The sequence below is a fragment of the Tauraco erythrolophus genome, chromosome 24 (assembly GCF_009769465.1).
Source record: "Tauraco erythrolophus isolate bTauEry1 chromosome 24, bTauEry1.pri, whole genome shotgun sequence".
Taxonomy (NCBI): Eukaryota; Metazoa; Chordata; class Aves; order Musophagiformes; family Musophagidae; genus Tauraco; species Tauraco erythrolophus.
Genome location: NC_141488.1, coordinates 6346135 through 6407082, shown reverse-complemented (window position 1 = coordinate 6407082; position 60948 = coordinate 6346135). Strand labels below are relative to the sequence as shown.

At 63.3% G+C, this 60948-nt stretch overlaps 1 protein-coding gene across 1 annotated transcript; it reads right to left on the bottom strand.

The window, feature by feature from the left end:
* Nucleotides 1-355: 355 nt before the first annotated feature.
* Nucleotides 356-22216, bottom strand: ADGRB2 (adhesion G protein-coupled receptor B2). The gene is given in 34 exon segments (XM_086625904.1): nucleotides 356-550; nucleotides 733-783; nucleotides 930-1034; nucleotides 1372-1407; nucleotides 1765-2336; nucleotides 2339-2422; nucleotides 2586-2624; nucleotides 2779-2878; nucleotides 2957-3128; nucleotides 4034-4126; nucleotides 4683-4774; nucleotides 4895-4961; nucleotides 5087-5156; nucleotides 5438-5588; nucleotides 5875-5977; nucleotides 6261-6364; nucleotides 6911-7037; nucleotides 7845-7888; nucleotides 8155-8257; nucleotides 8329-8404; nucleotides 9273-9419; nucleotides 9493-9601; nucleotides 9703-9771; nucleotides 9862-10056; nucleotides 10486-10592; nucleotides 10720-10821; nucleotides 10906-11070; nucleotides 11873-11920; nucleotides 11923-12036; nucleotides 13034-13198; nucleotides 14401-14565; nucleotides 15669-15752; nucleotides 19661-20456; nucleotides 22160-22216. Coding segments are annotated over 34 exon segments (4707 nt in total).
* Between the last annotated feature and the right edge of the window lie 38732 nt (nucleotides 22217-60948).

Below are 60948 nucleotides of genomic sequence, written 5' to 3'. Positions count from 1 at the left end.
GCCGCTCGCGTGCACACGGTGCACTGCGTGAAGAAACATCCCAGTAGAAAAGAACGAAGATCCGATGGCCTCGACGGCCGCTCCTGCCCCGGGGGGTGCAGGCGTGATCGGTGGGTGAGCGTGGGGGGGTGCGCGTGTCCCCTCCGCACCCGCATCCGGAGGGCAGCGGGGAGGAGAAACCGCGCAAGGATGGGCAGGAGGCGGCTGCGGCTGGGGGGGGAGCGCGGTCCCTCCGGCAGGGACGGCTCCGGCCACGCAGGGACCCCCCGGCCCCGGCCACCGAGAAGGACGGAGCAAACCCAACGTCTTGGCTCGTCCTGCCCCGCAGCGAAGGTGGCAGCGGCGGGCGCGGGGCTCACACCTCTGTCTGGAAGTCACCATCGGCCGCATCCAGGCCGGCGCAGGGGCGCTCCCAGTCCGCACAGCGCAGCTCCAGCCGGTCCCGCTGGGCGCTGGGCAGAGCGCCCAGCGTCATCGCCTTGAACGTGCTCCACGGCTTCGGCGGCGCAGCCGGTGCCTGTGACTGCTGCTCCCCGGGGCCGGCCGCATCCTGCAGGGTGAAAGGGAGCTGCGGCAGGCGGCCGGGGCACGTGGTGATGCATGGCTCCATCCAGCTGGCACCCAGCCCCAGAGCAGAGCCGCCCACCTCCACCCAGCTCTAGAGGGGCCTGGAGCCCTCCGGCCCCATCTGAGATGGGATGGATCAGTCCCCAGGGGTGCTGAGGCACTTACGCTGGTCACGCTCTTCTCCCCGCCGCCCGACGAGACGCTCCACCGCTTTTCCTCGCTGCGGAAATAACGACAGCGCTCAGCCGCAGCATTCTCCCGGGGATGCTCCATCTCTCCCGTCCTCCCCGGGATGCCCGGGTCCATCCAAGGGGAGGTGAGGGGTGTGGGGACTGGGCAGGATGGGGCCCCCAGGACCTCACCTTGGAGGAGCCGGCAGCCGGGGCCCGGTACCGGTCCAGCGTGTGAAACTTCTGGTTGAGCTCGTGGTAGAGCTCGGAGTGGCGCTTCCGCGTGTGCATCACCTTCTGCGGGGCGAGAGCAGAGCCCGTGGCCGTCGGCATCCGGCACAGCCCCATGCCCTGCGGCACGCCCCCCCCCTCCCATCCCCATCCCCCTCCCGCCCGCTCACCCCCTGCCTTCCCAGCGGCACCCAGACGAGCCACAGAGCTCGCTGCAGCACCCTGCTCGGTGCTGGCAATTTAATCAAGAGCCAACGCTCGTTACTGCCCGGTATAAAACTCCTCCGAGCTCGGCTGCTGCTTTGCAAGCCAGAGGGAGCTGGGGACAAAGTGGTTCAGTCCCCACATGGCACCCGACCCCATGGTGGGCACCGGTGATGCTCGCTGCCATGGTGGGGCTTACCTCGAAGTCCAGATCGGAATATCGCAACCGCTTCCTCTGGCAGGAGACACGCAGGGCCAGGAGCAGGGGGAAGAGATGGAGAAGAAAAGAGAAAGGTCTTTGCAGGTCCGGGACATGGGGGGAGCTCATGCCAGCCCCAAGCCATGGCACTTGCAGGTGGGCAGAGCTCGGATGGAGACACGGGGCTGGGGGACAAGCAGGTATCTGCCGTGGCACGGGGAGAAGGTGGCCCCAAGCAAAGGGTGGGACACTGAGCACAGGGCGACTCGTGCAGCCCTGCACGTGTGCACACGCTCACGCATGCTCTTGCACGCTCACCCAACCCCCCTCCCACACACCTCCCTCTCCACGCATGTGCCCACGGGCACGCTTGTACACCAGCCCCCCGCTCACCTCCAGGGACCCCACTTTCATGGCAGAGCCAGGGACGGTGCGGGGCATGGTGCGGCTGCGCTCCGACAGCTCCGAGGCCAGGATCTGCCGCACGCTGGGGTGCTGCTTGAACTGGAGGCTGTAGGGGGTCTTCACTGTCCCGTAGGGCTGGTTCAAGTTCACGTTGACGTGGTCCACTGCCACGAAGCTGGGGTAGGCATCCCCCTCGGCCGTCGGGCGCCCTGTCCCACTGGGCACCCCCTCATCGCCGCTGGGACCGCGGGTGCCCTCCTCCCGCGTGAAGGGCTTGAGGCTGCCGGTCCGGCGCGGCAGCACCATGTAGTCGCTCTCCCGGGGGGGCTCGGGGGCCCGCAGCCAGCCGTACTCCAGGGGCCGCAGGCTGCTCTCCGTGCACAGGTAGACGGGACCCGGCGCGTCCAGGCTGAGCGGCTGCGCCGGCGGGTCACCCAGCTCGCTCAAGCCAGCCACCACGTTGGGCGTCATCTTGGGGACCTGGACCAGGATGCTGGCGGGAGGGATGTTCCCTGGCAGGCTGGAGAAGCCCAGGCCACCTTCCGAGGTGGTGTTGAGCTTGGGTCTTCGTCTCCGTCCAGGGAGATGCGGGACAAGGTGCCCGTGATGGTGGCGGGGTTGCAGGTGTTCACCTCCTTGAACAGCACTGTGGGCAGGGAACAGGGTCAGGGCCGGTGCCAGGGGTCCCACGGGAGGGCAGGGAGGCTGGATTGACCCCCTGTGCCGTGGCATCGCACCCAACCCGGCACACACTGCCCGTCCCTCCCCAGCATGGCACAGTAACATCCCTGGCACAGAGGAGACCTCACCTGTCTGACACGCCAGGTCAACGTCCTTTTCAAATCTGTCTATAAAAATACAGAAAGAGGGAAAAAAGAGAGAGAGGAGAGAGAGAGAGAGGGAGAGAGAGAGGGAAATGAATGCATCTTGGCCAGCACGGGGAGCAGCGGGGTTTGGGGTGGGGGGGACACTCCTTCCCAGTCCGCACCAGCACTCCTGCACTCACCAGGATCTGCACCTGCCCGTTCTTGCAGGAGTCGGGCGAGTTTTCATTCTCCTCGCTCCTGCACCCCCCCATCTGACACTTCACCACGTCCTGGACCTGCGGGGACAGAGCCGGTCACGGCCCCGTGGCCAAGGGTCCCTCCCACCCAGGGCACCCCCTCCGGGGTCACCCCACCTCTCGGCGCAGGAACCCGTGTACGGTGATGATGACGAAGCCCTGGACGGAGTTGAAGACGGCGAAGAGGACCTGGAAGAGGATGGAGCGCCGGTCGGTCATGGCGAGCACGGCCGACATCCAGGTCAGCGCCAGCAGAGGCAGGACCACGCAGGAGCTCCACAGCGATGCCCTGGCGCAGGGAGAGAGGGGCCAGGGTGAGCCCACCGTGCCAGGGCCGCCCTGCAACAGCCCCCTGAGCATTGCCCCCTGCCCCACAAGCGTGGTCGGGGCTGGCCCCGTGTGCACAGCATGGCACGGAGACCCCAGCGCCGATGCCCTGCGCCCTGCTGGGCCCCTCACTGTCCCCTCTTCCTTGGCATCCCCAAGCCAGCACTGGCTGGGTGCTTGGGGCACTGCTTTAGGGCGAGGGGGTCTGTGGGCTCCTTCTGACCCCCAGGCTGAGCCAGCAGCATTGCTGAGCCAGCCCGGGCAGTGCCAGGAGTGTCCCTGTCCCCACGCAGGCAGCAGTGAGGGTGCCAGGGGGAACACAGAGCCACTGTCACCCTCCCACAGCCACAATGAGAGCAGAAAGGGGATTTCTTTCTTTTTCAGCAGAGAATTTTGGGGCTGCTTCTATCGTAACTGACCCCCCAGGGAGCAGGGACCGTGGCTGAGCGGGGCCCCAGCCCTCTGGACACGTCCCAGCCAGCACCCGTGGGGGCTCACGCACCAGGAAGAGGGTCCCAGGGACACCCCCGAGGCCAGCGCTGGCCTGAGCCCCACGGTGTGGTGCCCCTCGTGCCCTCCCTGCTCCCAAGCCGCCCCGGGGAAGAGGAGCTGAGCCCCCCCGTGCCCCTACCCCAGCGATGACGTGACCTGCGGGAAGCCATGCAGACATGATGGCCACGGTGGGGCACGCGCACCCCGCGCCCGGGGCCGCCTCGAGCACACAGCCTTCGCCCTGCCCATGGGACCCCCCCAACCCAGAGCCCGACCGCCCCCGGGGTGATGTCCGGAGCCCACCCCCCCCATCTCCCTGGGGTTCAAGGCTGTGCTCGGGGCGGGGGGCGAAGCGGGCGCGTGGCGGGCACTAACATGGCACTGCTGGCGGTGGCGGAGGTCATGGCCGCGCTGGACACCACGCCGCACTTGGTGCATTTCAGCAGCAGGCTGCCGCAGGGGGGGGGGCTCGGAGCTACGTGCCCACCACCCCCCCGGCGCCCCGCGGCCAGAACCGGGCCACGCGGGGATGGAGGTGGGGGGAGCGAGGCGGTGGGAGAGCAGGATGGCAGGGATGGGGGCGGGGGACGGACAGATGGACGGACAGATGGATGGATGGACGGACACAGGCAAAAAGCAAATGGGAGAAGGAGAAGAGAAGGAAAAAGAGAGAGAGAGCGCCGGGTTAGTCGAGGGCGGCAGCAGTTGTTAATGACGAGCAGGGGTGGCCAAGCGGCAGGGGGATGGGGGGGTCAGGGCTCAGCCCCCTCCACTGGCAGCAGGGAGGGGGGTCCGCAGAGAGCGGCTCCCCCTTCCCTGTGGGAAGGTGTGGGGGTCTGCCCCCCCCCTCAGCCCCCAACAAGGGGCTGTGGCTGCCCCAGGCTTGGCTCCCGCTGCCCACTGATGAGATGAAGTCTGCCCCGTCCTCAGCCCACTCCCGGAGGAGATGCCGTGCCGTGCCCACGGTGTGGCAGGGCAGGGTGCTCCCCACCAGCCCCAGGGAGAGCCCCGTGGAGCACAGGGCACTTACCCAGCTCGCTGCTTTTTGGACTTATCTGAAATGCCATCGCGGGACATGAGCTTGTTGAACACGATGATGCCGACCAGCATGTTAACCTTGGGCGAGAGCGGCACCAGGGTTAGCGCTGGGCACGGAGCCCTCCACCAGCCGGGGCTGGCAGGAGCTGCCATGTGCCGGGGTGGGTTTTGGGGATCCGAGGCTCGGGGTCAGCTCACCAGCACAATGACAGCAGCGGGTCCCACGAAGGCGTAGAGCAAACCGCCCTCCAGTGAGAGCCAGCAGCTGCAGGGGACCATGGCACATCAGGGCCCGATGGAGAGGGACATCCCCTGTCCCCGTCCCCTGCTCCCAGCCTGGCGCGGTGCCCGTGCCCAGCCCTGTGTCCCCTCCTCCCCGTCCCCACGTACTAGCTCGCCGTCCCGTAGCCTTTGGTCCGCGTGAAGCCGACAGAGACTGCGACCACGAGGGCTGGCAACCCTGGAGAGGGGAGACGAGGCTGGAGCTGCAGAGGGGTGGCATCGCTTCCCCCCACCCCAGCATCACCCCTGTGCCAGGGACAGGGATGGGGGGCCCTTCTGGCAGCTCCCCAATGGTCTGGCAGGTCAGAGGCTGCCACGTCGAAGGGACCAAGACACCTGGGTCTGCTTTTCTCCATTGTGCCTCAGTTTTCCCTTCTGATAACCCTGGGGGGTACCAGGAAGGTGTGCCCGGTGCCTCCCCTCCACCCTATCCCAGGACCAGCCCTGCCAGGCTCTTACCCCATCCCAAGCACAGGAAGCGCTTCCTGACCAGGCGTGTCCGGATCCGGCCGATCACCGCCAGGTAGGACTGCCAGGCTTCCGTCAGCACCCAGCAGAAGGACGAGAGGAAGAAGAAGTGGAGGAAGGCGGCTGTCATGGTGCACACGCCCTGCGGGGATGCGGGCATGTCACGGCGGTGGCATCGGTGGCATCGTGGCACTGCGGCGGCCACATGCTTGGCACTGCAGCGGTTAAAACCCCACACCCGGGCAAGGTTTGTGTCAAAGCCACCGGCTCAAAGGATTTAATCTCAAAATCGAGTTAATCCAAATCCAATCTGCTGCTGGGAGCCAGCGGGGAGGAGGTGACTGGTAGGGGACAGAGGGCTGGGACCCCACCGCAGCCCCCACGCCTGCCCGGGAACCCTGCCATGGGGGTACAGTGGTGGCACCCACCTTGCTGAGCATCTGGGACTGGCCCACGAGGATGAGGATGTTGGAGGCGAGGATGGAGACGCAGAAGTTGAGCAGGATGATGGAGCGCTCCGACTTGATGAACCTGCGGGGGGGAGCAGCGTGGGGCTGGGGTGCCAGCCTGTCCCATCCCTGTCCCACGGCCCCCTGCGTGCTGCCGGTGTCCCACCTCCTGAACCGGAGCAGTGCCAGGCAGCTCGGGCACCTCTCCCACCCCGGCTGCCACCGGATTATTCTCTTCCCCCCACGTTGCATTTAATTCCATTGATGCTAAACATTCGCTCGCGCTGTGCCCCCCTTCGCCACCCCCTCCACACACATTCTCGCACCCCAGGAGCCCCCCCAGGTGCCAGCTGTGCCCAGGTCACCTCCAGAAGGCAGCGTAGATCACCAGCAGGGTCAGCAGGGCCATGCAGGAGACGGCGCAGCCGATCATGAGTGGCACGGACGGGGTGCCCGAGGGGTCCATGGCCTGGTGGGGAGCGAGGGGGGAGCGGCTGAGCCCGGAACCCCCCATGGCTGCTCCCTGCCAGCCTCTTGCCCCCACTGGGCCCCTCCACCCACCCTGGTTGGGGACCCCCGGGTGCCAGAGGGGGTTGGTGGCGGCAGCAGCGTAGCCAAGGCGCCTTCCCGGGGACCCGTGCCCATCTCCATGCCAACAGGGGACGCGGGTGGAATAGCAATGGGGTGGGGGGCTGCCTGGGGCTGGGGCCACCCCCTCCCCTCCTCGCGCACAGCAATGCCCCGTATCGAGCCCTATGGACCATGGCAGCCCCCTGCCCGCCCAAGTCCACCCTCGGGGTGCCAGGAGCCCTCCCCTTGGGTGTTGGGAGACACCCCCCTCATCCCCCCAGTGCCCTCCCCACCCTGTGGGGTGCCCGTAGGCAATGCAGCCCCTGCCCATCCCCATCCTCCCCCAGGACTCCCACCTGGGCCAGCTCCGCAGCCCAGGGATCGCCCCCCCATCCATGCCCCGGGATCCCAGCGGGCTCGTCCCTGTCCCTGTCCTGTCCCCTACCAGGTCTCTGGGCAGCTGGGCGAGGACGGCGAAGGTGGCGAGCTGGCGGCACTGGCATTTGGTGTGCGCTGGGAGGGTCTCCAGGGTTTGGCAGCTCTCCGTGTCCCAGTTTCCCAAGCCAGCATCCCTGATTAATGGGACCAGAGCAATTTGAAATGATCAAACACACCCGCAGCAGCCCCTCACCCTCTCCAAGTTAACCCTTTGCTGGTCCCTGCCTGGGGGGAGGCAGACAGGGTGCGGGGGGGTCACTGCCAGGGGACAGGATAATCTGAGCCCATCGCGGGGGTGAAGCCATCCATGCCCCAGCTGCCCACACCCACCCCGGTGCTGATCCCTCTGGGGACCGTGAAACACGAAGGCTTGATTTTTAATCATCCCGCACAGGTTTGGAGGAGGGGTCAGACCACAGAGGGAGGGGGCCAGGTGTGGGAGGAGGGGTGGGGGGGATGGAGGGGGCCGAGGCAGCATGGCAGGGAAACTGGGAACTGTGGGCCAACTGGGGCCATAGCTCCCTCAGACCGGGCTGAGACCTGCCACACTCATCACAACCACACGCCTTCCCATCAGCACCGGAGCTATACTGCAACCAGTGACCCCGAGGTGCAGAGCACCCACGGGCACCTGGGTGGGGGGGCCCAGCACTGCCACCCGCCCACCACGCCCTCCTGCCAGGGCACTGGACTCGGGGGCTAAAGAATTGCGTCTGGCACGCTGGTGGCATCCGTCTCGCAGAGCCACATCGATCCCGTGGCACCACCGCTCACCCACAGCCAGAGGCACTTGGCCACAGCGAGGGACCGGCCCCATTCCCTGTCCCTCCCGCCACCTCCCCCGGGCACTGACGAGGTGCTGGGACACCCAGCCCCATCACCCGGCACTGCTGCTGGCACGGGCACAGCCAGGGTGTCCCTGTCCTGGTCCCTTCACTCACGTCCTCGAGTAGTCCCAGGTGACGCACTGCGGGTGGGATGTGCCCTGCGGACAGAGGGATGGAAGGACGGGTCAGTGCTTTGCCCCCCTGCCCTGCTCCCACCCCCACGAGGGTATTTGGCCCGTGGGACCTGCCCAGCTCCCCCAGTGCTGGCACGTCCCCACTGTGGGCACGGAGCCAAGTACTTGTGGCCACCGGCTGGGAGCTGCTGGTCCTGGCCCAGCTCTCAGCGCCAGGTGGTGAATGGGCTGGTGGGACCCACATGGGACCAGGAGGTGACACGGTGATGGGACGGGAGAGGGACACTCACGTTGATGATGTGGGAGAGCTCCACCAGGACGAGGGGCTCCGCGGGCTTGGTCGGCGGGCGCACCGTCACCATCAGCACCTTGGAGGTGACAGCCAGGGGGGTCCTGTGGGGAGGGGCACCGGCTGTCACAGGGATGGGCACGCGGCGCGGGGGCCGGCGGGCAGCCCCACTCACCTGGGTGGGGGCAGGATCAGGCCCAGCGTGCGGTACAGCACGGCCCCGATGACGAAGTGGGACGACTCATCCGATTCTGCGGAGAGAGGGGAAGGGAGAGGGGCCGTGAGCCAGCGCCCGGCACACGCGTGGGCTCAGCGAGCACACACGCACACGTGTGAGCCCCCGCGCCCGCCCCTGACACGCGTGAGGGGACACGTGCCCCTGCCACACCGCCGGCACGGAACACGCAGACACAGGCACACATGGACACAGGCAGGCACGTGGGCTGGCAGGAGGCTGCCTGTGTGCTCATGCACGTGCACCCTCAGATGTGCACACTCACACACATGCACCCCCAGATGTGCACCCTCACACGCCTGTACTCCCAGATGTGCACACTCACAAACGTGCACCCCCAGATGTGCACTCACACATCTGTACTCCCAGATGTGCACTCACACATGCGCACCCCCAGATGTGCACACTCACATGCCTGTACTCCCAGATGTGCACACTCACAAATGTGCACCCCCAGATGTGCACACTCACACACATGCACCCCCAGATGTGCACCCTCACACACCTGTACTCCCAGATGTGCACACTCACAAACGTGCACCCCCAGATGTGCACACTCACACACATGCAGCCCCAGATGTGCACCCTCACACACCTGTACTCCCAGATGTGTGCACTCACACACGTGCAGCCCCGGACATGCAAGCTCACACGTGTTCACATGCACACGCATGCACATTCCCAGATACGCACGCTCACACACGTGTGTGAACGCGACCCACACCACGTGCACGCTCCGTGTGCACACCGCCAGATGTGCACTCACACAAGCACACGCACACACATGCACACTCCCAGATGTGCACGCTCACACGTGTGCACAGCCCCAGGCGCACACGCGCACGCTGAGCGTGCCGGCTGCCGCGGCCCCGGCCGTGCCTCACCGGCGGAGGCGAGGCTGAGCACCTCCCTGGGGATGAAGAGCTTGTCCTCGGAGCTGCGGGCCCAATCCTTCATGCCCCGGCGCCCCTTCATGGGGAAGTTGATGTCGCTGGAGACAGCAGAGACGGGCTCCCGCTGGATGCTGATCACTGGCAGGGCAGAGCGGGCGTCACTGGGGGCTCCCCGTGCCCACCGCGGCCCCGTGCGCGTCCCGCCGCTCACCCAGGTTGTCGGTGACGATGAGGGAGCTCTGGAAGGCCTTCAGCGCGTCCCCCACCAGATGGATGAAGTCCTCCACCACCTTCATCAGGTGCACGGAGCCGGGCGAGACCTGCCAGGCAAGGGACCAGCTCCGCAGCCGCCGGGATGCATCCCCGTGGTGGGGACATCCTGGCCATCCTGGTCACTCACCCGTACCCCTGTGCCACTCACCTGCTGGGCATCCTCCCACTTGTCCCGGTTCTCCGCATCCACCATGTAGCTCACCACCTGGAAGAAGCGCTGCGGGGACGGGGCTCAGCGGGGCTGGGGTCCAAGGACCGACCGCTGCCACCTCCCCGGGGCTGTCCCTCGCCGTCCCCCGCTCGCTACCTGCACATCCTCGGAGGACGGGGTGTAGGTGGCCCTCTTGAAGGTGTCGGTGACGTTGCGCAGGATCTCCACGGAGAAGAGCAGGTCCCCGCTGTAGTAGGTCTTGCGGGCCATGAGCTCGAGCAGGCTCCGCACCACCTGCGACATGCCCTCGCCCGCCAGCACCCTCTGCCCCTTGGCCAGGTGCTCCCGCAGCTGGTACAGGGGGGGACACCAGTGTCACTCGGCCACCAGCGTCACTCGGCCACCAGCACCCATCCCCAGCAGCACCTGGGGTCCCCAGGTCCCTCACCGTGCCTAGAGCCTGGGCACGGGGGACAGTAATTAGGGCAGCAGTGGGACACGAGGCTCTGGGGGGTCCTTGCCAACCCAAAAGCCATTTCCCAAGGATGCAGGAGCACAGCTTGGACCAGGATCCCACTTCAGCTCGAGGATGGGGTCCTCTTTCCCACCCCTGCCTGGTGAGCCTTGCCTCAGTTTCCCCATGCAGCAGCCGGCCGGTGAAGCAAGGCGGCTGCTGGGTGTCCCTGCCCTGGAGGGGATGGCGGGGGGCAAGGGGGACGGGGCAGACCCCCAGTGATGTGGGGGGGAGGGCAGGGGGGCTGCGCCAGAGCGTGCACCTACTGAGAGATGCAAGTATCGGTACTCGTGGGAGACGCAGCGGGCGAAGCTGGGGACGCCCCAGTAAGCGACGCCGTGGGGGCTCAGCAGGCACCGGCGGCTGGCGGACCCTGTGTCAAAAAATCGGGTTCAACACCGAGGACAGGAGGCACCATTTGGAACCCCGATGCCACCTGCCACCCCCTACCCTGCTCCGGGGCATGGGGGGTTTGGGAGTGCCCGCCCCACACCCCTCACCTGTGGCATTGGGGGGACATTTGTTGTAGATGATCTCCCCGGCAGCCGTTTTCTTCCAGGTCATCAGCATGACATACTCGTCCTTGCACATCTCGTGGTAGGCTGGGGGGCGAGAGGGGGGTCAGACGCAGCCCAGACGCAGGGTGATGGGCACCGGGGTGGGGGAGGCGGTGGGATGCCCCGTACCTGGGCACTTCTTCTCGTTGCAGGTCTTCACCTCCTCGCCGGTGCCCTCGCAGGGGTAGCCCTGCACGCCAGTGCCCTCGCACATGCGGAAGCGGCGCTGCCAGCCGGTGTCACAGGTCTTGGAGCAGAGGCTCCAGTGGTTCCAGGGGCCCCACTTGCTGTCGGCTGCAGGGACAGGGACACCGTGGGACACCTGCTTTGGCACCCGTGGAGACAGTGCTGATGGGCCCCAGCGGCGGTCGCCCCCCGTGCCATGAATCGAAAGCCTCGCCGGGTATTAAATCCACAGATCAAGAATTTAAATCTCACTCAGAGACTGGCACTCCCGTGCAGCCACCTGGCCACCAGCAGCCTGAGGGCACCCTCGGCGAATGGCAGAGCCGCTCCCTCCCTCCGGCTGCCGCGGTGGCCGCGGTGGCCGCGGTGATGTGGCACCCACCTCCCTCTGCGCCTGCAACCGATGCCGAGGCGTCGAAGGACAGGATGAGGACGGGGTCCATCCTTTGGTCTACCTCCCCCCCTGCCCGGTGTGCCCCCAGCCTCCAGCCCAAGCTACCCCACGTGCACACACGAGAGCTCGCACGTGCTTGCACACCCAACGCACGCCGGGACCTGCAGCCACCGGGCACCGACGGGTCCCCGCAGCGTGACACAGGGGCGAGGGCACGGGATGAATCCACGGCTCCTCCGGCTGAGATGTGCCTGGAGGGAGCAACCGGCACCGACGCAGGCGGCTGCTGACCCCTGGCATCACCCTTTGGCTCCCGCTCTCCCTGCGCCTGCATCCGCAGCGGAGGAGGCTGCCGGCATCCTCGCGTGTCACCGGCGGTGACACCGCAGTGGCCTTACGGCAGACGCACGGCTGAGCCACGTGCCGACGTGCCGCGCACCGACGCGCCGTGCCGTGCCGTGCCGACAGCGCGCGTGGCCTCCCCTCCCGCTCCCCCTCCAGCGCGCGGGGCCTTACTGGGACAGGTGGGGTTGGAGCACTCCCGGGCGTCGGCGTGGGCCCCCCGCACTCGGCCCAGCCGTGGGCCGAGACGCTGCACTTGCGCGTCCGCTGCTGCGTGCCGTTGGCGCAGGTGACGGAGCAGCGGCTCCAGGCGCCCCACTCCAGCCACTGCCCTTCCACTGCGGGGACAAGCGAGAGCGGCGTCAGCCCCCACCGGCCGGCGGCCCCTCGGCCGCTCGGCGCCAGCTCCCCGACACCCACGCCGGGCTCTCCGCGCAACGGGTCCAACCTAACGATGTGCCGGCTCCTCCCGTGCCAACCTCAACAGTCAGTGCCAAATCCTGCCCCAGCTGGCAGGGACTGTCACCAGGACTGGCTCCTGCACCCCGAGCGGGGGCTCCGACAGCCCCGCTGCACCGCAACACCCAGCGCCGCGAGCCCCCAGCACTGCTCCATGCCAAACCCCCCAGCCCTGGCATCACTCCATGGCCGGGGCAGGCGGGGAAGGAGTGGCTCTGAGCTCTCATGGCTCCGGCAGCATCTCCGTGGGGCAGCCGTGGGAAAAGCCACGTGCCAGGAGTGGCACATCCTTGCCAGAGCGGCTGCAGAGGGGTGCACAGCTCCCACCTGCCCTCCTGCCGCCAGCCTCGCTACACCGCACGCGGGGATGCCAGCCCTGATGTGGCATCCCTGGCCATCACTGCTGAAACCCCCACGGCTGCCGCCACGGCAGGAGGAAGGGACGAAGACGGCGCTGCCACCTGTGCACAGACGGACCCCGCAGCCAACCCCCTTTGCCACCTCCAGCCACCGCCCGGTGCCCCACGACGCTCCCGTGCCACTGCGGTGCCAGCACTGTGGGGGACAGTCAGTCGCAGCGGATGGGGAGGGAAGGAGCCGGCTCCTCCGAGGTGCCCAGGCTGGTCCCCCTGCCCATGGTGGGGCTCGAGCCCCCCAGCACAGCCAACGGAGCCGGGTCTCCGTCTGCGTTTCCACTGGGGACAGGAGGGTGCACCCATGTCACAGCACCCACAGGCTGTCTCGGGTGCCCATGGTGGTGCCACCATCTCTTGCGGCACCGCAGCCCCGTGCCGGGAGCATGGCCCTGGCTGTTGGCCGGTGCCGCCTCTGGCATTCCCGGGGGAAGGAGGAGCAGGGGGAGAGCGCGGTACTGACCCGGGCAGCTCGCGATACTGCAGGGCTTGGCCTGCAGCCCGGGGCCCTCGCAGCCTTTCCCTCCGTGCCGCGGGGCCACGCACCGCCGCGTCCTGGTCCTGGCCCCTCGCCCGCAGGTCACCGAGCACAGGCTCCACGGGGACCACTCCTCCCACGCGCCGGGAACTGCAACACAGCACAGTGCTCCAGCCTCCTCCTGGCACTGAGGGGTCCCAGCCACTGCACACCCCTCGTGCCCTGGGCCAGGGCTCCATGGCAGAGCCAGGCATGGTCCCCAGTTCCCCTTGGTGTCCCGCCAACACGCCCGAGCCCAAACCCTGCGGACCCGGAGCAGATGCCGCTGCCACTCCCTGCCCTGCTCCAGCCTTCCCTTTGGGGTCTCGGCACTGGTGACGCACGTCCCCCCACACCCACACGCAGCCCCAACCCACGTCAACACGCTGGGCATGGCTGCCCCTCGGACATGGCACACCCCTGGGAGCTCAGCTCACCCAGGAAGGGAGCAGGGATCCACACAGCGCACAAGGATGCTCGTCCACGACCTGCCATGTCCCGGCGGTGCCGGGATGGGGCTGCACTCCCCGGTACAGAGGAGAGTGGGCACCCCCGTGTTTTGGGGGTGCAAAGCCCCTGAAGCCTCCCAGGCTCAGACAGGGCAGCCTGGCCACCGCCTGTGGCCACCACACGAGACACACAGATGCCACCACGGACAAACGGGGCACTACCCGGCCCAGTGGGATCCCCCGTGTCCTGCCTGCCCGCTCCTGGCCACGACCCGCCTTGAAGAAGGGGGAAGCTCAGCCCTCTCCTGCCCTGCAGGAGTGGGGACCCCCCACCACGCTGGTCCGGGCAGCTGCTCGGTCCCAAGCCCCCCGGCGCAGGCTCCAGCCCCTGCTTCTCCCCCAGCACAAAGCCTCGGAGACACCCATGGGGAAGCCCTGAGTTTGCCAGGAAGGAGGATGGTGAGGGGCCACCGGCCGAGCTGCTGCCAAGCAAAAACCCCTGGCAGCGGGAGCGGTGGGGTGGGGCACTGGGGCACCCATTCCAGATGCCCCCTTCGGCTTCCCAGGAGCTGGTACAGTGGGAAGGCGAGATGACGGGGATGTCGACAGGGGCTTGGAGCAGCCCGGCGCGGGATGGGCACCGCCTGCTTCCACGACAGTGCCGCCCTCATCCACCCCCAGCACCCCCCACCACCGGTGAGAGCCTCCCCACCCCCAGAGACCCCCCCATCAACCCACGTCCCCGCTCTCCCCAGCCAACCGTCCGCTCAGCCCTTTGGGTGCTCACCCAGAGCCCAGCCTGTGGTGGGCATCCCCAGCCAGCAGTGAAGCCCCCCACCCCGGTGCCCCTGTGTGCCCCCGTACCTGGGCAGGTGGCCGTGTTATTGCAGGTGCGCGTCTCCCGGAGCAGCCCGCTGCACAGCGTCCCGTAGGGCGAGGAGACGCAGGAGCGTGTCCGCACCTGGGAGCCCTGCCCGCACGTCAGGGAGCACACGCTCCACTGGGACCATTCCTCCGCCGCCGGGTCCCCTGTGGGAGACACGGAGCCTGAGAGCCGGTGACCACCCCAGGGGGCCAGGGAAGGTCCCATGAGTGAAGCCCCCACGGGGGATGGGAAAGCGGCCGGGCAGCTCCCGTGGGATGAGGACAAGGTGCCACGGGATGACACTGAGGGTGTAAGCGGGGCGAAGGAGCCCATGCTGCCCTCCAGACCCAGCACCAGTGGCACCTGGAGAAGGGGTCAGGGCACAGGATCGCACCCAGTACAGGGGACAGCATTCGGCATGGGGCACAGCATCCACCCTGGGGCACGGCATCCACCCCAGGGCACGGCATCCACCCCAGGGCACAGCATCTACCCTGGGGCACAGCATCTACCCTGGGGCACGGCATCCACCCCAGGGCACAGCATCCGCCCCAGGGCAGCGCGGGCAGCGTGGCACAGCTCCTTCTCCCCACCCAGGCGCAGCATTGACATTTACAACAACCCGGCTCTTATTAAGCTTGATGGTGTCTCTGAAGCTATTGGACAGGCCAGAAGAAAAGGCCATCAGTTTAAATTAAAAAGGAACACAGGGAGGAGGGCTCCGAAGGGGACGATTTGTCCCGGAGACAGGCGGGACGCGGGCTCCAGAGCAGGGTGGCTGCTCCACGTCACACGGGGACCCCAAGGCTGGATCGAGTCACCAGTGGGGTCACCCCACGCTCTGCCCAGCAGCTCCCGGGGGGCCCAGGACCCCCATAAGCACCCGAGCGTGGCTGGGAGGAGATCTGCATGCCAGGCACACGGAGCAGAGCTCCTCTCCCGGGTTCATCCATCTCCCGCTCGCCTCCGAGCCCTCCGACCATAAATCAGGGGGCCTGGGGAGGGGGGAGCAGCACTTTCAAATTACCCAGATGGATTTGCCAAATAAATACATTTGAACGAAACAATTAATGGATTTTTTTTTTTTTTTTCTTTACAACCCTCAGAGGAAGGTGTAAAGGAAAAAATATATAAATGGAGCAAATTAAGTCGGTCTGTGGGCAGGAAGCAAAGGGAATCGCTCCGACTCCATCACCCGTGGCTGGGCACCCGAGCCCTGCACTGCCGGTGTCCTGTGCCCGTCCCTGCACCAGGGCAGCACCGGTACCTGTCTGGGCCATGTAGACACCTGGCTCGTCCGCTGACCGTGGCCACTGGGTTTTCACCTTCTGGTTCTCCTCGATTGCATTGCCTGGAAGAGAGAAGGGCTCCGGTGAGAGCAGGCAGGGGACAGGGATGGGGATGGGTCACTGTGGGTAAGGGACATTGCAGGGGGGACACAGGGATGCCCAGCCCCACGCTGAGCACCGATAGCATCCCCAAGGGCTAGAGATGGTTGAACACAGCTGAGCACACTCACAGCCCCCAAAAACCATCACAGGTCCCCCAAAACTCATCGCCCCCTGTCACAGGGGCTGGAGCGTGGCTCTGGTGCCACGGGTCCGGTGTGGCCAGGGTGCTCGAGCCCTGGCCGTGCTGAGCAGAGGTGCTCTCCCGTCCCTGCTTAACAGCTTGCTGCAGTGAGGTGGCACAAATTTATGGCTCGGCTCACCAAAAATAACAAGAGATCCATCAAGAGCACTTGGTGTGAAATTAACTGGCATGTGAAGGGCTCGGCGGAAGGTGCGGCTGTGGGTGCGGGGGCAGGGAACGCCTTCCCCGACCTCCCCTACACCCCCTGGGCCACCCCACTGTCCTGCAGCAGGGTCCCTTGCCCCCATATGTGGCTGCAGGATGCTGGCGAGTTCTCACATCCTCATCCTGCCCCGTGCCAGGAGGACACCTGGCATTGGCAGGGGAGCCCCCAGCCATGCTTTGGGCACACTGTGTCCCATCCTGACACACGCAGGTGAGATACGAGCCCCAGGCAGGGAGTGCTGCCTGCGCTGACACTTATTGGTGCCATAAACCAGACCTAAATTTACAGACTTTTGCCTTCAACCAAACGTAACCCCTGCCCGGGCTCGTCCCTGGAGTGGGCTCCTCGCCATCACCGCCGGTGCTCCTCTCCCTGCACATTTGGGGGTGCAGGGGGATGCAGGGAGGCAGAGGGGCTGCCCTGGGGGGGTCTGTCCTGCTGCAGAGCCGAGGTCCCCACCGGGCTGCCCGTCCCCGGGAGCGGCACAGCAGAATTACGTATGGCACGGTGAGCGCCCGGGGAAAACCATAAATCCCGAGGATATACGAGGGCGCTCTCCCCGGCTGTGTTCGACAGAGACACCAAATTCAATTTCCTTCAGAGAGCACTAAATCCCTGTCCATCACCGCGGGGCGGCCGCAGCCGGCCCTGGCACCCTCCGCCCCAGCACCCTCACCCGGTCCTGCCCCGGGGATCCCCTGGCACCCCGCACCATGGCACAGCTGCCAGGCTGCAAAGGCAGGGGGGGCTCTTTTGGGGAGCCCAGGATGTCCCCTGATGCCAGTCGTGTTCCCGCAAGCTGGCAGTCATGGCCCTGTCCTGGCATCACCTCTCCAGGGGCTGGTATCTGAAGGGTGGTGGGTTTGAGGCAAGAGGAAACGCAGCCCGGAGAAGCGCCAGAGCTGGGAAGCGCAGGCTCTGCGGGGCTGTACCCCCTCCAAAGACCCCCCATTGCACGGCTGTGATGCGCCCAATGTCACCTGCAAAGTTTCAATCCCGTCCCCGCACCCATCCGTGCCCTCCACTCGTGAGGACCCAGCACCGTGTCGCACCGGGGCTGCATCTCCTCCGCTCCAACCACGTCCCCGCGGCCACGTGGCAGAGCCATGCCACGGAGAGGACGGCACGGGGGCCGGGGACCCCGGGGATGCCACAGCGGCTGGAAGCGGGGAGGCCCAAAGAGCGGCTGGGTGGGTGCCAGCTCCCGCGTCGCTGCGCGGCTGCGGCGGAGGAGAGCCGGTGAGATCAGCGCTGGGCACCCGCCAGCGCTCGGCTCACAGGCGCCATTCAGCCCCTGGGCCCTGCCTGCCACCGCCACCCTGAAAGGCGGCCATTCTCCCCCCGGGGGGTGCCAGGGGGAGGCCAGGTGGGAGCCCAGGACCCCCCCTTGCTGCCATGAAGAGCGCTCTGTGCTCCAGCCCCGCAGCCCAGCGACATGGGCGAAGGCGCGGGGGGGAAGGCGGCGTGGGGGCTGCGCCGGTTGGCAGCAGTGTGGCACGCGGGGCGGCCGAGGGAGAGTGTTACCCCTGCGGCTCCGGCGTCGCAATAACATCCAACCTCCGGGCGCCTCTGGGTTTTAATTGAATGTCAAATGTAATCTGGGGAAGGAGCAGGAGTTTGCACTCTCATCCTTGCAGACAGCGTGCCAGGCTGTGGCGAGGTGGCAGCCAGCCTGGTGCCCAAGCATGCCAGGTCTGCGGGGACCCTCCTCTCCAGCACCCAGCCTGGCATCCTCTCTTCGAGCCGCGCTCAGCATTACTAACCCCCACCAAAGCAGCTGTGTGGAGGTGCAAGATCCCCTGGGAACCAAGGGGACAGGGCATCCCCCAGCCCCACTCTGTGCCAGCACCCCATGGCACCCACTGCTCCCCAGCGTACAGCAGTCACTGGTGCCTGTGGCATCCCCGCATGATGGGGACAGAGGGTCGGGGAGGCTGAGCTTGGGGATGGCACCTGAACCTGGCGCTGAGCTCTTAATCATCCATGTGGAGTTGCATTTAAAGGGGGGGAAAAAGGAAAGGAAAAAAAAAAAAAATAACAAAAGCAGCTCAAGCGGCTGCCCTCGGGATGAGGCGATTTATAACCCTGCAGCTGTAACGGACCAGGGATTTAGTCGGGGGATCTGCCCATAATGACATTTAGCTCCTGAAATAAATGCTAAAGCCCAATGAAATTATCCATCTACCCAGCACCCATCCCCACCACCTCATCCACTGGATAAAGACCTCACACAGTGAAGCTGGGGATTGCTCCTCCCCGTGCATCACTCGTAGCTGGCGCAAGGGGAACATCTGGCCAGATGTGCTCCAAAACCCCTGCATCACCCCGCTAAGCTCAGCAGAGATGCCCCACGGGTGAAGGCATCGCTTGGCTGAGGCGGCTGCCCGCCATGGGCAGCCTGACCCTGGTGCCCAGGGTGCCGGCGAGCGCGGCTGCTTTATCTTCACTTGATGTTTCTGCAATTTCGTAACGAGCAAACGGCTTCATTCCGCCTGGTTAATAGCCCGGCCGCACCGTGCCGCCGTGCCGTGACATCCTGCCTGGAATAACAAGCGCCCGGGCTGCAGCAGTCAAGGGTAATTTGCCATGGGAAAGGGTCATTTTACCTGCAAATTGTTTTCCACGTTTCCACCAACACAGAGTGACAGGGCTCCTGCTCCGGGCCCGCAGTCGGGCGAGCAGCAGCCGTGTGCCAGGGAGGTGGCGAGTGAGGCCCCAGGGCTGCGCGGGCTGTGCCAGAGCAGCCGTGGCAAACAGCCGGGGTTGGCGCAGCGGGGAGTGGCACTAACAGGGCCAGCCGGACCGCGGGCAGGGCAGAGTGAGCTGCAGCTCTGCTGAGCCCGGCCGTCACTTGGGCGAGGGGCACCTGGAGCTGGGAGCGTGTGCAGGATCTGCACTTTGCACGGCTTCCCTGCTCCGTGCATGGCACCCAGTTTCCAGCCTCCTGCCTTGGGAAGTGTGTACAGGCAGGATTCATCCATTGCATGGCTTCCCTGCTCCGTGCACAGCACCCAGTTTGCACTCTTCTGCCCTGGGAAGTGAGCACAGGCAGGATTCATCCATTGCACAGCTTCCCTGCTCCGTGCACAGCACCCAGTTTGCACCCTCCTGCCCTGGGAAGTGAGCACAGGCAGGATTCATCCATTGCACAGCTTCCCTGCTCCGTGCACAACACCCAGTTTGCACCCTCCTGCCCTGGGAAGTGAGCACAGGCAGGATTCATCCATTGCACAGCTTCCCTGCTCCATGCACAGCACCCGATTTGCACCCTTCTGCCATGGGAAGTGCACACAGGCAGGATTCATCCATTGCACGGCTTCCCTGCTCCGTGCACGGCACCCAGTTTGCACCCTCCTGCCCTGGCAAGCGCGCACAGGCAGGATTCATCCATCGCACGGCTTCCCTGCTCCGTGCATAGAGCAGGAGACTCATCCCTGGGGCTCCCCTCACACCCCACTCACCGTGCGGGACCGCGTCGAAATCATTGGCATTCGCAGAATGCAGGTCGGTGGGGCAGCAGTCGCTGGCGGCGGGCGGCGGGGCGGGCGTGCGGGCGGCGTGCCGCGTGCCGTTGCGCCGGGGTGCCGGCGGGCTCTCCGCCTGGCAGCTGCAGCCGGCGTGGGTGAAGCCGCAGCGGCGGGCGCCGGGTGCCTGCAGACACTCCTCGAGCCAGCGGCAGAGCACGCTGCAGGTGAACTGGCTGGAGTTGTTGTTGTTGATGAGCAGAACCTCCACGAAGCGAAACTCCAGTGCCTGGGGGGCCAGGAGGCGCGGGGCCGCCTCGGGCTCGGCCGCCAGGCACAGCTGCACAAAGTTCTTGTCGAAATGGAGGAAGGTGAAGGGCCCCGTGCCCTCGCACAGCTCCAGCTCGGCTTCCTCCTCCTCCTCTTCCTCGTCCTCTGGGCGCTGGCGGGTGGGCGGGGGGCTGGAAGCCTCGCCGCGGGGGTCGCAGGTGTAGTTGGCCAGGTAGTGGTCGAGCGGCAGCACCATGGGCGAGAAGTGGGTGCAGACCTGCTCCTCCCGGTTGAAGCGGAGGTAGAGCGAGTACTTGGTGGGGTCGGGGTTCTCCAGGGTCCAGGAGCAGCCGGAGGAGATGGTGGGAAAAAGGTCCTTGAGGGAGAAGGAGCCGTAGAGGACGCCGGAGGCCAGAGCGGAGCAGGCGCTGGGAGCCGGGTCGAAGCCCCGCGTGAGCCACAGGAGAGACGATATCACAGCCAGTAAGAGGGGACCAGCAGCGGTCATCCTATGGCATTTGCCCTGGCGGAGAGACAGATGGAGAGACAGACGGACAGACAGACGCTTACTGGGAGGCACGCCGCTGCAGGCTCCCCGCTGTGCCAGGGGGTGCGGAGCTGGTACAGGGGGGTCAGTGCCCTGCACCGAGCACCAGTCAGTGTAGGAGCAGCATCCCAACTGGTCCACGTCCCCGGTTGCCACCTTGCAGGCAGGGGACAGCCACCGGAGACCCCCACCCCATCTCATGCCAAGGCAGCCCCCAGGCCAGGGACCGTGCAGCACGAACCGGGGACTTAACCCCAAAACCACCAGAGCAGAGACCTGGCCCCCACCCCACAGCCACCAGACCCCCACCACAGCGACCCCCCCCCGCCCTCAGCTCACCCGTTGGAGTTGGCCAAGCACAACCCGGGCAAGGAGCCACCAAACAGCTTCTGCCCAGACGGGGCTATAAAAAGCCTCGTAGCTATTGCTGGTGCCCCGGAGCACCATGGGGACAGACCAGCTGCTCAGTGGAGGAGCTCAGGGTGATGTGCTGGAGTATACGGGCACCCCAACGGCGTGGTGTCCCCCTGACCCGCCGGGAGAGCCCAGCACAGGGTGAGCAATCATTAAAATACATATTTCTTGGACACCACGCTGGGTACGCAGCAGCATCGCCGTGGATAGCTTTTTAATAACTCATTAATAAAATAATGCATGCAGTGGCCTTATTAAGCGGGACCGGAGCGCGGCTCTACAGAGGCTGAGGCCACCGCGCTCGTGTCGGCACCGCTGTGCCAGGCCAGCCTGTGCCCAGGGCGGCGGCGGTGAGGGGGCAGCCCCGGGGATGGCAGGGGACACTCAGGAGGTAGCTGCAGGGGACCAATGCCATTCCAGAGGTTGATTCCAAAGTCACCGAGGTCCCTGCTCCTCTCCATCGCAGCCATGTGTGGGGGGTGCCAAGTGCTCGGTGTGACACAGGGATTATCTTCTCCATCCCCAAACAGTATCTTCTGCTCCCAAATCACCCCTGACTGAGGCCCTGGTACTGGGGCATCCCCCTGCTCTTGGAGGAGGGAGCCTGAGCCTCAGCCCAGCCTGTGCTGAAGCCACGACGGGCACATTAAAGAGCTAAAAATATCCCAGTTCTCATGCAACAGGCTGGCGCCAGCTCCTGCCACCCCGGCAGCATGGGGGCTCGGTTCCGGCAGCTGGCCCCTGCCAGTGGCACACAGGCGTGGGGAGAAAGGGGCTGGGATGGAGCCAGTGGAAGCAGCCAGGTCTGGGGCCAGATCCAGGCAGGAACCCCCCCAATCGACGCAGGGAGATGTGGAGCAAAACAAAACCCTACTTTTCCTGCAGCCACTTCCAGCCCTGGGGAGACCCCGGGGAATTCAACAGGAGACCCCCCCACCCACAGCAGCAGCGGGGAGCCAAGGGGCAGCCGGAGCGGGCGTCCCCCACTGATGTTCCTCAAGCACCCAGCAAGGAGCTGGGGTCTCCTGGAGAATCATGGCTCTCCACTGCTTCGAGAGAGCCAGGGATGGGAGGAGGAGGAGGAGGAGGAGGCGGAGGTCAGGCAGGGACACGCTGCTGCTCTGCAGCGAGCTCCTGGGGCTCCCGCAGCCTGGCAGGGACACAAGATGGTGCTTGCTTCCCTCGCCTGGGAGCAGCGTGGAGGGATGCTCCGGCACCGCCATCCGCTCATCCCTCCCGCCCAGCTCTGCCGGTGCCCAGCCCACCTGCGCGGCTGCTGCCGGGGCAAACCGGCTGCTGGGAAGCTCGGTGGGGCTGGGCATGGCTGGGCAGTCCACTGCCACGCTTCCCCGGGCTCCCCACACTTTGAACACGGTGCCATGCAAGATCCAGGTGCTCTGGACCACAGAGAGCCTCCCCCCACCCCAAAAACCTGCCGGGGCTGCAGCCGAGAGCCTGGCACCGCGCCGGAGCTGCTACCGAAGGCCAGGGCTCCTTAAGAGCAGATCAAATCTGATACAGCGCGTTCGGCACCAGCCCCGCTCCCCGCAGCACTCGCTGGTGCTGCTGCAGTGAAAATATTTCACGGAGCTGCAAGCTGGGCCCCAGAAGATATTTAACATCTGGGGCACCGAGTCACCCAGTGGAAGATGCCAAAGCGGCGTGAGGAAGGGCCACCATCAACCCTACCTGGCACCGTGGCGAGGACCTCGGACCCTGCAGCGTCGCCGTTGGCATGCTCTGGCAAGAGCCAGCTCAGCCTTGCCGGGGTGCCAGGGCACAGCCCAGCTTCCCATCGCCCCTCTGCTTCCGAAACGGCCTTGGTCTGTGCAGAAGAAACCACCCGGCACTGGCATCTCCATCCTGGCACCGCTGGCAAAGCCTGCTGACAGGAGGACGCCGGCTGCCCACAGGGACCCGTCGCACTTGGCTGCCTTGCTGAGCTGCAGCAGGAGCAGGAGATGCTCCCTGGGGATGGGGATGGCACCCGGAGCACGGCTGGTGCAGGCTGGCACGCTCGCCCGCCGCAGGCACCCGCTCCAGCCCTCTCCATTCGCCTTTGTTCCCCGCCCGGGCGCAGGGAAGGGGGTGGGTTTTTCATTAAAGCTTTTAAAGAGCCATCACAGAGCGGGGAAGCGACCGCGCCAAAGCGACACCCCGGGCTCCCCGCATCGCTGCCACCACGTCCCTCCCGGCTCCGGTAACCAGCAGGATCCGACCAGGGCTCGCCTGCTGCTCGCTGGCAGCCACAGCAGAGCAGGATGATGCCCGACTCCATGCCAGCCCTGCTCCCACTGCACAAACAGGTTGTTTCCCTGAAGATGCTTCGCCTGAACGGGGATTTTGGCATCGACCTGGTCCAGCTCTGTCCTCCCGGCACGGTGGGGGCCAGCTCCTGACCATCGCGCTTTCGCTTGGCCACGGCCGCCCCTCTCCGGCCAGGCAAAGCCAGAACCAACCAACCAGCCTGAAAAGTGATAAACGGGCAGCACTAAACCCCGCTGGCACTAATAATCTGAGACACGATTAATAGCAAAGTAAAGAAGATTTGGGTTTTAAGAGACACGGTTTTTAACCCGACAGTGTTCTTTTAATAGGCTATAGAAAAGATCTGATCCATGAGAATTCCTAACGCGAGGATGGCTCGGGACAAGGGCACGAGGGTGAGGAAGGGCCGGGCAGTCCTGAGCACTGAACCACGGTGGGAACAGCCCCGCTCCCTGCTGAAAGGCAACGGCACCCGGGGAGGAGGAGGCTCCCGGTGACACGGCACAGCACGGCCACGGCACGGACTCCATCCCATGGCAGCTCATCCCTGCCTCCCAGAAGTGATGCTGACGAACAGAGCACCGTAACGAGCTCTTCCCGCCTGGAGAATCCGCGATCCGCTGATTGCCAAGATCTTCACTAGCGGTTCAAAGGCATCCGGGAATTTCAAAGCCGCCTCCGCCGTGCTCAGCCCTCGCCGCCCCGCGCCTGTCCATCCTCCCGGCGCAAGGGACCCCCAGCCCCGAGCCTGTGCCCTGCCCTTGGCAGCACCCAGCAGCACCCACACAGCCTCCCTGCCAACTAATTAACGCCATGGGCATCGCCGGGCCAAAGTGCCGGAGTAGCTCCACTGAGATCGCAGCTCCCCGAAAACACGGCTTCCTGCAAGGCGCGTGCATGCACACGTGTGCACACGCGTGGGCTCCCACGCACGCACCCACTCGGCGGGGAGAGGGGTATCGGTGCCGCTTCCACCCGCCGCGGCACAATCCCCTCGGCTCCCGGGACCGCGGTTCCCCCCCGCTCCACGCTCCCACATCTCCCCCTTCCCGGCTCACTCCCCCTTTCCCTCTGGTTTCCCCGGAGCGCTGCCACCACCTTTCCCGACGCAGGCAGGCTGGCAGCAGCGCCGGGCTGTAATTAATGGTGCCGCTTTGCCAATCACTGGCTCAGCCTCGCGAGCACTGGCAAGCACAGGCCTTTTATTTATTTTACTTAACTGCTGTTGGTAAAACTCCACTCCAAAAGCAAGGCCGAGAGACAGCACAGTGAAATCTCCTCCGGGATTAGGGATTACGTTCTGCCAGGGAACAGCGTGTGCTGCCTCCCCCTCCGTGGCTGCGGGGGTCCCTGGAGGGGAGCACCCCCCGCCCCCACAGCAGAGAACCCGCAGGGGCTGCAGCAGCCACATGGCCTCTTCCGAGTATTTTCCGTGTCACTGGGATGCGGCTCCCTCTTCTCCACCAGCTCCATTCTGCAAAGGGATGAGGGGCTGAGAGCCCCAGGAGGGCTCCAAAGCGGGGTCCAGGTGGCAGCAGGGTGGTGGCAGCCTGGATGTGTGCTCATGCTAGAGGGGGATTTTTATTTTTTTGTAACCCACCGTCTCAACCAGTCCCAGATCTGCTGGGAGCCTCTGAGGTGCCCTGAGGAGAAGAAGGGCCCTGGCTCCATCCTGCTCTTGGAGGACATCAAGAACGAACAGACGGGACGAGAGCGGGGGGGGATGCAGTGGCCCTCGCAAGCACCGAGCTACGGAGCCTCTGACGTTTTGGCAACCGAGCTGGGTGGCCCAGAGCCAGCCCTGTCCCCATTAGAGGACGGCACCGTGGTAGGAAATGAGTTTGCAGGGCCTCGGTCCAAATTCCCATGGAGAAGTGTCGGGGCGTCACAGCAGCCCAGCCCCAAGGGCTGCGCGGGGGCTGGACCAGGGCTAGCGGCTCGTCCCACGGCTCATGCATCCATCTGTCTGAGCATCATCTTCCTCCAGGCAGGGGGGCACGGGGAGCCTGTCCTGCAGCCCCTGCCCAGCCTGGAGAGCATCCAGCCCAGGGCACGGGGACGTGGCAGCGACGGGAACAGCCTGAGCGAAGGAAGGTCCATCTATTCCCACTGCCCTGTGCGGGAGGTTGGTGCCAGGGCAGGGCTCTCTCAACCCATGAGCCCGCCGAGGAGGACGGAGCCCACCACAGCTCTCCGGGAAGAGCCTGTCACCGCTGGCCCAACGCCTGTCACCAGCACAGCAGAGGCGTCACGCCGGGCAGCAGAGCCGCGCTGCCGGAGGTCCTTAGAGGAGTCGAGAAGAGCCAGAGGCAGCCAGGAAGAGCAGGAAGCACCTTCCCAGCTGGTGCTGGAGCACCTCTGCCACGGGGCTGCCAGTCAGAGAGCAAGCCACCGCGGTACCAGCTCCGTATCCATTTCCCTCCAGCACAGACCAAATTTGTAGGATCCTGGCTTCTTGCAAACTCCTTGGATCAAAGCAGGGTCTGGTGACAAGGCTTGACGAGCAGCCAGGGAGGCCTTGAGGAGGAGCCGCTGTCAGGCTCCAGGCTCCGGCGTGGAGGGACTGGCACTGCCCCATGGCCAACTCCAGCATCCGCCACTGTCGGTGTCACTGGTAACAAATGCCTCTGGGAAATGGGGCGCTGAGTCTCCTCGATGAGAGCGGCTGGAGGGCAGCCAGGCGATGGTGACGACAGCCGTGCCGTGCCGCCCCGCTCCTCCCCATGGGTGCCCAGTGTGAGCCCCGCGAGCCGGCTCCCTCCCCACGAGCTCTTCTCGGCTCTGCCACCGCCACCTTCAATGGGGGAGAGCTCAGTCCCAAGTAACCGCCTCGGTGCCCACCGGGAGCTCTCCCAGCGGCATGTCTCAGCGCCAGCCCCGCACCACTGGCTCCACGCACACCTCAGCCACCAGCAGCCCCCAGCAAGAAACCCTGACCAGATGCTCTGCCACAAGCCAGCCTGGCCACCCCGGGGCCACCTCCCCACGTCACTGGCGGCCCCGGCTGCCAGGCGCCATCCAGCACAGGCGGTAGTGACATGACCTAGAAAAGCAAAGGGTTGTTCACACGCTGCGCTGCCGCGAGCCCCTGGCACCGACCAGGCAGGCGCGGTGCACACGCACCCTCCGCACCAGCCACGGCTGTGCAAAAGCTCCCCGTGCTTCAACAAGTGATCTGCGTGGGCACACGCGCGGGCACACGTGGCACTGCTCCTGCCACGAACCCCAGGGCTCGCAGGTCTCCTGGGAAGGGAAGCAGCTCCCCCACTCCCCCCCAGATCCGGCTGCCACCTGCACGCTGCACGTGCCCGCGCCGGCACACGCTGTGTGCCCACGTGTGCCCTCGCTGCACGCCCACGGTCCCCGGGCGCCGCTCGCCCCGGCGGCGTGGCCGTGGCACGGGGGCTCCCTGCAGCCCTCCACGCTGGCACCAAACAAAGCCCCTCGCAGGAGGAAGAGCCACAAAACTGCCCGGGGTTCTGCCAACACACCTGCCCACGCGCCCTGGTGTGTGCCGATTCCCCGGGGCCTTGGCAAAGGGTGACGGCACGGGGCCAGCCCCGGCGTGGGGAGACCAACCTGCCAAGCGCCCCCGCGTGCCAGGCTGGGAGCACACGTGTGCCCACGTCGGAGCTGGCAGGGATGCCAGCAGGCAGCCAGGCACCCGTGGCCTTGCTGTATGACACGCCGCGGCACCGCGGTGCCACACGTGTGCCCACCAACATGCATGTGCCCACCGACACGCGTGCAGACCCTCCACCGCAGAGCTGCCAGAGCCCTGACACTGCTTGTGATGGGGAGGGGGGCAACCCGGGAGGGGGGGGCCCGGCACCCCGGGGTTGGGGGGGCCCGGTAGCCCCGAGCATGCCCGGCGCTCGCAGCCAGCCCCGGTGCCGAGCCCGCCCCGCCACCGCAGCCGCGCGCAACTTCCAGGCAGGGCCGGGGCCGCCCCGGGGATGCTGCTGCCCGCACCGGGCACCCCCGGTACCGCGGCGCGGCTGCAACTGCCCGGCCCCGCAGCCCCGCGGGGGCAGGAAAGTTGGCCGGGGGTGGAGGGGGGGGGGGGGAGGCGCACGGCGGAACCGGGGCTCTGCCAACCGGCAGCACCGGCCGCCGCATCCCGGCGAGCTGCCGCCCCCGCTGCGCCGCGGAGAAGGGGAGCGGAATGCACCGCACCTCGGGGCTCGGTGCACCGGGAAAGGGCGGGGGGGGTGGAGAAATTGGTGCACCGGGAAAGGGGGGGGGGGGGGGGGGGGGGGGGGGGTGTCGGTGCCACCGGGAAAAGGGGGGTCCCCCGCTCCCCCGCCGCCGCCCTTACCTGCGCTCCGTCAGCAGCGCGTGTAGCCCCGGCGCGGCGCGGCGTGCAGCGGGCTGGCCATCCCCGAGCGGCGGCGGCGGCGGCGGCAGCCGGTGCCCGGGCGCGCCCGGGGGAGCGCGGCGGCGCGCGGGGCCGGGAGCGGGGCGCGCGGCGCGCCGGGCCCCGGTGGCGGCGGCGAAGCGCGGTGCGGGAGGGGGGGGGAGGCGGGGGCGGCGGCGGCGGCGCGCGCGGCTCGGGCACTTGCTGCATGCGCCGGGCGCGGGGCGGTGTGACAGCACCGGGCATGGCGGGGAGCCTGCGCGGCGGCGGGGCCGCCTTAAGGAGGCCGGGGGGGGGGGGGGAGGCGGGGGGCACGGGGGGAGGTGGGAGTGTGCCCCCCCCCCCCTCCTCCCCGCGGCTGCACCGCCGCCGCCCCCGGAGAGGGGGGGGGAAGGTGACCCCCGGGATGCTGCAGCGCTGGGGGGGGGGATGTGGAGGGGTGCACGCGGCGCGGGGGGGCCGTGCATGCGCGTGGCTGTGGCGTGCACACGCACACGGGTGTTGTGCTCCGGGGTCGGAGTGGGGGGGGTGGGGGTGCGTGGCTGGCGTGTGCCCGCACACGCGTGAAGTGGTTCATGCATGCGCTGTGTCCGCGTGTGTGTTCGTCGGGCACGCGCACCGGTGGTCTGCTCGTGCTTGCTGGTGCGTGGGCAGCGCACGCGTGCACACCGGTGGGTGCCGGGGCGCGCACGCGCGTGGCACACCCGTGTGCAGGATACATGTGCTCCCCGCCAGCAGCTGCGTTGCACACACGTGCTGCAGGCCTCGGCGTGGCGTGTTTTGCAGGGAGAGCTGAGGGACCCAGGGAAACCTGGAGCATCAGCGCTGGGTGAGGAATGGGGCTGGCGTTTGCACAAACGTGGCACAAGTGTGTGTGACACGGAGGATGTCAGGCTCCCAGAGCCACGGCGGGGCTGGGGGGGCTGCAGAGCTGCAGTCCCACGTGTGAAGGCTGTGCACAGGCCGGATAAACCTGAGCATCTTGGTGGTCCATGGGCAACAGAGAGCAGCTGGCACAGAGGCTCCTCTGCAGCCTGGATCCTGCCCAGGGCAGAGCTCCGCCAGGAGCACGGGGAGCTCTGGCTTGGAGGGGACGGGGTGTCACTGAGCCCCAGCCTCGCAGCAAGGTGCCCAGCAGGATGTGGCGTGGCCTCGCTGCCACGCTGCGGGAGAAGCACAGCTGGAAATGCAGCATGTTCCCATTGCCCGCCTGTCCACCTCATCCTGGCCGCATCCTACTTGGTGCTGCATGTGCTGTGCTCAGCCCTGGGGGTGCACAGAGCTCTGGGCAGCCCCTCTCAGTCTCCAGCTGGGGCCAGGCACTACAAAGGCAAAAGTCTGGGAGCAGGAGGCACCACCAGGACCACTGCTCAGCACCCTGGGGATCTGCAGCTCAGCACCAGCCCTAATCTAGCCTGGCATTGCTGGAAGCGCAGGGTCACATCCACCAGAAACCTTTGTGCAATTCATCTCCCTCCTTCCCCGGTGTTGCCTTTTCCCAGTCCTCCCCTGCAGCCTGCTGGTGCCTGACCCAGCATCCCCAGACGGATGCTCATCCCCTCTGGGTCACAGCTGAAGAAAACACACCAGCATCTCACGCTGTGCTTCATCCCAGCGAGAAAAGCACCGTTAGCTCAGACATAACTGGAGGATGTTCCAGAACCAGTCTCTGTAAATACAGACGGTCGCAGAGGCTGCGGCTTCGCAGAAGGGCCGTCCCAAAAGCCACGGCTCTCTGGGCCGCGCTCGCTGCTTCCCGCGAGGTATTTGCTCCCGCAGCCGAATCGGTCTGCGCGCTTCAGGTACTTCCAAATTTCCAAACGCATCGCTTGGCCCTGCCTTGCGAGCGATGCAGGATGCGATGCGGGATGCGATGCGGGATGCGATGTGAGATGCGCTGCCAGCCCATTGCCAGCGGGTGCTGCCCCAGCCCCGATGCCCGCTGCAGCACAGCCTGGCTTGCATTGCTCTGTCCTGCAAGAGCCCTGGGCTGCCAGACCTGCCCGCGGCCCTTGGTCCTGCACGTACCATCACCCTGTGCTGGCTGCTGAGTTTCCAGTGGGGGGGGCATTTCCAGCCTCCGCATCACCCCGCTGCCCCAGTGTCACCAAAACTCTCCTCTGCCCCAGGTGGGATCCTGCCCATCGCAAAGGAGGGCCTGGAGGGCTCCAGTGCTGCGGGGGAGCTGGCAGCACCCACTGTTACCAGGACAACTGGGTGCTCTCCATAGCTGCGTGTGGCTGCTGCATCCCTGCAAACCTTCCCCCAGGTGCAGCGTGAGCTCGGCCACCAGCCGTGCCCCCAGCCCAAAGCAAAGCACGAGGGTGCTCAGCCCCTCCATAGCCCCCTGGACCACGCAGCGCTCGGGAAGGTGCTGGAGGCCCCTCAGCTGAAAAAAACCATCTCCCCAGCTGATGGGTGCGAGCACCCAGAGCCCCTAGCGTCCTCATCCTCCTCACCCCCAGGAACTGCTGGGCCATGGGGAAAACTGATGAGGGCTCATCCCCACGGGTGCCCGTGGGTTTGAGGGGGCTGGGTGGCAGTGCCAGCGGAGCAGCTCGCAGGGCATAATTAGGGCAGTGCCCATGCATGCGGAGGTCGTAACAGCAGGGCTTTGCCCGCTGGAAGGAAATTAGACCTGTCCATTAAGGCAATAATCACGCGCCAGTTTGACACAAGATCCCCGGTGCCGCCACGATCATTATGCTGCTGCTGCCGCTAACAGCATCCAGCACCGTAGGCACGGGCACTGCTGGGACAACCGGCACTGGGCAGGGACCGGCTGAGCCCCCCACCCCCACCAGCCGGGAGCTCCTGAGGCACCCGGCACTGTTGCGTTTCCAGCACGGGGTTCTTATTTCCCCTTCATTTGACTCCGAAATCAGGGACACAGGAGAGTCACCGATGTGGCAGCTACTCTGTGCCCAGCCCTGGATGAGGATTCAGGGAAGAGATCAAGTCCCGCTCCCGGCCAGTGGGATGTGGGGATGCTGCAGCCAACCCCCAAGGTGCTGCGGCCCCCAATGGGTCTGATCCCAGGGCTTGTCTCCTCCGAGCAGGAGATTTTCAGAAAGGTTTAACAGGAGCATCTCGGCTTGAACCATGGGGCGAGCCGGGAGCAGATGGCAGCCCTGGAGAAGCCGGTTACCGCAGCCGCCTGTCTGAATCGCTTCCCGTAAACTTCGTTGCGAATTGCTCCAGTGGAAAAACAAAAGCAGCCATAAACAGGGAAGTTTGGTTTGTAAGATCATCCGTTCTAACGGGAAGAGGCAGTAAGTGCCGGCGGAGGAGCCCTCGCCGGTCGCTTGGTGTCCATCACCGGGATGGAGGGACCGGCCCCGCACCAGCTGCCTGCGGCCGCTGCTCACCTCCGAGAAATCTGCCGGTGAAGTTTCCTGCTAGTGCTGGCAGGGAGGAATGCCAAGGAGAAGGAGCGAGGGAAGCCGGTGCGATGAGCGGAAGAGGAAGGATATGAATAAGCTCTGAAATAAATCTCACTTTGGGGTTTGTTCTGGACCGAGGAGCGCTGCCGCCGCGGCGCAGCCAACAGCCCATCCCAAGTGGCTCCCAGAGCTACAGCCGTGGCCGTTGTGCCCAGGACGATGGGTTTCAGCTCAGCGTCTTCCTTCTGATTCTTCCTGGCACTTTGTGCGCTGATGGATGGACCAGGGCTGATCCCGTCTCCGTCTGCGCCAACGCGGAGATGGTGCCTCGGCACAAGGCAGGGCAGTGCGAAGGACTCAAGGCGCTGGGCCAGGCATTGAAGGGTGTTTCTGGGAGAAATTGGGAGAATTTTTGCCGGATGAGGGTGCAGAAGCTGCCTCCTGGGCCTGTGGGGTGGAAGGATGAGCACAGCATCCATGGGGAGCCAGCACGCGGGACACCAGTGGGATTTTCACCTCCGGGTCTCCACGCACTGGAAAGCAGCCCGGCTCCATCCCGGAGCTTTGGCTGGGATCAATCCCTGTGAATCCCAACATGCTGGGAGATGCCCCCTGAGCTGGAACAGCCTGGCAAGGAGCGAGCTCCCACCCCAGCCCTGCCTGTTCCCACCACAGGGCTGCCTGCAGCCTCCGGCCACCGGAGCCATTTCGCCACCCAAACCGGCAGCGGTAGCCGGATCGCGCCTGCACATGAGCAACGGCTCAAGAGCAGGAAACTTTGCATAAATATTCATCTCGATTAATATACATGAGGGCTGCAGAAAGCCGGGCTGAAGCCGTCAGCGGGGATGTTATCTTGGCTGCTCAGTCTTGCAGGGGCGCGGTGTTTAACGCCGACACCTGATGGGTTTTCGCAGCAGGAAAACCCAGAGGTTGGATATCGGGAAGCCGCACGGCCACGTCCCCTGTCCCCTTCTCAGCAGGGCGGTGGCATCTCTGGGATTCTCTCCTCCAAGGGGTTGGAGCCCCAGTGCCTCCCAGTAAGCCGTGAGCTGGGATACAGAGGCTGCGGTAGATGAAGCTGCCCCAGTCGCTCTTGCTTTGCGCCCCACCAGTGACAGCCCCGCAGAGGCACAGGGACCACAGCCATGGGCAGTGGGTCCCCACCACGGCGTGGTGGCATTGAGGCCGCCGTGCCAGCTCTCCCCACCCCCAGGGCGTGCAGGGAGATGGAGCCAGATATTTTCAGCTCCCACCATGGGGGAAGCCGGGGCAAAAGGAGAGTCCCAGGGCTGCCGGGGGAGGCAGTGGCAGAGGCAGCAGCCCGGTTGCAGCCCCGTGGGAGCCGTGGCACGGTGATGCCAGAGCTGGCAGGGCCAGGTTACGCGTGGCTCCCCCAAGACCCTGCCTTTGTCACTCCGCCAGCAACCCGGGGCATAAACAAGTGCCTGACATTTCCGCACCGCCACCAGGCCCCTTGGATAAAAGCAGAACATAATTAGCAAATTAATCAGGAGGCAATAGCCGAGGATCTAACGCTGCCGAGCTGTCATTAGCTCCGTGCGGAGCTGACCCCGGGCATGTTCGGGGCCAGGCGAGCCGGGAACGGCCACGCTCGGGGAAGGGGCGGTCGTGGCCACCGTGGCCTCACCGGGCTGGTGGCCACTGCCATGACCTGCCCGCCTTTGTGGCTGGTGGGGCAGGAGGGGTGCTGGCATTTCGTGCCCCGTCAGGAGCCAGGGAATGAAACCTTCCAAGGGCAGCACCTTCCCTCGCTCGTCAGAAACATTTAAAAAGCGTGAATCGCGGCGAATTTGCATTCAGCTTATTAGACGCCCGGCAAATACGGCGAACCTCGTTCAAACACATTTCGGTGATAAAATGATATTGACTCTGAGTAATTAAAAATCATTTCCATATTCAAATACGGCTGATTGAGGAGAAATGGCTTCTTTTTAATTGCCTGGAGGGGAATTATCAACTTTTGGAGCGCGCAGCCCGGCAAACGCAGCTTCACTTGGCAGCCTGCGAAAGGCCCGTGGAGGAGGAGGAGGAGAGGAGGAGGAGGAAGAGGAGGTGTAGGAAGAGGAGGAGGAGGAGAAGGAGGTGTAGGAGGGCTGGTGCGAAGGCAGAAGGTGCGACCGGTGAGGCCGAGGAGCCGGGCAGACCCTGCCACCCGCAAGAGGCTCTTCCCTCGCACCCCTGCCTGGTCCTGGACCCTTCAAATGATGTCCTCCTTCCTCCCCCATCGTCCATGGGATATTCCCAGGGAAATGTGTCCTCCCAGTCCCTGCAGCAGCAGGTTACCTGCGGCACCGTGCTGGGGGCTCTGGAGAGCCCCAAATTCCCAGGATGGGCTGCTCTGGGTGAGCTTTGAGCTGCCCTGATCCTGCACAAGCCCAGGGCAGGGACGTGCCCCAGCCCCGGTGACAGTCCTGCAGCACCAGTGACAGCCCCTCACTGCCACATCTTGGTCAGCTGAGAGTGCCAGGGGGGTGCCCAGAGGCTGGGTTTCATCACCAAACCCCCCTCTCCAAACCCCCCCACCACAGCCAAGCTGCCACCAGCGCAGCCCCTCTTACACCCCTGGCTGCCCCGGTGCCACTGTGCTCTCTGCACCATCCGGTGGCCCCAGAGCAGAGGGTGGCACAGTGAGGCTCCCTGGGTGTGGAGCTCTTTGGGCCACGTTTCGGAGCCCCTCCAGCACCTCCCCGCATGAATTTGGCCTCCGCTCCGTTTCCTAGGGCAACCAGGCTGCAGCTCAGCTCAGCCTCCGCACTCGTGGGTGTGCACGGGGGACGTGGGTGTACATGGGGGATGTGGGTGCCCCGCACCCTCCATCTCCCCTCCCGGCTCTTGCTAGCATGGCAACCCTTGGTGCAGAGCATGAAGCCTCCCAAATGCACAAGGTGGGGGCCAGAGTGGAGCAGAGCACCCACCTGCTCCAGGGTGCCCCCTTAGCAGGAGTCTCAGGAGTCGGTGCAGGTCCCGCACCATGCGGATGCTCCATGCCACCCTGGCCAGCCCCAGCCCTCGGACTCAGCCAGGGGTGCTCAGCACCCGGCAGAATTGGGTCTGGTGTCCCCAGGGCTCCATGTGTGGCAGGAGGAGGGCTCAGCCCCGGCTGCCCCCGTGCCCCAGTGACATGCGCCCTGCTCCCTGTGGCACGGCTGTTTCCATGCTCCATTGCCCTTTGGACAGATTCCAAAGCACTCGCTTTGCTCCCATCGATCCCCTCACCCAGAGCTCTCACTCCCTCCCTGGGGATGGACCACACTGGTGCCAAGCCCTGTGCCCCACGTCCCCAGCTATAGGGGACACGCAGGAGCCCCCAGCGTCCATGCACCCAGTGCCAGGCACGGCTGTGCAGCACCTCAGGGCATATCCAGAGCCCGGTGCTGGGTCAGGGAGAAGAGAGGGAGGTCAGCTCCAGCTCCCAGGAGTTAAGCTCGTGCTGATGAATTTTCCAGCCAGGGTTGCTGTGATGAACCCAAGGAAGGTCCTGCCCTCCCCAGCATCACTCCCGCTGCGCGGCTGCTCGGAGCACACAACTCCAGCTCGCGGACAAACTGCTGCCGTGGGAGGTGCAGGGACCTTCCACAGCCCTGGCCAGTTTTTGGAGATGTTTCTTTTTTTTATAACCCAGAGCCAAAGTCACTGAACGCGCTTGGAAAGCATCAGGCAGAGCCTGGTGTGCTCCTGCATCTCCAGGAGCTGGGGTTTACAGGGACATTGGTCCTGAGAAGGGGGATAAAACTGGGAACCCTGGATCACTCATGAGACTCACCAGTTCCCTCCAATCCCCCTCATCCTGTGGGGTTACAGTCCTTCATTCCCCGTCCGGCTCCACGGAAGCACCGTGGTGGAAGCGGGGTGATGCCCAGAGAGACCCCCTGGCACCGGGGCTGTCTCACCTCGCGGGACGCTCGCCCTGGCACCCGCTGCGTGCAAGGGAAAAATATTGAAGATAAAGCCGGATTCAGAAGAATTAAAGAACCATAATTAAAGAAAATTTTGCAGCATGTCGAAGACAGAATAGGATCATTGTGTTTGCCTCCCACATCCCAGATGGATGCAGGAGGGCTGCAGACAACGTCGGAGCGCGTGGAGAAGAGGAGAGGAAGGGAGTGAGCTAGACCGGGACGCGTGTGAGCAGAAATTGAATTTTTATCAGTTTCTATGTAGATTGTGTTTATTCATCTGCCTCCTATCCATCTCCCCCTGCATCTCCCTATTTCTTTTACAAAATTACTTTCCTCCTTTGGCCTAATTTTGTTTGTACAGAGAGCAGCTGCTTTCTTCCCTTTCAGCACAAAAAATCTCGTCGTAAATGAGGTGCGATATATCCCCGGCAGAAGTTTTAGCAGCTCCCTGGAGCACATTAGCCTTTTGCTCCCACGGGACCGTGTCTCCCTCACAAAAAGCCAACGCTCGCTGCCTGCCCTTGCGGAAAAGGTCGCTGCCACCTCTGCCACCCCACGTGGCTGCGGGACCCACGAGGCCACGGTGAGCCCTGGGGGTCACATGGGATGGGTGAGCTGCCCCAAAACCTACCCCAAGTAAGACCCTTCCGCTGTTGGTGGGTGCTGCACCCACGCACTGGGTGCTACCTGGCACCCAGGGGTGCTGCTGCCCGCACAGCCCCGGACTCGCTCCGTGGGGAGGCTCCACTAATATTTATTCAGCGTCCTGCCGCTGGAGATGGATGGAGCCAGGATCGTCCAGAATACCAATAACGGTGGTTTTTTCCCCCGAGAGCTGTTCTTGGTGGTACCTGTCACTCAGCTTGTCCCCCTGCGCCTTCTCCAGGAAGGTCGGGCAGAGACGTGCAGGCAGCAGCCCTGGTAGCAGGTGAGCCCGGAGCAAAGCCTCGAGGTGCTCCCAAAAACCAGGAGCCCCAGAGGGAGGCTGGCAGCCAGGCGGGACCCTGCATCCCAAGGCAGGATCCAACCCTCATGTCCCCAGGTACCACTGGGAAGAGCATCTCACCTCCATAGCCAGCACTCCCAAACCCATCTCTGTACCGTGGAGGACCCAGGGCCAAGCTGAGCATGTTTCTTCCATGCACAAACCCCCCAAAACAGCCACCTGGTCCCACAAAATGGAAGAAACCTTCCCAGTGAGACCCCAGCCCCACCAGTAACTCCTGGGGAGACACAGCCAGCTTTGCCAAAGGGCATGTTTCCTGGGCAGAGGTCCCCGGGAGGACTTTGCCGTGGGAGGGGGAGAGCAGCCGGCGGCTCCGTGCCACCCTCCCCTGCGCGGGGAAGCGGCCGCTCTCAGCGCCGCCTTATCAAACAAAATTGCTTTGAGTTGTGCCTTGCACTAGGGGAACTCGACTGCGCAGAGCGATTGATTCTCCCCCAGGGTCCACCATTAAAAATGTATGGAATTACTCATGCAAAGTCCCACTTACACACGGGTCTTTTGTGAGGACATTAAAACACCCGCGTTTGTCAGTCACTTACCCACCGGTTGCGATTTGCTCCCATTTATTATCATGAACGAACCTTCATTGATTCTATTTTCGACTCCTTACGCATCACGCTGAGCTCCCGGGCTCCCCCGGCGGGGCGGCGCGCGCTCGGCACAGCGTGGCTCTGATCCCCCCGGCCCCGTACCCGCTCGAGGCACAGACCCCCCCACACCCCCTCTGCCACGGGGAAAGCCAAACTCGAGGGGAGGCTGGGGCAGCATTGGGATGCTCAGGAGGGAAAGGGGCTTTATCCTGGACCAGGCTGCAGACCCCAGCCCCTTTCCCGATGTTCCCTGCATCCCTCTGGGCCAGGCTGGCTGCGACGGGTGCCCAGCCGGGCGGGAAGCGGGTGCCACAGCAGCCAGCTCCTGGTTCCAGCCCAGGCTCCCGGAGCTGGCGGAGAGAACAAACAAATTTACACACAGGGCACAGGGAGGCGAAGGAACGCGAGGAATACAATATATTGTGTTCAGCGGGTTCCTCTGGCTGGGAGGAACGGGGCTGGAATCACATAACGTTTTCCCCTCTGCTCTCCGAGCGTTTCAGCCCGTAATGCGTTCCCCTCCCCGCCTGAGCACCTTGCGGAGTCAAAAAGACAAATTTCCCAAGGCTTCAAAAGCTGCTGAGAGCCACGGCTCCGTGCTTCAGAACCATCACTCAGCTACCCAAACAGCCTCGGCTCGCAGCAGCTCCTGCCTTCCCTCACCATCCCCTCCTCTGCCACCCTAAATCATGGATCAGTGTTTTCCCAGACTCCAGGTGAGGGTGCCATGCTCAGATGCAGCCCCTAAAACACAGGGGGATGCAGCACAGTGCCTCCCCTTGCCCCTTCGCCTGGGAGGAGGGCGAGGATGGTGCCACGGTCACCGTGAGCGGCACCCGAAGCAGCAGCGATGCCCTTGGCACCCGTGGGGACAGCACTGTCTGCCGCGGGCACCTGACCCTCGGCCAGGGCCGGATCCTGGCAGGAGGCACGGGCAGGACATGTTCCCCCACATTGCCCAAGAATTGCATCTCCCAAAAAGCAATTACCATGTAACCGACTCTGCGGCTTCGGAGGTGAGACGTTATTTATTTACCCACTAAGGAGGTGACAGCCCTGGAAGGTCCCCTGGCACCAGGACAGGGCACTTAACCCCCTGTCAGGCAGCCCCTGGTCGGGGAGCATGGTGGGGTCTCTCCCGCCCACACAACCCCAAACAGGGGGGATTTAACCCCAAATAGTTCTCCCCAGGCAGAGGTATGGCTGAGGTCCTGCCCTGCATGTCCTGCTGGAGACTAGAAGTTTTCCTGCAGATGAAAACGCATCATCTGAGGCTCGAGATATTAAAGGGAAAATAAAAAACCCAACAAAAATCACCAAAACAAAGCAAAACCCAACAATTCCCTCCAGAAACGAAACAAGGCGCAATGCAGGAGTGAGAGGTGCCGTTTGGTCACGGCGGCTCCGTCAGACTTTGTTCAGTTTAACTCTTGCAATCAGGGAAAATCAAAACATTTCACAGCCGCCGAAATCCTCGTGCGGGAATCATCAGCTCTCGCCGAGCCCCAGCTCCCTGGCACGGAGCCGGGCAGGAGGCACAGGCGGGCTCGGAATTGGTTTAGAAAGGAATCAGCAGGAGGAGAGAGCTCCCCTCCCCTCCATCACACCTTCCCTTCGTGCATGAGATGTGGGAATGGTCTTTAACAAGGAGGGAAGAAACCAGCTGAGATGTGCTGGACAGGACACGTGGAGGTGGTTTTGGGGACACATCCTGCCCCTCCCAGGGTGCAAAGGCAGCAGCAGGTGCCACCCGATGCCCAGGACCAGGGCAAAGCACGTACCCACGTTTATCAGCCAGGAGACGGGCGAGGAAGGGCTTTTTCCTTCTAAATGATGGACCGGTTTGGAAAGCTCTCCAGTGTGACAGCCGATGGAGATGACGCCTTTGCTCACTGAAGCGTGGCCAGCGGTGATGGCAGCTCACTGGGGCATAAAGCCGGGGAGCAACGGGGCACACCAGCCGCCCTGGCATGCCCCCTCCATCCCACATCAGCCCCTTCCCCTCCCCTCCACCCCAGTTTCCCCCATTCCCCAGAAAAACCACAACTGTGCACCCATCTCCCGGGGGAAGCAAACTGGGGACCACCCCATGGCAAAGCTCCCCACGGAGTGGCACGGCTGGCAGCAGCGTGGCCCCATCCCCACGGAGGTCCCCCCCATCCCCAGCACAGGGAGGGGACCACCCCATCACTCCCCACAAGCATCCCCGGGCCGGCGGGCACCGAGGTCAGGATGGCACCGCCGGCCCTGGAGCTGGCTCTGAGCCGCGTGGCGAAGCAGCACAATGCAATTAGTAAATTAATTATCGAGCGGTAACGGAGATTTCATAGCTCGGAGCTGTCACATCAACAGTGTTTTGTCAACCGAGATGACGACTGGTAGAATTATTACTGCGGTGCTGGGGCTGAAAAAAGAGGAGAGAGAGACTTGCAGGGAGAGGGACGGATAAAAATATAAAGGGAAGAGATAGGGAAGAACAAGATAAGTGGGTTTTGTTGCTAATGGAAGCTGGCACAGGGACAGGATCGCGACTATTATAAGACAACAGACTACACTACTAGTGGCTCTGAATGATCCTCTTAATTAACAACCAGCACAAAAGGAGTCCCTGCCCACCTCCAAAAACCAGCGTGGCTGTGCCAGGAGCACACACGGCTCCACAGGAGCCCCGCGCACCCAGGCTGGGGCTGGCAATGTCCCAAAGCACGCGGCTGCGAGCTGGTGGGGATGCTCGGAGCAGGGGGCAGCGAGCCCCTCGGATCCTCGTGAGGAGCAGCCCTGGGCACTGATGACAACTCAAGAGCTTTGCCTTCCCTTGCTTTGACGATTTGCTTTCTGCACCCAGTGCCCAGTGCAGCACGCCGAGCCGCAGGGACGTACCCGATGGGCACACGAGCAAGGGGGTGCACAGGTCCCCATCCCCTCCTGCCACCCCAGCCGGGGCCTGGGCAGGAGAGGGACACAGCGTGGCCAGGGGCTGGAAATGATGGGTGATTCTCCTGGAGCACCCAGAGCCAGTGACTGCAGAGCCGTAACGCTGGGATGCGCTTTCCCTTCCCCACCCCACCCCGTTTCCTCTTCATTTTCTAGGGCCAGATTTAAGCTGCGTATCCAATAATATATAAAAATAACACCCCGCCCTCCCACTTGGGAAATTGATTCCTTCGCTTCCCACCCGGCTCGGGCTTTAAATATCCCCATTGAAATGCAGATTTTGCTGCCTCCCTGCCACCGCCTGGTGCAGAGCCGGTGCCGGTGGGTGCAGGGCCATGGTGGCACCTCGACCCACCACTCTGCTCGAGCCCGAGAGAGAGGGAGAAAGAATCCAGAGCAAACGCCTCCAACGAGGTCCCTGCGATGCCCTGATGCCTATTCCTGAATCGGGCATCGGCCGCCCCTGCACACCCGGGATGGCACTGCCGTGGATGGCCGCCCTGCCCGCGTTTTGCCGCAGGAAGCGCGGCAGAGACCGAATGGAGCAGCACGTCTCCTCCTGGATTCGACCCCCTCAATCCATCACTGGAGCCCTCCAGCTCCGCGGGTGCTGTCCCAGCACAGGGATCGGTCCTTGCTCCCTGTCCCAGAGCACTGGGAGCAGCAGATGCCAGCAGGGAGGATTAGGAGATGTGGGCAGCGTGGCTGCGCCCTAGTTTTTCCGGGCAAAATCCGGAGGGGAAAGCAGAGCTGTCGTGTGAGCAAATACAGCGTCTGCGCCTGCTGGCAGAGCTCACACCCATGGCACCAAACCTCCCTGTCTCGGAGCGAGCTTTACCCAGCCCTCCCCGAGCACTGGCACCTGCCGCAGCGGAGAGAAACCAGATTGGGGCAAGAGTGGAGAAGGGAGGAGTGGGATGGGAGCCCGCAGCCCTGGGCAGGGATTTAAGGGTCTCCCAGGCCTCTCAGCCACCTCGCAGGGAGATGAGGTGATGCCCAGGTGGGCACTGCGAGCTGGGCAGCACATGGAGCAGGGGGCTGCGGTGCTGGAGTGGGGATCGGAGATGTCAGCACCAGCAGTGACCATGTATTGTAACTTCTGATGGGAGGGAAAACCAAGGAGAGGTGTGAAGAAGCCACCACAGGGCTCCCAGAGGGACCTTTGCCAGCTTTTCCAAGTGCTCCATTCCTTCCCTTTGGCGGTCACGGGAGCAGCCAAGATTCATGGCAGCGCTCCCGAAAAATCCCCCCTCACTAGATGAAGAGGAATCAACTCCAGGGTGAAGCTCTTCCTCTACAAGAGGTCCAACCCTGCGCCACAGGGCTGAGCTGGGCTCCCCCCACCTCCTCCCACTGCAAAGCATCTCTCGGCGGGATGGGGACCGGCTGGCAGCGATGCCACATTCCCCCCGGCGCAGCCGAAGGGAGCTCACACGCTGCCACCCGACGCTTATGATGGTGCTTGCTGATTTTGGGTGGAAAACCACTATTTTTAGGAGCTTCTGGGAAGAGGGGCACCAGTACTGAAGGTAGCTGGCAGACCCAGGCAGCCCAGCTCCTTGCCCCCCGGCACAGCTCTGTACCCCGGCGCTGCCTGGTCCAAAACCGCCTCCTCGAGCTGAGATTGGGAAAAAAGGGTCGTTCTTGCTGAAATTACGGAGGCAACGGGGCGAGCACAAATAGCATTTACATATTCAGGCACCTTAATTCTATTTTAGCACCTCTTTGGCTATTTCTGTCGCAGCAGAAGCACAACAGGAGGACAAGGCCAGAGAAAGGGCAAGGAACGAGTTCGAAATGTGGGGCACGGGCAGCAAAAATAAATCCCAACCCAGCCACAGCGTTTGGGAGGAGCTGGCAAGGCATACCCCAAAAATGCCCCTTGTCCCCCTGGGGCTCTGCCAGCCCCTGCACTGGTGCCTGCTCATGGCAGGGGGGTGTTAAGTCCCAGAAGAGCTGTACGGTAAACGGTTTAACGCCGGCAGCCAGGCAGGCGGCCTGCCGATAATTAGCTAATTGATACTCTGCTGCGCCGCCAGCCCCGCTTTGCTCCTCGCCCCGTAAATAATCACAACCTGCCAAGGAACCAGGGATGGGGACAAAGGGACACGAATGCCACCAGGCACCTCTGTCCTGTGTGCAGCTGGGGGGAACGGAGCGAGCCAGGGTCACCGGGACGGGATGATGCCCACCATCCCTGGGGCAGAAGTGGTCTCTCTCGCTCACTGGCTGGGAAACACAGTGGGACCCTCGGATTGAGGCATGGGGAGGGGGAGATGTTTCAGGGCGAGGGCAGCCCCCCGTAGCCAGAGGGGACCAGCCAGGGCTGGTTCAGCAGCATCCTTGCCTGTTGCCAGGACAACGGGCCATGATGGAGCCATCTCCATCAGGGTGATCGCAGGCACAGGGAGATGTTGGGGCATGGGGGATGCAATCAGGCAGCAGGTTTGGGGTGCTGGGGAAGCCCCCTCAGGCTGGGGTCCGTATGAGCCCCTCAGAAAACCCTCCGAGAGCCACTGGCACAGTGCTGAGCACAGCCCAGTGGGTCTCACATGGCCAGGGCCATGGCCCCATGGCATGGGGCACTGCGGGTGCACAGGGAAAGCAGAATGGAGCAGGGAACCCCCGGGGAACAGCCCCAGATCCCCAGGGGAAGAGACACAGCACAGCCCCGGGATCAGGGCACAGCCCCGGCATCAGGGCCCAGCTGCCCCATCCCAACACCTCTGCCCCTCCGCAGATATGGGACGGAGGCCAGGGGCAGGCAGGAGGGACCATGGGGTCCCTTGTGCCCCACAGCATCCCACCGCCCCGGGCAAAGGGGCTGGGAACGCTCCAAGGCTCCGGAGCAGCAATAAAGGTGCAGCTTCGTTTCTTCGCTTTTGGTACCATGGCAACCTTTCCCACTTGGCTTAATTACAGAGCTGCTTGCTGCCTCCGCAGGGGGGTGGGGGGGTCTGTTGTTTCGTTGCTCCCCAAAGCCAGGGCTGCAGGACAGGAGCCGACAGGAACCCAAGGGCTCCCACAGGAGCCAGAGGGTCCTTGTCCAGCCCCAAAGGAGCATCCGCACGAAGGAACCCCGGTGTATGGCTGAGCTGATGCCCCAGTGGCATCCCACCCATGGCTGGCCATGCTGGGGGAACAGGGTCCACCTGGTTGCTGGGGTGAAGCCCACAGAGCCAGTTCCCATACAGGGGAAAGACTTTTGCCTCCTCCTCATGGCACAACCACCAGGAACCAGTGCCCCTGGCAGCCCTTGTCCCACCTCACTCCTACCCTTGCTGCTCCTCGAGACCCACCATGGCCCAGCCCAACCATCCATCCCAACTGCGGTGCAAAGCAAGACCAGCCCAAGGGGACCAGCTCTCCCCTGGCGCAGGAGCCCAATGTGTGGGAATGCGTGCAAGCAGCGGGATGGCACTGCTCCCCGAAACACCCTGGGCTGCACCTTGGCTCGCTATTTCCTCCCGCTCCTGCCAGAGCTGGAGAAAACCAACTTTGGGCTGGTGGCTCCATGGGTGGACATGGAACATGGTCCATCACACCGGGCAGCTGCGTGGGGAGAAGAGCAGCGGCGCGGCAAAGCCTCATGAACCCTGCGGTGCCAGCGAACCCCGAGGCCGGTGAACCCAGAGTGCTTGAGCATCGGCTTGAAATGAGCAACGAGACATCTCCAGCCTGGAGGGGATGGAGCGGGGATGGAGCAGGGAACTCCCATCAGCGGGGCAGGCGAGCGGCCGCGGGGCTCCGGCTGTGAAGTTGCTGCCCAGGGCACTTCGTTACCAATTACAAGCAATTATCCTCCCGTGGCGGCTGACCTCAGCCCCGGGTGCCAGCTGGCCAGATGGAGCCCGGCCATGGCCGGTTGGTGGGGATTTAATAACCTTATTGATCTGCCAGACAGCCCGACACGCTGTGCCCGCCGCGCCGGAGGCCCTGGGGAGCACGGGGTGGGGTGGGGGAATTTGGGAGCCACGGGGACAGCCAGGACCAGGGAGGAGGCAGCAACGGGAGGGAAAGCATCTCTGGAGAAATGCAATTTAATGCAATTAAAAAGAGAGAAAGGGAGGGGTGGAGGAGCCCTCTGAAGCAGGGGAGAGTTCGAGGGGAAAAAAAGGTAAAAAAAAAAAAAAACAAACCCAACCCGGCAGCAGCGAGCGCTGGGCTTCAAAGGTCACCTCTGGGCATGAATTTTAATTTCACACAGGAGTTTTGTTCATTTGTTAATTATTTTCAGATGAAAAGGGAGATATTCCTGCAGTGGGCGAGCAAAGGGCTACGGCAACATTTGAATTTCAAAGGCAAGCTGTTTGCAAGGAAAACAGAAGGGGAGAGGGGAGAAAGGACTTCAGGAGGAGAGAGGGGCTGGTAGGGGGTTCCCACTGCCCCCGGCCTTGCCAGGGACATGCTGAGGGCACAGGAGGCTCTGCCAGAACCCCCAGATACCACCGGCAGCCCTGGCACTGAATGTACTGGGGCCGCTCTGTGGTCCCCCCCATCCCCTCCTGAGGAACAGGGACACCAGGGACGAGTCCTGGTCCCAGGGTATGGCACGGGCTGGGGAGGGGACCAGGGGGATGCTCTGGACACCAGCCCCAGAGAGGGAATTGCTGCGTGAAGGGTCCAGTCCCGAGGGGAGAAGAGCAAAAGCAACTGGGAAGCAGGAGCCAGAGAGGACAGGACACAAAGTGGGGACAAAGCTAGAGAGTCTTTTCCTTCTCTTTTTAATTTTTAAGGCAGCGTTTGCTTTTTATGGAGTTGGAGACCCCAGGGAGATCCGAGCGCGTTGCACATAAAGCAAAATCAGGCAGGTTCAGCCCCCAAAGGCCAGGAGTGCCTTATGCCAGCACTTCCAGCTGCACCCCAGCACCCTGCACCCCCAGCACCCAACCCAAAAGGCAGCTGTTTCTGGGATGGAGCACAGCAAGAGGCATCCTGGGATTCTGGTTCCCAGAGCTCCCCTGGATGCTCCCATCCTGGTTCCCAGAGCATCGCTGGGAACCTGCCTGGATGGGAGGGGATGGGGTCCCCCAGGACCCCCCCCCATCACCTGGACAAACCCATGTCTGTAATTTCTTTTTCTCAGTAGCTGTTTTTCTTTTGCAGCAGAGCAAAATTTCCCTCTGGAAATTTAGCCCCTGGAAAGGCACCTGCCCGTGGCGGGGAGCAGCCTCAGCTCCATGGGCACAAATACCGACACCACCACAGGTGCCCTTTGAGTGAAAGACAAAGTTATTTTTCTGCTGATGGAAGGAAATGTTTCTCCTCTCCAGATAAATACGTTTATCGTCCTAAAACAAGGGACATGAGGGAGGTATCTCGGGGGCCGGAGAGACCCTACACTGCTGCCTCCAGGGAAATCCTCCATCGAACCTGCAAAACCACCCCAGGTTGGGCTGGTGCTCCACTGCCCCGTGCCTCAGTTTCCCCATCCACTAGCTGGGGAGGGCCCAGGCACTCTGCAGGCAGCTCGCGCACGAGGAGCTGGGAACGATCGTTATTGGGGAAGAGGAAGATTAGACCAAGGATTCATCATGATTTCTTGACTACTCTTGATCTCCCGCTGAAGCTGCCGGGGGGATTTTGCTCTCAGCTCCTCCGCAGCAGTTCTGCCCCGCCAAAGCCAGGGAAAAGTCCGATTTCAACATCTCTGAGTCCGTTCTGATCTCCTAAACGCGAACCCGTTAACGCCCGATATGCCTAATGTGGAATTAAGCTGCAGCAGCCACGGTGGAGGAGAGCGCGGGTGCACGGCAAAGGGGCTGGGGGCAAAGCAGGGCAGCCCTACGTGTTCACCCCTCCTGGCATCATCCCTCCCATCACCAGCAGGACATAAAGGCGGCAAAGGGACCCAAGGACCCGAACCCTCCCCTCCACTCACCCACAGCCCCAACTTTTGTGGGTGCCAAGACCTGAAGCAGCAGCGCCGGAGGCTGCCGCGGGCTGGGAGGTGAAGGGCAGAGCCCGGGACACCTCGGTGCCATCCTCACCCCCAGGTTATCCCCGCAAAACAGGGATATTCAGCCTCTGCTGGGGCTCCCCACCCTGCCCATCCCAGGGCAGTCGTGCCCCGCTACATAAATCACTTGTTGCGCTACCAGCTCCCCCTGGGCTCTCGCTAACGAGGCAGCAATAAAAATCAAGGGCTGGGTTATTAATACAGCAAAGCAGCTCGGCGAGGCTGCGTTCCATGAATCAATATGGACAAGCAAACCCGGCCCAGTTTGAACATCACCGCCTGCACTGGGGCTGGCCGTGCCACTTGCCAGCCCCCAGTCCCTGCCACCAGCCCCGGCTGCGCGGCACCTGCTCCCGCCACCATTCATGGGCTCCTCCGGAGCTGAGCACTCTCACGATGTGCTGAAACACTCAGTATTTTATGTGTCTACAAGAAAATACCAAGTGGAGTTTGCAAAGATTGGGCACATTTAAATGCAAATTGTGTTATTTCTGTCTTGAAAAGTGTCATTAATACATTTTCTGCAATTTGGAGAAATCAGCAGCAATTATTTTTTTCGAAACGAACCATTAGCCAACTTTCATTTGAAGGGGGGGAAAAATATCAAGAAAATCATTATATGACTGACACATTTCCTCCCAGGTCTTAGAGCTGCTGAGCTGCTTTCTCATCCCGAGAATAATTACTAAGGGAAGGAGCTAAGAAGTACTTCCAGGAGACGGATGTGCACAAAGGCAAGTGTCATTTCTTTTACCATTTACCAAAGAGTTGAACCAACACGTGTGTGTTCAGATCGACTCAAGCCCCCGGGCTCACCGGTTCCTGCCCAGGCAGCACCAGAGCCTATCAGCAGTGGCATCAGGGCTGCTTCAAACATCACAGGTTCCAAAAACCCCTGGCAGACCTCTGCCAGCATTTCACGATGCTCATGCCCCTGAGGTTTGCCACTTTGCAGAGGGATGTAAGAAGTTTTCTGGAGGGTTACGAAACACCAAAACCAAGGAAGAGGCCAGGCAGGGGGCTCTGGGCACGGCTGACGCTTGCTCTGCCGCCACGCTGGCACGTGCTCCCCCGCGGTACCAGTACCCACGTAACGCCCATCTCTGAAATCTGCACGCACTGGTTTGAATTCAGCATTTGGTGTGATCTCCCGGCTGCTTTGCTGCTAAATGAAAGGAAAAAGGGGAGAAAAAAAAAAGAAAAAGAAAAGACGATCCGTGGCGAGATTAAAAGAGAAAGGGCAAAAAAAAAGGCACCTGCTCGTATTTGATTCCTCAGGGAAAGAGTGAAGAGCAAATTTACATAACGCTGTAAGTGCTCATTAACTGATGTTAAATGACAGGCACCCATGTACGGAGTACGGCAAAGATACTGGCACCTCTCGTCTCTCTGCCCGCTCTGCCCAGTGCCCAGGGCACCTCCAAAGCAGCCCTCGCTCCCTGGCAGGGAATCCAGGCTGAGCCAGGGCTGCCAGCAGGACTCGGGGCTGGTCTCCCCCAGCACCGTGCCAGGGTTGTGTCTGATTTTCCCCAACCGCCATCCCCTCCTCGCCGTACTGCAGGGTCTGGCAGCCAGCGATGCCACGCTGGCAAACAGCACCATGTCCCCTGCCAAAGGCATGCGGAGAGCAGTGAGGTCGGAGCCATGGAGCTTTGCCCAAATACTGCAGTCCCCGGGAGGGACATCCCCATCAGTGTCACCCCTTGCAAGTCTTGCAATGCCTCATTCCTGCTGGATAATTAATGAAAACGCTCGTTCTTCCTCCCCTGGCACCCAGGAGCCCACCAGCAGCCCCCTGCCATCAGCACAGAGGATGTGGGAGCTGTGGGGCCAGCTGGGTCCCAGGGCTGACCCGAGCCCATCCCCTGGTCGCACCCACAGGACATGGAGCACCAGCCTCCATCCATCAATGCCCAAGAAGCATCCATGCGCTCTGGCATGGTCCCGTGGGCTCTGCCCTGCTCTGGCACAAGAGCCTTCAGGGCAGCGGCAAAAGGGGCATCCCAGGCGGGTCCAGCACCCTTTTCACCGTGGGACCCCTTACTGCTCTGCCCCATCGATTCCAAGCCACCAGTGGATCCTCCACTCCTGCATCGCAGCCTCGTGCCCATAAATCCTGTCCCTTCACCCAGAGCCCTGGGGCCACCCCCTCTGCCAGGTGACGGATGGTCGAGGGAGCAGGGTGAGCGAAGGCAGGAGACCAACCACCACCACGGCAGCACTGGTACGACCCAGCAGCGATGGGCTGAGTGGACGGGGGCAATGGGTGAGGATGGTGAAGGATTCCAGGATTGATCCCCCATGGCACAGCGGGTGCAGAGCTGCCTGGGCCCCAGCCAAAGGGGCAGCGGTGCCAGGCAGGAGTCAAACATCAGCCCCACTCCCCAAAAAAACACTCAGGCACCCCCAAATGCAGGGTTTTGCAGCCAGACTTGCTCGGGGCTGGGGAGAGCATTCCCCCCAGCTGATGCAGGTCCTGCCTTCAGCGGGGCTTCGTTTACTCCAATAATTAAATCCTCACTCCTGGAAAGTGCCTCCTTCGCTGCCTCTCACTGTTCAACAGCTGGCGGCGGTGCGGGTAAAGCACCTCGTTCCATCCAGCACAACCAAAGCACTTATCATCCATCTCAGCCTCCCAGAACAGCAGCCCTGGGGTGCACTGCCCCGCGGGGTCGGGCTCTGAGGGTCTCCGGGGGTCCCCAGGACCGCCAGCACCCTCCGTTTGCCGCGGGTGACGCCGAACCAGCGCTCGGCGCCGAGCGAAACCCGGCGTGCAGCTGTTTAAGGCTCATAAATTATGTTTGGGTTACCTGCTGAATGCTTAATCAAAAGAGTGTATTTCACTCGGCGGCTTGACTGATCTCCTCTCTGCTTTTAGGAGCTTTTTTCATGTCCTCTTTTGCTCCGATATGGATCCAATATCTCCTGCAGCGTCCAAGGCCATAAAGATAAAAAATGGGGTAATTGTGGCGGAAGTTTATTGGTGGGAAAATACACACGCACACACAAACCAGCCCTGACAACTATTTTTCGGGCAGATGTGCAGCAGGGAGAGACCCCCCCCCCCCCCCCCAGTGGGAAACAATTCATCCTCCGGCCGGCCCCGCTGCTGCTGGCGCTGCCAGGCGAGTGCCATCTCCGGTGGAGGCACCCAGTTTTGAATATTATAATATCTCAGATGGGTGATCTGCAGCCGTGGTGGGGTTCGGGGCAGGTGGCTGCACCCTGCGAACAGCCCAGCACCCGCTGAAATGTTGTCCAGGAAGGCTGGAAAAAATTCAGATAAAGCAGATTGGCCCCTCCAGCCCCGGCTCTCGCTATCCAGGGGGAAACCTGGAGAGGAGAAAGGATGAAAGTGTGGCTTTGAGGAAAAAAAAAGCAGTTTGGGGTGGTCTCTCTGACACCACTGGATGTCCCCGGTCCTGTCCCACCAGGAGCAACATCAGGGTTGGAACATCCCAGGAAAAATGCTGCTGGGTGCCAGCTGGGATCTCTCCCCTCCAGCTTCGGAGGATTTTGGCTTTCCCAAGGTGCCAAACTGTTCACCATGGACAACATCAACCCTATGGCTTGGGACCCGAGGGCCAGTTGTGCCGGGAAGAGCCATCACACCACCTGGCATGACAGCACCTCCCGTCCCTCTGCATCTCTCCCAACCTCGCTCCACTTATTCCACTGACAAGCAAAGCCCTTCGTCAGCAGCCAGCAGCACCCGCTGACGAGCGAGACGGGCTCGCTCCGCTTCGTGCATCGTCAAGTAAGTTGCCAGCGAAGCCCCCGTGCCCGACTCGCTCTTGCCACGCTGATGCCTGCGTCAGAAACGGCCCGGCGCGGCAGCGGGGGGGGTGAGGGCTCGTTTATAAACCCGGCAGATTTGTTACGTCTGACGCGTTGATGGGAAGCGGAGAGGAAGCCCCGAGATGGACTCCTCAGAGCGCCGCGCTGGAGAGTGTATTTCAAATAACAACCCCATAAATCAAGAGACACGAGGAAGCCTGCGGAGCCCATCCAGGCGGCAAATCCACCCGCTCAGGCTCCTTCCCTGCTCCCGTCGCTGATTTGGGGATGGGTTGACGTGCCGCCACGCGCCCTGGCACGCTCACACCAGCTGCCACTTGGCCCAGGACCAAATCCCTCCGGAGGAGCTGGGGTCTCTCCAGGATTCCCCCAGGGCACCTTCCCCTCTCCTCCCCCTGCTTCTCCCAGCGCTGTCCCTGTGCATTTCCCCAAGCACACCCCATTAGCTCCCGTGATCCCTCAGCTTCATCACAGGGTGCCCTGCAAGCCCCCCAGCAGCACCAAGCCAGGGCTGAGCAGGGACACACTTTCCTTCAGCCCTTGCCTGGGAAAACCCCTTTTTCCATTTACAAGGGGTGGATTTGAGGCCCAGGATGGGCAAGGGCACAAGTGGCATTGATGGCAGCTCCGGTCACGGGCTCTGGCCCAGGGCAGGATGGAGATACCCAACAGAGAGTCTCTTAGGGGGACGAGAAGGGACCAGCCACGTGCTCGTGTCTAGGGCAGGATGGAGAGACCCAACGGAGGCAAAGCTGCTCCTTCCCTCGACCCCAGCACCAGCCGTGCCACTGGCTGCTGGGAGCACAGTGCCACCGTTCACCTTGCCGTCCCAGCAAAAACCTCCCCAGGTTTTGCACCGAGACAACTGGGGCTGCTCATAGATTCGAGTTTCCTTCTCTTTTCTGAATACAGAAGAGATCCCGCGAGCTCCTCCAGCAGCCGAGATTATCAACAATTTATCAAAACCCACAACACATCAGCCCTTTTCCCCGCGCCGAGCCCCGCCGCGCTCTTCCCCCCAGCTCCCGGCAGCGCGGGTTACGGCAGCGTGATCGGATCAACCGGGAATCACTTTGCTTTGCTGGGTCTTTATGCAAGAGCTTCACGCTAATTCGGTTTGATCCTCGCTTGCCAGGGTCCCGGCGGAGCGGCGGCGAGAGGATGACTGCGGGAGGCAGGCTGGGCTGGGGCTGTGGGTGCTGGGTGGGGAGCAGGGATGCTCCCGGAGAGCGAGGGGAGCTGGCAGCCAGCTCCCATGGGATGCAGGGACCCGCACCAGGAGATGCTGAGGCAGGGAGGAGAAAACCAGGCTTAAAGGCTGATAATTAAAGCCCTCCTGTCAGGGTATTAATACCTAAATGTAACCAGCGAATGCATTAGCAGGGATCCCACCGGGGCTGTTGTGCTGGTTTATTTGATGGGTTTAATTAATTTATTGCTCTGCACACAACTGCTTCCCAACCGCTGGCAAGCACGCTCTGGCTGCGGCTTTCTCAAAGGTAGCTCTGGAGTCACCCCAAGGTGGCACAGCCGGGCTCAGAGACCCACCCCCACCAGGGGTGACCCCAAGCCCTCCCCCACCACACAGGGGCTGCAGCCCAGCTCCCACACGCACCACTTACCTGCCCGGCTTAGCCAGCCTCCGTCTGTGCCTGTCAGCTGTGGTCTCCAGACCTCAGTGGCCCATCTTGGTGGCCCAGCTCAGTGGTGCACAGTCCCCAGCACAGAGACCCAGCTGCTCCAAACTCCCCACTTCATGCTTGACCCTCTCTAAATAGGGCAGGATCCTCCTCCGCCTCCACCATCCTCCTCCTCATGCAGCTCAGCTGGGCTTACGGGTGAGGAGGGAACCCACACCTACCCACCCACCCAGCCCCACACCTGCTTACTGCCCTCATTAGGGACCCTTGTTAGGGATCCATGAGCCTTTCAGTGCTCTGTGGTGTCCCCAACATGGTAGCCCTGTCCTTGCCCTTGCCCCATGCTGGGCTCACCCACCCCAGGCTCAACCCCGAAACACCGAGGGGTCAGGAACACACAAAGGACCCTTCCACTTACCCAGCACCCCCTCCCGCAGCATCACCTGCCCCCTGGCACCCCCAGCCCTGGGCCTTCACGTGCTTCTTCACTGCTCTTCATCCTTCCCCATGTGTCCATATAAGTGTCTCTCCCTCCTCACCACAGGCAGAAAAGAGACTGGGAAACGGGGAAAGGGGCTGCCCAGGTCAGGACGGAGCTGGAGTCACCGTGGGCTGTGTCACTGCAGGGCACGGCCCCAGATTCCCGCTGGAACGGCAGCGCCATGTGCCAGCATCATCCCCTCGTGCCATCCCGGCACACGGGGCGCCGGCGGCTGCTCTGCTGCTCCACGCAGGGCACAGAGCCACGAAAGCCCCAGTGTCGCCTCTGCGCCTGGCAGCGAGGGGCACGGGTTGGGAGAGCGGCGTTGCGGAGTCCCATGAGTTGTATTTATGCCACACCAGAAGGGAAATAAAAGGCACCCATAAATTATATGATTTCTCCTGCCACGCTGGTAACAGGAGCAAGGCGGCTGGCGGTGACAGCGGGAGCCTCCGAAATGCCAAACCGGCTGTGCCACCTGCCGCGACACTGGCACCGGGGCCACCTCCGTGTCCCCCAGCCCGCGGCTCTGCTCCCCTCCAGCTGCCTTGGCGTGCTCGGGGCTGCGGCCAGTGCCAGGGGCAGCCGCCTCGCTGGGGAGCCCACTGTCCCCACCGTTCCCACCATCCCCACTGTCCCCACCGTCCCCGCCACCACAGCCATCCCGCTCCCCAGCCCGGGGCTGGCGGGAGGAGGCTGCAGCGCGGGGTCGAGTGATGGACGGGCTGAGCAAAGATGAAGGTCCCTGCGTCGTCCCTTGGCCGTGGCGAGGAGCATCCGGGAGCATATTTGTGGCTGCCATCCGCTCCACGCCAGAAGCCGTCACCTCCAGGCACACGCGGTCCCCGCAGCCTTTAGAGGCCGATAAATCGCCGCTTCCGACGTGACGGCGCGGAGAGAGCGCGCAGGAGATGGGGACTGGGGTGGGTGCAGGGGACAGCCGGCTCCGTGTCCTCGTGCCGAGCCCCCTGCGCCGTTGGACGTGATGAGCCCCGTCACAAAATCACACACCCCAGAGGTGTGGGCGTTCCTCAGCTGCACGCACACAGATGTACATGCACATGGATGTGCACACATGGATGTACACACGTGGATGTACACGCACATGGATGTACACACACATGGATGTATACACACAGATGTACACACACGTGGATGTACATGCACATAAATGTACACACACACGTATGTACATGCACATGGATGTACATACATATGGATGTACATGCACATGGATGCACACACACACGGATGTACATGCACACAGATATACATGCACACGGATGTACACACACACAGATGTACATGCACACAGATGTACACACACGGATGTACACACACATGGATGTATACACACAGATGTACACACACGTGGATGTACATGCACATAAATGTACACACACGTGGATGTACATGCACATAAATGTACACACACACGTATGTACATGCACATGGATGCACATGCACATGGATGTACGTGCACACGGATGTACATACACACAGATGTACACGCACATGGATGTACACACACCCCAATGCACATGCTCGGATCTCTCTTACTTCATCCTCCCTCCCATCATCTTCGGCCCCACTACAGCAGAAGATGGGAAGACGCGAGCAGCCGCGGCGGCCCCCTCTCCCTCTCCGTGTCCCTCTCCCTTTCCCCCGGGCTCCCTGCGGAGCAGCGGGCAGATGTTTGCTCTGTGACAATCTGCATCCTGCTGGATTCGATAATAATATCAATTACCCCGAGCTTTCAACCGCGGAGCTCTGCTTTCTCTGGAAATAGGGATGGATGGAGCCTCTTCAGCGCCAGCCGGAGGGGTGCGGGGTCCCATGCAGTGGCCCTGGGGACCCCGAACCTGGCAACAGGTCACAGGGAATTAGTGGCAGAAGGGGCGAGGAGAGCCTGGGGCCGAATTCCCTCTGGGAAATAGGGGAACCTTGCAAAACTCCCCGTTTCCAGCCAGAAACTTCCCCATTTCTGCATCGGTGCAGATCAGGGAGAGCGATGCTGCTCTGGGAGACACCGGCCCTGGTCCAGGGCTGCGTGGCGGATGGATGCCGGCAGCTCCTCAGTGGGGCTCTGCCACCCTGTGAGCCCATCACACTTGTGGGGTGGCCGGGCAGGAGCACCTGTTCTCAGCCACCCCCTGCACCCCAGTAACTGCCCGGGCACCGGGCAATCTCTCGGGGCATCCCTCTCCCTTGGGCTGGGATTTGCAGCCCTTCGGTCTGCGTGCATGGGGCGGGTGGGTGGTGAACATCCCCAAACCTCCCCTGGAAGCCCAGCTCGGGCCCACTGGGGTGGCTGCTGACCCCCCCCACACCCTGGCCAGGTCTGCCCACGCCTGGGGCTGCTTGTCGAGGGGGTATCTTTTTTTTTCCACGCGTGTTATTATTTTGTCAGCGCTGGAGTCAAGTAGCTCAATTAAGCAATAACTGCCTCTGTACAGCCGCCCACACAGCCCGCGGTAAATAATTAAATGCTGAAATAATACAGCAGATGGGAAACAGCACGGAGAGAGATCCGAGAGGAACCCGAACGGCTCCTGCCACGGCAGCAGCTGTGCGGGGCCTGGGATGCTGCCCGCGGTGCCACGCGTCTCCCCAGCAGCAGCCCCAGCCGTATCCAGCACCCCGCAGCCCCAGCCGGCTGCGCGGAGCCGCCGGAGGAAGGCATCCTATGGATGCCACGTGCCGGCACAGCCGCAGCGTGATGTGCCTCGGGACCCCCTGACAGCAGGGGGAATGTGGGTACCCAGGGATGGAGAGATGGAGACATCCCTCCCCAGCTGGCATCAGCGGGGACCGTCCTGCCTGACCCCCTCCAGCAGCCCCTGTGCCCACCGCCACAGCGCCAGGACAAGTTCCAAAAAAAGTGGGAAAACACCCTGAAGGGAAATTCCTCCCCAAGCCCTGGCTCCTGCCCCACATCCCCCTTCCCGAGGAGGCAGAGCTGGCAGAGCCAGCCGAGCGGGAGCGGCAGCACATGGAAAAGCATCATGGAAAATTTTAGCCAAGCCCCGCTATTGATCTAGACGCGGAGCACATACCCGAGCGAGCCTGCCGCTCCGCTCGCGCATCCTCTGCATTTATCTACTTCATCCGAGTACGGCAGCATCATCGAAAGGCCTAATTACACACCACTGATAGATAAATATTAATGCCAAACCCCCAGGAAAAAAAATACAGCTCAGTGTTGGGAGCGCTTGGCACGGGAGCCCAGCCCGTGCATGGTCCAGCCACGAGAGCCGATGCGGCCACTTTGCTCTCCCGGCAAAAGGCAGCAGCGATGGCCGGCGCAGAGCTGGCAGTGCCCAGGCACCATGTGTGCCAGGTTCCCCAGCTGCACCTGGGCAGAGCAAAAGCCTTTTCCAAGGGCTTGGCAAGCGATGCAGCCCCGGAAAGCAGAGGGAGCCCTGCGAGCCTCCAGCCCCACAGCCACGGCCCTAATGAGCCTCGAAAGTGGCTCCTGCCGCGTACGAAGGGCTGGCAGCGCTTATACAAGGGGCTGGTTGTGGGTCAGTGGGCACAGGCTGTTGTTTTATGAAGATCCCAGGGGGCACCAGCTCCCACGAGGCAGCCGGAGCATCCTCTCTGTATTCACATTTCCATCACATCCTCCTCAGACAGCACCGGCTCTGCTCCTCCATCTGCTTAAATGCCACCTCCAGGAGGGATCAGCTCGAAACATCTTCTCCCCTTGTTGTTTGTTTCCCATCCTCCTCTTAAGGATTCACCTGCTTGATCCTTGGAGCTCAGGAGGCCTTTGGACTTGGTGGGACCTGGGAGCGAGGCAAAATGTGTCTACCTGGGCAGGGGATGGTCTCAAAACCTCCATGGGTTGCTTCACACTGGGTCCCCCGGCCATGCCGGAGCTCCCACATCATGTTCCTGTGGTCCTGCTTGCCCAGGCATGTGCAGCCGGCCAGGCACAGGCACCTCTGCAAGGCAGGGACAGGAACAAAATCCCATTTTTTAGTGCAAACGGTGCCTGTTTGGGTCCGTAACAGCTCACCCGGACAAGGCTGCGGTGTCCGACCCGACGTCACCCACTTGGGGACAGCCCTGCGGATGGTTCTGCCTCAGGCTCAGAGCCAGGAACGGGTTTGCTGCTCCTTATTTTCTGAGCTCCTTATTTTCCGAGTGTGAATTGAATCTCAGCTGACAAGAGGCTTTTCTGCCAGATCTCCCCGCCCGGGTCCGGCAGATCCGATCGGTAAAACCACCCCAGGACGCGGCTTCCAGGTCTGCACCTGCTTGATTATCAGCTCCTGGCCAATTCCAAAACAGCCCCGACACGCAGCCTGGAGCAGCTCTTGGAGCTTAATCCCACACCCACCCCAGCCCTCTGGAGCCAGCTGCAATCCTGGGATGAACAGGGATGAACTGGGATGAACTGGGATGAACAGGGATGAACCAGGATGCTTTCGGCATCTCCCTGCGTGTGCCTGGCGACGCACACACATGCACACGCACTCCTCGGTGCACGCACGGCCCGTGGCTCTGCCGGGGGATCTGCTGTCCACTCTGATGGCCAGGGGGGGCCAAACCCCCCGTGTCGCCTCCCCAGCATCATACCCACCCACCTTTGGGGACCGTGCCCACACACAGCCCCCCGCATCCTTGCCAGGAGGGTGGTGGTGGCGGCGGAGGGGGGGGACCTGGCGCAGCTGCTGCTGGCAGGGGATGTGACAGGGTGTTAGATCCCATCGTTCCCCCTCCACGCGCTGTCGGGGAGCATTTTTCCCGGGAGCTGCTGAATAATTTGCATCCGTCAAGACGCAGTTTCTGGGCCGTGTTTGTCAAAGTCAATCTGCAGCTCGCTGCCTCCGGAGATTCCAACATGATAGCGGCATCAAGCCTCCGCCACACGCACGGTGATGGCTCCGGCGCTGTGTCCCCCCTCCCCGCACTGGCACGGACCCACACAGCCCCGAGCAGCAGCGCGGAGCTGGGCCGGGGCTGGGGACCCTCCATCCGTTCCAGTACAGCCCCCATCACCCTCGACCCTGCGGCTGCCAGTTCTTGGGACCCGGCAAGGGGAGAGCCACCGGCTCGTGGGTGCTGCAGGGAGGAGGTTTTCATGCTGGCATCATCTCCATCTCTCCCAGCAGGTCTCTGCTCTGCACAGCCAGACCTGCCAGGGCACCCCAGGGACCCCGAGGCTGCGGGCTCCAGGGCACAGGCTCTGTGGGCAGGCACCCACCAGCCCCGCTCTGCTGTGGGCAGGACACGCTGCCCTCCCACCCCTCTGCTCCGTCCATCACCAGTTACGGGTGTTTGCAGCCCCAGCTCAGCACTCTGGGATTCCCACTCCCCCCTCACTCACCTCCCAGCACCCACCAGCCCTGCTAAATCCCAGCAAGTGTCTCCTGTGATCCGGCAGGATCCAGGCATCCATCAGCGGCCTCCGGCAAGGGCTCCCCTTCGCTTCAAAAGTTCCCAATTCAAGGGGAGTGGGGGTTGTTCTCACTTTTATGAGCTATCTATAGTCCCCTCTATACCTCTATATATAGATCATATATCTCCTCGCTAATCTCTTTGCAATCATAAAACCATTAAATTAATTAACCAAGGGAAAGAGAGGAAAGGCTGGATGCCCCCCGAAGAACAGATGATCGTTTTACATTTATTTATACCAGAATTCAAGGCAGGCCAGCCCTGCTGCTGCCGGTCCCCAGGCTGCTCCGGCCACATGGAGCAAAGCCACGAGTCCACCGCAATGGGCCCCGCGGGCTGCACTGGCGCTGTGAGCTCTGCCAGCACCGCAGCCTCCGGCTTCTCCTTCCTACTTTACAAGTGGGGAAACAAAGCACAAAAAGAGACGGAGGTGGCTGAAGCCATGCAGGACCTACGGCTCCCGCAGCCCCACCGGCATCTCCGTGCCGGATTCGGAGCACGGGAGGGCCAGGAGGGGGGTGCCGAACCCCACGCCGTCCCCCGCCTCCCCCTGTGCTGCTCCTGCTTTGCAGACGTGGGAGAAATCCACGCTCTGGCGGCGGGGTGGGAAGGGAGGGTGCGAAGCGGCGACAAAGCGGCAGCGACTGCCAGCAGCAGCCGGTGGCAAGGGAGCTGCAGCAGCTGGTGCAAGCGGCCGCGGGCGCTGGGGGTCTGGCCTGAGCCCCCGTTTTTGAGGGAGAGCTCAGTGGTGGGCTGATACCCACCAATTTGCAACTGAATGCAGCCCCCAGTGCCTTCGCTCCTGGTCGAGAAACTGGGAGCTGGGCACGCCGGGAGCTTTGCCAGCGGATTTGGTTGAACCGCACCACTGGGTTCAGATTCCACGGGAGAAGGGTGAGGACGAGATGAGCACCCGGGGAAGGAGACCACCAAACACCTGGGGGTGCCTCTGGCCACAGCAGCATGCTGGCACCGGGGCAGCTTCCCCTTCTGCTGGCTCGGCGGCTGACTGCCAGGCTGTGTGCCCGCCGTCCCCGGCCGCCACTCAGCCCTAATCCGCAGCCCTGACGCATTCTCCTCGCTGACAACGAGCTGACACGGTTTTCATCGCACTTAATCAGCTCTTTAAATTTAACGCCCCGATCGGCAGCATCTGCGTTGGCCGCTCGGCAGCAGCCGGGTCCTGCACTGGGGGAAAGCGGCAGGCGGGATGAAATCCCTCGCTGGAATTTTAAGGACCGAGCCGGCGGCACGAAGCCGCTTTCGGCATCCAGGAGCCGCAGCAAAGGGCCCCTGTCCAAAACCCAACTCAGATCCCAGCACTTCCCAGCCACGCTGGCAGCAGCCTGGCACCATTTCGGCAGCTCTCCTCTCCTTCTCATCACACCGGCGGGGAGCAGCCCAGAAATCACCAGGGTGAGTGGAGCAAGGGTGGCATGAGCCCCTGGCAGAGCATTGGCCCTGGCCCCGTGTGCCCTCTTCCCATTCACACATGTGCTGAGGAACCATCAGGTCCTTCAGCAGCTCCCATTTCCCACCAGCCTCCCGGCACGCCGGTGGGGCAGGCGCAAGGCCACGGCACTGCTGCGCTGGCACCCGCGCAGAGCTACGAGCTCAGTGCCTGCAGCCCCGATCCACGGCATGTCTCTGCCAGTGGGGCTGCCCTGGCTCACCCAGCCGGCAAGGGGCTGCAAAGGGCATCCACAGTCCCCAGAGGAGGAGGAGAAGAGGAGGAGGAAGAGAAGAATTTTTGCCTATCTGATACCCGGTGATGCAACGCCGAGACACGTGCTGTGCTGGAGCTGAGGTGTAGCTGTGAGCGGTGGCCCAGGGATGCCATATTCCCCAGGGCAGTGGCTGCGGTGTCACAGCCAGCTCCTGATCTCTGACAGCATCCACACCCCCCCATGGTCCAGGACACAACCCCCATGCCAGGCCAGTGAGTCCCCAGAAGACCCCCAAAAGTGAGGAAGGAGGGGACCCCCCTGGCACAGCAGGGACCCCGGACCCAGCTGAGTCTCGTGGTGATGCCAGACCACGGCCACCGCAGAGCCATGGGAGGAGGAGGGGACAGGCAAGCCGGGGTGGGCAGCCAGCGAGGAAGGACTGACGGACAAGGGGAAGGGAGCCGGGCTGGGAGCAGAGGAGCGGAGCAGCAGCAGGAACGGCCGCTGCCAGGCTGCCGCTGCGGGGAGCGGTGACAGCCGGGTGACGCGCTGCTCTCCCACCCGGCAGCTGAAGATGAACACTGCGGGCAGAGGGGGACACTGGGCTTTGCTCCACCTGGAACATGTGGGAAACGATGGGAATGTAGAACCCAGTGAGGGTTTTGGGTGGTGTCAGCCCTTCCCATGCGGGCCCAGGTGCCGAAAGTGCTGCTGGAAGCGTCTGGGAATGAGCACAGAGATGCAGACGAGGCCAGTTCCGAGGCCAGAGCAGCTTCCCAGTGGTCTGGGGGCTGGGCAGTGCAGCCAGGGGCTCCCACGGTGGCCGGCAAAGGGTATGGTGCCCACATGGAGCCACAAGACTGATGCCAGCAGGGTGGGGGATGCCCAACAGCAGTGATGCCCGCAGCACCCCTGGTCCCCCCTGGCCATGGTGGGGTTCCTCCCTCCCCAGCACTCATCTGGATGCCAAATCCTGCCCGACACCAGGGCAGCAGCTGGCAGCCCCCTCCCGCCGCCGGCTCCGCTCGCCGTGCTGCAGACATGCGGGGAATTCGGGGACAGGACCAATTCTTCTCTCTTCACCTTTCTTTGTACTTTCATGCTAACAGCAATAATAGGGATTAAACATCTCCCGCGCAGCGGAACAAAGGCCTCTATTGAGAGGAGATCGGTGTGACCGCGGCGTACGGCACGCTGCCAGCCGGAAAAAAAAGCCCTTGGCCGCTGGAGCAGAAGCGAGGGGCAGTGGGGCTGGGAGCACCCTGCACCCTTCGAGCAATTCCCATTCCCCAGGGCTGGGGCTCATCTGCTGCGGGTGTGCCGCAGCCCCGCCGCCACGAGCCCTCGGCCACGGCTAAAAGCCTTGGGAGGAAATCTCCGGAGCGTTTAGCCAGCTGGCCGGAGCTGGAGCGTGTCCGCACACACACAGCCGGGCAGCGGCCCCCATCTGCTGGGGGCAAAGCAGCCAGCCCCCCCTTTGGCTGCAGAGCCCGCGGGCAGCGGCGGCAGCGCTCGCTCCATCCAGCCCTCACATGCTGTGGTCCGTGCTGCGCAGGGCGAGAGCGGCTGCGGGCAGGCGATTGCCTGGGATGCTCCAGCCTGCCCTACATTCCTCCTAAATATAGCCGGCCAGGTGCTGCCGTTTCACCCGCCGGAGCTGGCTTGGAAGAGCCTTGGCACGCGCCTGCCCTGGCTCGGTCCAGCTCGCCTTGCCCCGGGATGCTGAGCCCACCACTGATGTTCCCCCCAATGCCACCGTGCCCGTCCCACAGTCCCAGCACCACGTCTCCCGTCCCTCCCTGCAAGACCCTCGGCAGCGGTGGCTGAGTGGGGTCAAGGGGCCAGTGGCTCGCCGGGGAGGCAACCAGACAGCTGGATGGACCCATTCCCTGCAGCTGCCCCTCCACGGGCAGCCAACCCAGAAATAGATGGGAACACGCTTCCCTCGGCCCGGCGGCGAGTGGGTGGCGAGCATGGCACCATGCCGCTGGCAGCCATGGCGGTCAGGTGGCAGAGGAGGATGAGAAGGCAGAGCGGAGCTCACCACGCACGCTCACTCTCACCTTCTGCTTCCCAAACTGCCGGGGAAATACGGAGCTGTGCTGGGGTCGAGCCGTGCCAGCAGGCAGGGAGGGGATGGGAGAAGGGCTGGTCCCCGGCTCAGCACGTCCCAGGTGTCTCCTGTGCCCAACAGCTGGCAAAGGAGCATGACGGGAGTGTGACCACGTGCTGCAGAGAGCCCTTGGCCAGATTTTGGCCCATCTCCTGCTGCAGTCAACCGTTCGCTGCCGGTGCATGACCTGGGACCCATTTGCTCCTTGCTGGGTGCTTTGCCCGGGGCTCTGCGCCTCCGGCAGCAGCGGTGATGCCTCTGGAGACCCCCCCTGTGCCGTGGGGGCCGGGAGGGCTGTGTTCGTGCCGGGTACCGGCTCACACCACAGGATCCCAGCTCGTCCCAGTTTCCCACTGCTCTGGGGGTCCCCAGAGCCGCAGCTCCTCACTGACCCCTTCCCAAGCGCTGCCAGGGGCTGCCTTTCTCACTTGCCACATTCCCAAAACAGCCAGAAAATGCCTGGGATTCCGTGGCAGTTCCTCTAACAAAGCTCCCAGGGCAGGATCCATCCTCCTGCGGGTGCTGCAGG